Consider the following 72089-nt stretch of genomic DNA (forward strand, 5'->3'; position numbering starts at 1 on the left):
GTGAAGTGCTAGAGTGTCTCATTATTGATTTAGTTATTATGCTTGAGCACTCTATCTTCCTCAGACCACCTAAACTTGCATCCCTCTTAATAGTACGGCATTCCTATTAACTCAAATTTAAAAGTATAAGGAAATTAAACCTTTTGAGTTAATCTCTTTGAACCGAAGCCGTGTTTTCCAATCTTCATTAAGTGAGGGTGCCAATCATGTTGATATTGATCTTTTCACTTGAGCATAGCCATCTTGAGCATGTGACTTGATTCCATTCATTAAATATGAATAACTCCAAATGCATCAAGTCACTTCCAACGCTTTGTCTAATATAGGTTTGATCCTCCACATCAATATGACTATCGCAGCTTGATTAGTACCTCAACTAAATGCAAGTACTTCCTTCTTCACCCTAGCTAGGTTCTTCGGCCGCCAAGCCGTCGCTTGCCCTTCACCCTTGCTTAGTACCTCGAAGCCTTTCCTTGCTATCTTCACCATCTCAAGCCATCAAGTCACATCTTGTGTTGAATCATCCATTCATTTGTATTGTTGTCTTTTTCTTTTCAATTTAGCAAGCTTCAAATATAAGACCATTCCATATGCAATCCCTCATGTCTCATTAATTAACTTTTATCGTGCTTGCTTTCACATAGATCATTGAAATCCCACAATAAATAAGCCTTCACATGAATTCCATTTGCATTGTTGTCTTATGCTTGAACTAGATTGTTTATACAACAATACATCATTTTTGGCTTTATACAATTTCATCAAGTATCTGTGAGATAATCAATTTCCTGTCTACACTTAGCAAACGGGTTAGTCCTTTAATCACGTTGTCATTCAATCATCCAAAACCCACTAAAGGGCTAGATGCACTTTCAATCTCCCCCTTTTTGGTGATTGATGACAACTTGATTAAAGCTTACAAAATGATATAAACATTTAAACTTTTGGGTTCAATGATTTATGAGAGGCTCCCCCTTAATATGTGCTTATGATTAGAATTCACAAACTGACCTCAAATGTCAATTGCACATATTAAAACAAATAGGAGACTCCCCCTAAATCATTGCATCCGTGGGGTGCATGTGTGTGTGACAAAGAGAAACTGTGATGCATATGACAAGATATATCATACAAGAATAAATATAAAGGCATCACATCAAATATTTTCATTCTAGCATGCATAGTCCTTATGAAAATAAATATGACACATGTAATTCACACATAGCACTCATTACAAATTTTCTCAGGTCCAGAAACCACTGATATATATAGATAAAGATCATGTCTCAAGAGATATATAGATAAAGCATAAGTAAGTCTCATCTCTCACATGATACAATCTATCTCAAATCCAAGATACATCAATGAAGCTCAAAAACAAGAAACGACAGCCTGCAGTACATATCTTCAGGTACAAAGATAAGCAAATGAAACTATCCTGAAGCTTTAATCAGTCTCTCTCCCCCTTTGTCATCTATCACCACAAAGGTCCAACAATGACATACTAAGGACAAAGGGGCTACAAGCTGTCACACAAAGCACAAAGGGTGCTTAAGGTTCAAACTTTGTACTAATCTCTCCCTTTGTATTAAACTCTCCCCCTTTGTCATCTTAAAGAGGTTGTACTTGTCACTTGTTTGCAATTCAAAATAGATCAAGTACATAGGTTTACTAGCTCATGAACAAACTCATACACTAACCACTAGATCATATAATCATTCAAGCAATAGTGGTAGTCTATGAATCAAAAAATTTTCATTTATAATGCATGATCCTATAAGCATGTACTATATGCACTAACCGCATACTAGTAAGGGATGAAAAATGATCATGCACAATACAATGATACCTTTGCTATATTGGAGAGGAAGATAGTCATATAGATTTCAATTCATTTCTCCAATAGCACCATGAAGTCTAATTATAAGCTTGGTGAAGACCAATAGATACCAATTCTTTGAATTCCTATTCTTCACCCATATGAATTGAGAATCACTAATGATCAAGTGCACTCTTCTTGTTGTGGTTGGCTTGCTTCTTCTTTGATCATTGCTTGCTTGAGAGAACTAAAAAGATGCACCACTTGTAATACCACTTAAAATTTTATGACTTGTTCTCTTTTGGGTATTGCTTGCTTTCTAGACCAATCTCTTGATTTTCTTCAACCAAGTACCTCAAATGTCCCTTTAGATTACCACTTTAATTTTAGCCATCCAAGCCTAGGATAAAGTGACCTCTCTCCAAAGAACCATCATTGATACTCACTTGAAATAACTTAAAAGAAAATCACTTGATCCACTTGAAAGATTTTGTTTGATTGATCCATATTGTTGGACTTAATTTGATGAATAACTTTGAATCCTTCTTTAAGTCCTTTTCTTTCTACTTGTTTAAGTCTTTTTCTTTCTATCAAAAGATCTCCAATTATCACTAGAACTTAAACTCCATCTTCATCTTCATCTTGGTCTTGATCTCTAGCTTGAGTACCAAATGTGTACCAGATACACTCTTCAAACAAATTGTCTTGTACTCATCATTTGTCATGCTTCTATTTCAAACCAAAACCAAAACATAGGTACCTCAATCACTTATAGATATGATTCTAATTTGAGGAACTTTGAATCTAAGTGACTTTTGATCAATCCAATAATTGTCACTTTCCTGGCAGATTCTGTACTCTTCAAAGAATAAATTATATCTCCCAAAGTACATATCCAAAAACCACGAAATTTGGTGAGGATGTGACACACTAAGTCTTCTAGTAGCTGTAAAAATTTGAGCTTCTTTGGACTTCTATATTGCTACTAGATTTCATATCTTTCCACACAGGTACATGCTGAAAACTGCTGCACTATAGCTGACCAGATCTACTCCAAATCCGAAGTATCACTTATCCAAATCTCATGAAATTTGCACAGCAACTAATACCATAAGTGTAGAGCATGCAGACCAAATTTCAAGCCAATACAAATAGATTTGATTACACAAACATGTCTATGATCACTGCTAGCTCAGATTTTCAATATTGGACAGATTTCAATAATTGAGCCATTTTTCTCCAAATTGAACCAAACTTGAAATCAACTTGTTTGAATACTCTCACAAGACATATGTCCATTCAAACCACTTACTAGAAGAAATCTTATGAACATATTCAATCAAACCAAATTCAAACTTGATTACTTAAGCATTTAATCCATTCAAATATCTTATAGCAAGCAACATATGCATATATATCCAATTCAATTAACTCATATGCACCCAATAAACTTTGATCAACAAGAGATATACCTTGATAGCTTATGATCATCTTTGCAAGCTTCAACTCCACTTATTTGCATGCCTTCAAATATATCAATAAATTCCCACAACTTGAATATGACACTTGTATGTTGATAGCATATGGACTTCACTCAATTTTGACTTGGCATTGGGATAGAATTGCACTAGGCTTCAATACTTGACTCAACATAAGATGAACAATAATAATTCCATTGAATCAAGTCTCCAATGCCATGGTACCTACAAACGATCATCCACTTTTCGATGGTACCCAAACTAGTTTGGGTCCTTCCATGTTAGACGCAACATACTTAGGCATAGCCTTAGTATGAATAGCGGAATATTTTTGCAATACTAACCAATAGGGTACCATAACAAACCTTCCTAGGCATAATATTTGCATCAATTGAAATAGGCTTAGGATTCTCACTTAGGGGACATAAATTAGCCAAGAATTGATTTTCTCCTTTTTTTTTTGAATATTTGGCAAATTTATGATTTTCAAAACTTGAGAGAGATTTTAGTGGGACATAGGGATATTTGTAGACTTGAGAGAACCATGTCACATGTGATTAGGCAAATAATCAACCAAGGGTAGCAACAATCACAATATGACATGACTAGGTCACAAAGACCCAAAAACCACATGATTTTCAAAAACCACACCACCTACACATGCTAGTTAGGGATTTTGTAAAACATCTATCCTATATCACACAAATGCACACACTAGCATATAAAGGGCCTTAGATGCACTTACAATGCACGTATGTAACTACATACCTTTGCCTTGAGCCCACAATATCACCATTGAGATAATACATGGCATGACAACATCATGTTGACCTCACTTGTCAAATAATCATACCATATATGAAATCAATTTTCATCCAAAGGACTACAAATAATGCTAGATAAATTTGTTAGTCCACAATATCATCACTGAGATAATACATGGCATTACAACATCATGTTGACCTCACTTGTCAAATAATCATACCATATATGAAATCAATTTTCATCTAAAGGACTACAAATAATGCTAGATAAATTTATTAGTCCACAATGGTGCAAAATAGAAACTGAGCTCCCCCTAAATAAGTACCACAAGTAATTTGAATGACTTTCAACAAGCACTTTATTCTTTTAAGAATTTGGGAGTCAATTTTCTATTTTGACCAACACAAAGTAATTTGCCATATTTAAATTTCGTTGAGACATACTCACAACCCACTTAGGTTTGATAGATCACAAGCTTCTGAGCAAATTAAGGATATATGAAATCATATGGATCAAACCTCAATTGCATCCCAATTAGTGCTCTGGTTCCTGCCATACCGGACACGTCCGGTAGACATACCGGACACGTCCGGTAGGTGCAGGACAGAAACAATTGAAGCGCTGCTTGTGATTCTTCGTTTTAGCTCTAGTACTTCTTGTATGCCTGCATCTGAACAAATGCATTGCTCTACTAGAGAGCCATTAAAAGCATCACATGGCAAACATGATAATTATTAAATGAAACTAATTAGCCACTTCCAATTATTTTACAAATATGCTTATTTGTGAGCCATTGAGCACTAAACACAAAGTGGCTATCCTATAAGGTTTTTAGGTACTTGTTATTAATGGCAGAGATGAAGTAAATGATATGGTCATTGATTTATCTTCGGGTCAACCATATATGAGATTATGATAAGAATTGATTGATAGATTGAGTGAATATTGTCAAATTGTTTGCTCAACCACCCCGAAGCTTTCATCTCACCACCAAGTACCTACATTATCAACCTAAGCACATTTTGGTACCCAACTCTTGTTGGGTCCTTTTGGGTTAGTCAACAAGTGCTTAGGCACCCAAATGGCCTTAGTACTAGTTTGTGGTGAACACATCACCTTGCTAGTGCTAACTCCATTTGAGGTCTTCCTAAGCATATTATTATAAACAAATGTGTTCGGCTTAGGGACGTTACCTTTTGGGCAATCATAGCTTAGATGCCCCTTTCTTCCACAAGCATAGCATATGCGACCTTTGTTTGCTCTATGCTTGTTTTGCTTGTATGGACATCCATCAACCTTGTGGCCCATCTCATTGCATCCATAGCATCTTCTTGTTGCAACTTGGGCTTCCTTTCTTGACTCTTGATATATAGGGCATTTCTTGGTAGGATGCCCCAATTTCTTGCTCATGAGACAAGCGCTTTGTCCATCACTCTTCACTTGCTTGGCCTCCTTGATTGAAACCTTTTGAGTGGCGGCTTCAACCTTGTCGGCCCAATTCTTATGTGGACACGTAGCCCACTCATGTCCATACAATCCACAACCATAGCACATCCTTTTTTCATATTTCTTGCTCTTGGTTGTGTTGGCCTTGCTTGAAATGTGATTCTTTTGTTGGGTTTTGGAGGAAGCAAGGTTTGAACCCTTCTCAAGCTTCTTCACCATGTTATCACGGTTATCTTGAGAAGGTTGTGCTTTCTCCTTACCCTTCAATCGAATCACATCTTTCTTTAATCTTTTCACCTCTTCTTTGAGCTCTATGTTTTCTATAAATTTTTGCTCAATCGAAGATTGGCTTGCTTGAGAAGCACACTCATTAGCACAAGAAATATTCAATTGAGATTGTGTACAAGTGAGTGTGTGAGTGGGAGGTTGAGATGATTTTACCGTTGTAATCACAACCTCATGAGCCACCTCAAGCATGATGCTTGATTCTACTAATTCTTCATGAGAGCACTTGAGATGAACATAGTTTGCTTGTAGCACATTATATTTGCTTGAGAGTTCATCTAATTTTGCCTTGAGCTCAAGGTTTTCCTTCTCTAGTTGTGAAACACTAGAAGAGGAGTTAGTAACTAAAGCATGCTCAATTGATAATTTTTCATACCTCTCATTTATGGCCTTTAGCTCTTGCAATTTGGAGATGAGAAACTTTTCTTGATTTTGAAGTGATTGCTCTTGTTTCTCATTCTCTTCCTCTAGCTCATCATTCTTCTCAACTAGCTTCATGAGAATGAGCTTGTCTTTGTTGCTTAGATGATCAAGAGTGTAGCTATCTTCAATTTCAACATCACTCTCTTCTTGATCATCTACTCGTGCTATCTCCTTGGCTTGATCTTTCTTGCTAGCCTTCTTCCTGCTTTTCTTGGCCATGAGACACAAGTGATGAGTATCATGAGATACTGAGGTTGACTCATCACTTGGCCGCCACCGGGTTTGAGCCTCATCATCACGGACTGTCTGCTGTCCGGTTGCCTCGGCTTGCACCTCTTGCTCCGGCTCGGCGCTCTTGAGGTCTTGTGAGGCTTCTTCGCTGCATGAAGACATAATGGACATATTTTCCATTGACTCGACCTCAAGTGCATCATCGCATTTGGATTTTCCATATAACTCAACGAGTTTGGTCCAAATGAGATGAGCACTCTCCGGAGGTTGTTGTCCATTGAATATTGCCTCATCTTGAACCTCTGCACTCAATGTACTCAAAATGATATTAATAGCATGAGCATTGAGTTGCATGCATATCTCTTCCTCTTTTGATAAATTCTTATAGTTGCTCCAATCAACTATAGGAAGAGGTATGCTTGCAAACACAATATGCTCAACAAGAGGACTAATATCTCTAAAAGCATTGAGTACATGAATTGACCAAGGTAGAAAGTTTGAACCATCATTTTGGAGAAGCATTGGCTCCAACTCGATAGGCGTCGACATCCTTTTCTCACGGCGGTGAAGCTTTAGGTGAGAACCTCGCTCTGATACCAATTGAAAGGACCTAGGATGTCGCCTAGAGGGGGGTGAATAGGCGTTTCTGAAAAATCAACACCTTTAAAAGCGGAAACGATTAGTAATAGGAGTTTCCAAAATGGAAACTCCAAATCAGAGTAGTACCACCCCTCACAAGTTAGCCACAAAGTATATAAAAGATACTAGATAAACCTAGGGAGCCAAACAGCGGCAACCAAAGAGTTGAATCAAAATGCACTAGTCTGTTAATGTCGGAAGTCCCGACGTTTGGGTCAGAACTTCCGACGTGTCAGAAGTCCCGACGATTGGGTCAGAACTTCCGACGTGTCAGAAGTCCCAACAGTTTGAGTCAGAACTTCCAACGCAAACTGTCAGCACTTCCGACCCCTGCGGGAAATGAACTACAAGTGCTAAAATGAACTTTGCGATGCCGATAACTTACAAACCCACTTCCTAGTGGTAAGGTAAGGTGTTGGGTCACTCTCTTGACGTCGATAAGCCACCAATCCGTAGATCGAGTCCCAAACCCTAAGAAATAGCTAGAGAGAGGGAGACAACCAAATACAAGTAATTTCGAGCAAATCACAACAACAACAAGCACGCGGGAGACAAGAATTTATCCCGAGGTTCGGTAGCCCCACAAAGGAGTTCCTACGTCCTCGTTGTTGAGGTGACCACTTAGGTCGGAGTCTCTTCCACCTCCTTGCCTCACTCAAGGATACCACAAAGGTCACTTGAGTTTCTTCACTAGAAAACAAGGGTAATACAAACTTCCCAAGGCTCTTCCACAAGATGGAAGCTCTTGGGCGACGCCTAGCCGGCTAGGGGAAAATCCCCAAGAGTAACAAATGCAAATCAAACCGGCTTGACGAAGAAATCAAGTGCTCAAGCTTGCTCCAAGTGTTTTTCTCACTCAATCCACTCTCCAATCACTCAAACCCTTTGGGAATCGAAGTTGGAAGTAAGGGAGTGAAGAGAGGGGAGCCTAGAATGCTTGGGGGCTGTTTGGCCGAGTGTTTGTCGCAATGAAATGAGTGGGCAACGGTTAGAAGTGAGGAGAGGGGTATTTATACCCCAAGTGAAAATCGAACCGTTCAGATCTACGTCGGAAGTTCCGACGCAGATCTCGGGACTTCCGACGTATGAAGAAAACACTGTTCACAACAGGTCAGAAGTCCGTGTGTGCAAGTCAGTGTCGGAACTTCTGACAAACGTCGGGACTTCCGACGGTCATCACTTCCGACGTACGTCGGGACTTCCGACGGTCACAGTTAAACAAACAACCAACACCGCTGAGGCCGGGACTCCCGGCTTGGGTCAGGTCAGTGTCGGAACTCCCGGCGAACGTCGGGACTTCCGATGGTCGGAACTCCCGGCGAACGTCGGGACTTCCGACGTGCACAGACAGCGAGCAGTCAAAAGAACCATCGCTGCTGGGACTGCTGGCTTGGGTCGGGACTTCTGACTGTCGGGACTTCCGACACACGTCGGGACTTCCGACCGTCGGGAGTTCCGACACACGTTGGGACTTCCGACGTCCACAGTCACCGCCCAGGCTGTGACTGAGAGTCAGCACTTCCGGCAAGAGTCATGACTTCCGACTGTCGGGAGTTCCGGCTTATGTCGGGACTTCCGACACCGACAGTCACAGAAAAATTATTCTATGTGCTCGTGAAGTGCTAGAGTGTCTCATTATTGATTTAGTTATTATGCTTGAGCACTCTATCTTCCTCAGACCACCTAAACTTGCATCCCTCTTAATAGTACGGCATTCCTATTAACTCAAATTTAAAAGTATAAGGAAATTAAACCTTTTGAGTTAATCTCTTTGAACCGAAGCCGTGTTTTCCAATCTTCATTAAGTGAGGGTGCCAATCATGTTGATATTGATCTTTTCACTTGAGCATAGCCATCTTGAGCATGTGACTTGATTCCATTCATTAAATATGAATAACTCCAAATGCATCAAGTCACTTCCAACGCTTTGTCTAATATAGGTTTGATCCTCCACATCAATATGACTATCGCAGCTTGATTAGTACCTCAACTAAATGCAAGTACTTCCTTCTTCACCCTAGCTAGGTTCTTCGGCCGCCAAGCCGTCGCTTGCCCTTCACCCTTGCTTAGTACCTCGAAGCCTTTCCTTGCTATCTTCACCATCTCAAGCCATCAAGTCACATCTTGTGTTGAATCATCCATTCATTTGTATTGTTGTCTTTTTCTTTTCAATTTAGCAAGCTTCAAATATAAGACCATTCCATATGCAATCCCTCATGTCTCATTAATTAACTTTTATCGTGCTTGCTTTCACATAGATCATTGAAATCCCACAATAAATAAGCCTTCACATGAATTCCATTTGCATTGTTGTCTTATGCTTGAACTAGATTGTTTATACAACAATACATCATTTTTGGCTTTATACAATTTCATCAAGTATCTGTGAGATAATCAATTTCCTGTCTACACTTAGCAAACGGGTTAGTCCTTTAATCACGTTGTCATTCAATCATCCAAAACCCACTAAAGGGCTAGATGCACTTTCAAGAGAAGGTGTGTTCCCTGGAACCCTAGGCATGGGTACTGTTCCCGTGAACAGTAACTCGCCCCAAAAATCCCGAAAGCCCGGCCACCTCTCAACCCTAGGTGCCACATATTTATATCTCCAAAAGGTGGCCCACCTAAATTACAAGACTGTCATTACGCGACGTAAACGACACGTAATGGCATGATAATCATATCCAATCAATCACGTCCTCCATGGCAAATTCCGCGATGTTCGTGATCCCTCCATCTCCGCGATGTGATCCTCACGATGTCGCCGCACGACCATCCGAAATCATATCGCGATCGCCGGAAATTTCCATCTCCGGCCACGCCCGCCGCACGAGCGTCCCGGTACGTCCTTGGTTTTGTGGCTCAACCAAGAAACCGTCCACCGACGTGCTCCCGCCGTGTAGCCAGATACAGTAGACGTACACCGCACAATCTCCGTCCCTCGAACGCGAGCGTCGAACCACCCTTCACCGTCCCGCGGTTCATCAGCATGGCATCCTATCCCCGTTCTTCACAGATCGCCGCATGATTAGTCTCCACCTGTCACCTGCAACCACAGCCTGCCAAGAGACACGTCACACGCACACCGTGTTGTCAATCGCTCATCACAAGGCACTAGCCCCACGGGCATCAGACTATATATTTAGAAAATCCAAAACAACTTATAATTTAAAACTTAGAAAGCGTTGTAGACATACGAATATGCGTTGAAACCAAGGATGGAGGAACTCATCTAAGGTGACATGCATGCAGCAGCCGTCTCAGTTCTCATGGTCTTTTCCCGCTTTAATTAGTTTTCCTCGAATGAGGCATGCAATAGTACATATTAGAGGTACCAAGGATATAAATGGAAAAAAAAAAATTGGGTGGAGACATACCCTACAGATCGGAGGCACTACCTTTGGTATGCACTGTAGATGATGCATAGGTGATAAAATTGATTAATTAATTATGTTAATGTTGGTTTATCACACACACCTAATCTCTGGGCATATATATGCCCACATAGTTTTCAACCGTACCGTACCTTTGCACTGGCAGCCATTTGTCCAAGTGGGCATGCATGTTTTAATTTATTTTTCCACAAGTAATCATCCAATGCAAAAGAACATGTCACTGTCTGCTATTTTCGGTTTGGTGGTCGCCATTCATATACACGGCCGGGTGCATGAAATGAACTGCCGCCAGCTGCTTCTACTTCCGTGTGTATGCATGTTGCTATAGTGCTTGGTCGACTGTATAAGCATTTTTTTTTGCCTGGTCTATCGACTAAGAAGAAATCAGACCATGCGAGTGGGTCCTTTATTTTTCCTATATGTCTATATATAACCAAATCAACATTGTAAAACTTAACGTACGCACAGGGCACCAAGTTACCAACACTTGCAGGTGGTTTGGCGTACCAAACGCCCAATAACTTCAGTAGAATGGAACAACATATCGTGATTCTTCCCAAATGGGTAAAATTAAAGGTGTGCTTTAGTTCACGTATACACCTTGCGGTTACCGTATCATATGGTATTCTCATTCCACTTTCTTCAGTGGAAGGCACCACACGCGACTCACACAAGTAGAACGACTAGAGGCGAAGCCACATGATATTTCCTGATGCACTGGCATGCACCGGGGCGCACAAAACTTTTGTTAGCGCACCATCTTCATTTTCATGCTACCTTTGCCCTGGCACAGGCCTAAGGAACTATTGGGGGGGGGCAACTGAAACGACAATACGTCTACAACACGCCTTTTGCTCTAAGTTATGATTCTAATAAAAGTTTTGTTTTGAGAGATTTTGCTATTTCTTGACATCTCTTTTACAACATATCGTATATCATAAAAGTTATGAAGGATTAAACATTAAGGCATAAGAAAATATGGCACCAGAAATGCATGGCTCGTACATGATGGTAGTCATAATATCTTAACAAAAACAAAATTTGGTGGAAACAAGTCATTCGAGTTGTGATGAGATAACATCTATATACCTATCAATTTGTAAGGAGGAAACAATGGACAACACTTCATTTAGATAGGTCATGTTCGCTTAAACTTATCAGCCATAGTAAAGTGTTTTTTTCTCACAACAAATCAGCGAATAATACTTTTCAGCCTGACTTTTTAGCGAAGCGAACATAGCCGATATGCATGAGAGTACCTTGATGAACATGCCCCCTACACATGCCAATGCAATTATGTACCTGGACGCTCTACGCCAAAATGCAGATATGGCAAACAAAAATATTACTAAAAATATATTTATTAATGTAGGCTCTTTATTTGGCGTAGGCATCCTCGGTTGCACCCTATAAAATGGCAGGGAGGAGGCGCAAAGCTTCTTCCACCCCATTCATTGCCACACACCCACAGCAATACACCATACCACTCCCAACGAGTTTCTGATTGTTAGTGCTATTTCATCTCCACTACCAAGCCTTGTATCTTTCCTTCATCCGGCAAGAGAAAAGCCCAACCACTCATCATACAAACCATTTGACGACGACGCCAACCATTTGCTGTTGGTTACTTGCTTGAACTGATCAGCTGTGAGTGATTTATTTTGTTTTGCTTTTTTTTCTTGGAATGATTAATTATAAAGAGCTGCTGTATGGTGCCATGTTTTGTTATATTCTTAACTCGTGAAGTTTAAACAATTACTAAATCCGTTCTAAATTATAGTTTGTTTGACTTTTTTTAACCCCAAGTTTGACCACTCGTCTTATTCAAAAATTTGTGCTAAATATCACTTCTTTTGTTGTGGCTTGCTTTATTAACAAAAGTTCTTCAAAATAACTTAAAATTTGAATATGTTTGCACAAATTTTTTGAATAGGACAAGAGGTCAAACTTGGGGTCAAAAAAGTCTGACGAGTTATAATTTAGAACGGAGGAAGTACATCACATGAGTTTACTCTATAAGAACATACTATACTGGCATTGATACTCTGACTCTGTTCATTTATGTTGTGCATGCGACAGTTTTCCGTACAATAGGTGCTATTTCATAAGCCACCGCTGCAGCTGAAGCAAATATGCCGACTATATATACGTGTGGAGCTTTGATTTACTAATATATAGAATTAAATGGGCAGTTGGGATCATATTCCAGGAACAATCGTTATATTGGGAGATATAGACAAGGCCAGATGTCTTTTAGCTTGTTCTGCATGAGGTTACAAAGAGCATCAGTGTCCTTTAGCTAGCTTCGCGTTGGAGGCTCAGAAATTTTTTTTTTTTTTTTGCAACAGATCTTTCACACACACGGTGCTGTCTTTCCATTTTTTTAAAAGAAAAATATGGTACTACTCAATACTACGTGGTACACGAGTATTTCTCCTTGAGAAATTTCTTGGCCATGAACTATATTGAAGTACTATTATACATTATCTGCCTATACTTGTACTATATTCTAGGACACATCAGTCTGTTCGGCTAGGGCTGAAACGATTGTATACGATTATGGATTATTACTGCTAGCTGATTTAATGTAAAGAAAAATAATATTCTGACTGTAAATTTACGATCACCCAGCGAACAGGCTGACGTCGTGTTAGAACAAGACACGAGACATGTCGTACCTGCAAACGTTTCCTGCCTCCGTCCAAGCCATGCATAGATACATGTGCAGTCCGGCCCCACCGGTCGGCGTGTCAGTCCAGAACAAGGAGGAGACACCCAACCGGGGTCAAATCCCCCCGTTCCGTCCGCTCTGATTTCGGGCACTTTTGCACGGAGCACCCCGAAAAGACCCGAAATCCCGCCGCCGGGCGCGGAACCACACCACCCGCCCCCGCCCACCTCCGTGCTGTTCCATTCCGTCGTTCATCTCCTCCTTATAATCCTCCTCCTCCGCCCGTCGCTCGCCGCACTCACCTCCTCCTCCGCAGTCCCATGAGCCAGGCCGCGCCCGTGGCGAACCCTCCTCGCGCCGCGCCCGCGCCTGTCCATTCCTCCGCCGCCCGCCGCTCCCCCCTCCGCTCCCCTCTGCCGCCGGTGCCCGGAGTGCAGATCCGTCTGACCGCGCCGCTGCTGCTCCCGGTAAGCAGCCCTTCCCTTCCGATGACTGCCTGACCGACCGACCGACTTGTTTCTCGCTTCTTCTTCTGTTTCGTCGCTGTGAGCCTGTGACTGTCTGTACGCAATCAAATTCAAACCTTTCTTCCTGTGGGCTCATGGCGCCTCAAATTCCTCCCTTTCAATAATCCATGCTACTACTGGCTACTGCTACTGTATATGTTTTCCGTACCTTTTCTCCTCCAAAAAATTCGGGATTTTCTCTCTTCTTTTATAAAAGCCACACGCAAGAAACGGCGGTGGGTGTCGGCCGGCCCCTCTAGAATTCTGCTAGAGTAGATGCTGCCTCAGCCGCTTGGTTTCTGCTGATTCCCTTGGCGGTAAAAAAATAATTCCTCCAAGAATCTCTGGTGACTGAGCTACTAAAAAGGGCTCCTGCGTTTTGCTATCGCAGGTTGACTCGCGCGCTGATTCGCCCCCATGGCGGATCGCCGGCACAAATTCACCGCATATATTCTTTCTTTCCTCCTTGCCTTGCCTCTTTCGTGCTACCTCCAGGAGCAGCTTTTTTTTCTTCAATAACAGGTATTAAACAAAACAGCAGCCTTCCCAGAGATTGTTCGCTCGCTCGCTCGCTCTCAGGTGCACCTGGACTCAACAGTCAAAGCACGCATGTTTCTATCCCTCTGCGGCAATGCTTGAACAGTGAGCTCTGTGGATTTGCTTCCGTTTTTAGCTAGTACCAGGTGCAGCGATCCGTGCGGCAATTACTCTGCGCTCCATCCGTCCATGGTGGATTCCTGTTCGGTCCGCCCCGGAAGGCTGCCCCCTGCCCATGCCTTTCTGGGCATCTCTTCTCTTGGCTCTTGCTCGCTCTCCACAGCACCATGTTCTTTCTGCTCTTAGGGACCCTACTTAACTATTCCAGCTAAACAGCCACCACTAATGTGTTTTTCTTCCTCTTTTTTGGGAACCAAAAAAAACCATCCCTATGATTGGCCCAGTATTTCACGAAAGAAATCATATTTGTAAGACTGATGTGTAAAGGGCAGGCCGTGCTAGAGTGGTCACTGCACTGGTAGGTTGTATTGCTAGTCCGAGAGCACCGACAGAGTGGTTGGTTGACCGTTATGGCAATTTCCCCCTTACTCGAAAAAAAGTTTTGCTGTTGTGAACTTTAAGCTTGCAAATTTCCACTCATCATCTGCCTTTGTTGCTATCTTCATGTCTGTTTCTTTAGGATACTGCTTTATCCTTCGTATAATTGTATTGTCAAACCCTGGCACCAACCGGAATCATATAGCCTGGATAGCCAGCAAGCTGCTCTCCGTCTCCTGTCAGTATGTATCCAGCTTTTAGAGGTTTGTCTCATGTTGCGATTCTTGTGCCTAGTCGAATCTCGATCTGGTAAAAAGGTTCATGAATAATACCTTTACTTTATTTGGATTCTGACGGATTACATTAGTATAGGCTGTGTCGGAAAGCAAAGCCTAACTATACCATTTTTCTGTCAATATTGTTTCTAAAGGTGGTTTGCAAAGTAGCCCTATTTTTTTGGCTGTTGGCTTTAGTAGGTGTAGAGTATACTACTTTTGTATTTTTAGCTTTTACTCCCTTTTCCTCTCTGCTATCCAGGCTTGCAATGCTATTCGTTTCATTTCAAGGTTAATGAAATCTGGCCAGTTCTCATGTTTGGCAGTAGAGTTCTGCACCCTTGAATAGATTCCTTGGATTCTGTTGATAGGCTTCCCAATTGTGCCGCAGGTTTGTGTCTTCAGCTCGGTTAGTGGTTGCAAACTGTAGTATTTTGCCATGCATACTATCTTCTAACTTCCATGTATTCGCAGCAGCAATGCCTTCGGTGCTATGCATTTAAAAAAATAGCCCAAAATTGTGCTTGCTTTCATGTACAATTGTTGTGTTTCATCTTACAAGCTTTTGATTGGTTCTTTGTCATCCAACTTACATATCAGTTGATAAATCCGACATTCTGCCAGTAAAGATGCCGATCTGTAGCTGTGAAGAGACTATCCACGAGTTTGAGTTGTTAACACGCGATGCTGGGCGAGTACAGAAGGACACACTGAAAAAGATCCTCGAGTTGAACGCAGATGCTGAATATCTGAAGAAGTTCGGCCTCAATGGCAGGACTGATGTAGAGGGCTACAAATCCTGCATCCCGTTGTGTGCGCACAGTGATCTTGAGCCATACATCCATAGGATTGCTGATGGTGATAGCTCCCCACTCCTCACTGGGAAGCCCGTCACCTCCCTTTCCCTCAGGTAATTACAGTGCTTGAAAAATGTGTCATCTTATTGTTTATATTGGTTTATGGATGTCGGTGTTTGTAACTTGATGTTCTTTCCTTGGATCCAGTTCCGGTACAACACAGGGAAAGCCCAAGTTCTTGCCATTTACTGACGAATTGCTTGAGACCACACTTCAAATATTCCAGACTTCATATGCCTTTAGGAACCGGTAAGCATCTTCATTATGTTACATTTTTCGCAACTAACGCTCCTACTTCTGAATGAGCAGGGTTTTATCTGACCATGTGCAAGATAAAATTTTCTTTATAAGGCTCTAATTAATGTCATGTGCATGTGATTAAACCATTGAATGGTTTTGGATTTTTTACGTCCTAGATTTTAAAACAGTTTTCTTTTGACAGTGAGTATCCAATAGGAAGAGGAAAAGCCTTGCAGTTTATCTATGGTAGCAAGCAAGTGGTAACAAAAGGTGGCATCCTTGCTACAACTGCAACAACAAACTTGTACCGGAAGGCACGTTACAAGGAAGGGATGAAGGATATTCAGTCTCAGTGCTGCAGTCCCGATGAAGTTGTTTTTGGCCCTGACTTCAATCAGTCCGTATATTGTCACTTGCTCTGTGGGCTAATATACTCTGACGAGGTCCATCAGGTGTTCTCGCCATTCGCTCACAGCTTAGTCCATGCATTTCAAACATTTGAGGAGGTTTGGGAAGATCTATGTGCTGACATAAGAGGTGGTGTCCTCTCAGAGAAAGTTACAGTGCCATCTATTCGTGAAGCTGTTACAAAAATCCTGAAGCCCAACCCTGAGCTTGCTGATTTGATCTATAAGAAGTGCACGGGCTTGAGCAACTGGTATGGTGTAATCCCAGCGCTCTGGCCAAATGCAAAGTATGTCTATGGAATCATGACAGGTTCCATGGAGCCATACCTAAAAAAATTGAGGCACTATGCTGGGCACTTGCCTCTGATAAGTGCAGATTACGGTGCATCAGAAGGATGGGTTGGTGCTAATATAAACCCCACACTACCACCTGAACAGGTGACATACGCTGTTCTTCCCCAGACTGGTTATTTTGAGTTCATTCGTTTGGAGAAACCAGAAGGGGAGGAGACGGAGAATAGTGCCTCCATTCATTACATAGAATCAGAACCAGTTGGCCTGACTGAAGTTGAGGTCGGCAAAATCTATGAAGTTGTGATAACTACCTTTGGAGGTACATTCCTTCTCTGTTACTGTACCATTCTTAAATGAGATTACCTATAACAAAGTACAGCATTCATGGTAATTATATCTTCTATTTCTGCCTCAGTCACCTGATTCAGATATGTTACCTTATATCATTTCAGAAGTATAATTATGATGCCTGATGGTTTACGCTATTTATATTTTTCAATGAAAAGCATTTTTGAACAGAACCAAAAAAGCACACAGTTGGGGTGCATACATCGCAGCCTATCCATTAATGTTTGGTTCATATTGTATTAGGTAGCCATAGCTGCACCAATGTTTTTGTCACCAAACGCATTTTTATCCTTTTATTATCTCAGATGGTTAGTTCTAATGCATGTCACAAGCAAATGTATATACATCTACATTTGGATATTGTAAACCTTAGACAAAAATGATTTGAATACAAAAAGTTTGCCTATTAGTTGCTGGAAAAATGTATCATATCTCTGGATACTTTTACAATCCCGGTTTGATTGTGTTGCTGTAGGTCTATATCGCTACCGGCTAGGAGATATTGTGAAGGTAGCGGGTTTCCACAACTCAACACCAGAGCTCCGGTTCATCTGCCGCAGAAGCCTAGTCCTGAGCATCAACATCGACAAGAACACCGAGCAAGACCTCCAGCTTGCTGTTGAGGAGGCAGCAAAGCTCGTGGATGCAGAGAAGCTGGAAATTGTGGATTTCACTAGCTTTGTGGAGAAGTCAAGTGACCCCGGTCGCTATGTCATCTTCTGGGAGCTGAGTTCCGATGCAAGTGAGGATGTCTTACGAAGCTGCGCAAATTGCTTGGACCTAGCCTTTGTTGATGCGGGATATATGGGTTCAAGGAAGATCAGAACCATTGGCCCACTTGAGCTACGGATTCTGAAAAGGGGAACCTTCAAGGAGATCCTAGATCACTTCCTGAGCCTCGGTGGCGCCTTGAGTCAGTTCAAGACACCTCGATTCGTCAGTCCATTGAACGTCAAGGTTCTGCAGATACTAAATAGGAACACCACCAGAAGTTACTTCAGTACCGCCTATGGGCTCTGATAAATACGAAATGCTGCTAGTAGTTCCATGTAATTATCTTTTTTTCACTGTTTCTGTTCTAGTCACCAGATAAAGAAAACAATCTGTCTTAGTCTCTTGCCGTAATACTCATATTCTAGTGGTGCTGGTTGCTAGAATATCTGTAAATCCATATGTAGTTGTAGTTGTAGCAAGTGGTATCAGAAAAGTGAAGCCGCTGCCTGCCTGCCTGTGTTCTGATTTCTGTGCACAGCAAGCAAATGCATTCAGTCTCCACTCTAGACTCAAGAGCACACACAACCAAAACATTTCTGCCTAGCTGGCTATAATGTCTTGGAGTCTTTACTTGAACAAGCAGTTCTGCAGATTTCATGCATCAATCGTAAGTCGTAACATGGGTAGGTAAGCGCTGCTTTATTTCGTCGCTGCACTGTTCCTTTACACTTTAACACTTTGTGGGCTACTTGGATCTAGCTGGGAATCATTCTGTGAAGGTTGCAATCATCCAACAATTGTTGTTGGTACCCATAACAGAGTCAGCGACACCAAGGTAAAGCACTGATTACAGGGAAAGGATTGAAAGGAGCAGTGGTCCATGAGACATGTGAAGTAGAAGGCATCATGCACCTATCTTGTTTGATTAGCTGACAGTTGCAGCACACTGCAATCATACACATATATATATTGTCCCTGAGTATAATACTACTAGTGCTAATCTTTTACTTGTCCTTCAATCAATCAGTTTTACACACATAGAAACGGACAAAACATACATACATAAAATTAAATATGTAACAATCAAAGCACATATAGAACGTGGGGGAAATAGCACTTAGAAATTTAAATACACAAGTCGCCGCCAACGTTAACCGGATACTTGCCCCACTGTCTTGGCAGTTGGCAGTTTGGCACAGAGGCTGCAAGAGAAGATCACAGGGTGTAGTTGACGTCGATGAAGCTGAGGATCTGGTGCACGGCGCCGGCGATGTCCTCCGCCGAGTATCTTGCCTCGCCGACGATCTATCACATCGCAGCGACTTATTCAATTTCAATCCTGATGAAGCTGAAGAAATATATATCTTTATTACCTTTACGTTGAAGGAGTAGAGGACGGTCTGCTCGATGGTGGTGATGTTGGTGTGCAGGATGGACATCTGCATGTCCTCCAGCGCGGCGATGGTCTTGATCAGCTGGCCTGGCCGGCGGCGGGACAGGATCTTGATCATGGCGTCGGCGCCCAGCGCGCGCACCTCGATGTCTGCCAGGCACGACTTGTTGTCGGCCACCTCCTCCCGGAGCCCGCCGCCGGCGTCGACGACGGCGCCGCCTGCCGCTTCCAGGTCCAGTATTATCTTGGCGTCGCCGCCGCCAGACGACACCGGGAAAGGGTGGCTCGGAGGGAAGAACGGCGGCGGCGGGGGCACCTGTGGCTGAGTAGTGGACGTAATTGGCGCGCCGCCGGGCCCTGCTGCGTCCACCACCGGCGGTGGCCGTGGCGCGTCGCCGGACCCTCCGTACAGGCGCCGCCGCTTCTGCGACTCCAGGCACTGGATCAGCTGCTCTAGCTCCCTGATGAACTCGATGGCGCCTCCTATGATCGATGCTTGGTCTCCCTGCACCCAGCATATATACGTGTCACGTGTCAGTCAGTTACAGCGTGCCTGTGTATTTTCTTTTTCCAAGTGACCACTATTATTAGATGAAAATTATCTATTTTGCTTCATCGGGAGACAAGAGAAGTGCACACAGGTTCTGCATGTGCGCCATTGCCGACATTCACAGAACTGTATGTAGAATGCAGTCTACACAGCAGAGTTCAAGTTTAGTGCATAAGGTATTTATGTAGGCTGAAGATTTGATTTAGCTTCAGTTTCAGTTCGAGCTTAGGATTTCAGTACCGCATATGAATTGAGACAATTTAGCGACACAAATTCCAGGCTTTTTCGTTTTAATGTCGGTAAAACATATTAATTTTGATCGTGTTGTATTTGGATAATTCTATATTTATATGCTGGCATCATGTTGTGTTTGTAGCATTATTTCCTTTTATGTTAAGTTTTTTTTTTTTGCGATATTCCTTTTATGTTAAGTTGCACCACCCCAGTCTAAAATCCTGGCTATAAGACACTGCTCCAATCCTATATAACTTTTGAGAGAGTGGAGAGGGAATTAGTTCATTTTCTAACTAATCCACATGTATTGATACGGAACATGTTTCATAATTGTTCTCATAACACTTCTCTACTATTTCTCGTGGCTACTTGTAGTAACCTAACACTTATGCGGTTTGTGTTTTATATGTTCGTGTAACCTTGGTGGTACTCCATTTGATTATACTACCTCCGTTCCGTTCCAAGTTGTAAGTTGTGTTAGCTTTTTTAGGTACATAGCTTTCGATATACACCTAAATATACACTATGTTTTGATACATAGTAAAAGCTATGAAAACAAGAAAAGCTAATAAAACGACCTACAATTTGAAACAGAGAAAGTAGATATATACCCCTTAACCTAGGTCTAGTCAACTTTTTAAAAATAAACTTTGATAGTAATTTTCTTTTCTGAAATCTTAAAAAGATCAATATGTTTAGATTTGCCTTGATCATAATCTCATTTATTTATTACACAAGTTGCATCTCAAAGACCATTACTAGCCAACATCGTCAAGTGCTTCTCCCGTTTCAAATTATAAGACATTTTGACTTTTCTGGATACATTGTTTTTATTATGTATCTAGATATAGTGTATATCTAAGTGCATAGCAAAAAGATATATATCTAAAAAAAATTAAAACATCTTATAATTTGGAATTGAGAGGAGCATTGTTTTAAACCGGAGTAGTTAGCAACAACAATTTCTTACTTGCTCATTATATTACATTCACATTTTTTTTATCGTAGGTAGGTCGTTACAAAGAAGAAAAAAAATGGTGTGTACGACACTTGATTGACAAACCTAAAGTGTCTCAGGTCTCAAAGACTCTAACCAAGTTCATGCTCCCTCTAATTTCGACCAAGTAAGTAGTAAACATATACACCATTAGCTTAATTAGTTTCACTGAATCCATCGTGATGTCTTGATAGTGTATTTATTTGGTATAGAAGTTTAATCAAAGTTATAGAAGTTTAACTTAAAAAGAAAACTATGTAGACTTACATTTTGAAATGAAGGGTCCACCTACGTACCCAAACCTGCCATTACCTGTTCATTACCATCCCTAGCCTATCCAAGCCCAAGTTTTTCAAATTTTGTAGGAAACAATGAAACAACCTGGCCTAGCAATGCAAAATTAAGGCTGAGCTCACATTTGTCCTAGTTTTCCTAAATGAAGGCGATATAGACAATATCGATCTCAACCCATATGGCCTATATATATTGCCCTTTGTTGCCCTACTCACATGGAGGTGCTAAATTATAAGCACTCTTGCCTCAACCCATGTGGTCGTCCGACTTGCCTCACCATGGTCTCGCTTGCTTCAAGTGAGTTCACTCTTGCCACCTACCTTCCCTTTGTCCATCTTGAGCGACGTCCCTAAAACAGGAACACACCACCAAACCCTAATCACTCTAGTTCGTTGTATCCACCGTTGTTTCCCACACCTGCTTCCACCCCTGCACCCCACCTTAGTCCTCCTGGCCTAGCCGCCTCCCAACCACTACCCCCTTCCTAAATTCACCAATGCATGTCCATCCATGGTAACCCAAAACCCTAAAACCGAAGCCCTAACATCGCTACAATTGTGACATGGTGCGGTGATGGCGATGACAACCAGTGCACTCAAACATGCATGATTCACACTTTGTTCACATTCGAATGCCTAGAATCTTGCCAATTTCAAGCATATGGAGTACAGGAGGCATGCCACTTAGATTAGTGTTGCTCCCCTAGTTCCTTAAGGACTCGCTTTGGAATGCAAAAATTTCACATGAAAGAGTCCAATTCAAAGAAGATTCAAGAAAATTTCTCAAAGGGGGCCCTCAATTTTGTTGAAACCATCGATGTTGGAGGATTGTGTAAGATGAGGTGACCATTATTAATTTCCACTAATAAAATACAAAATGATCGTGCTTTGTTGATGTGTAGCTAGATATATTTAATCAATGGGAAAAAAATTAATTGAAGTTACTTTCGTCTAATTAAATGATATAAGGCTGAAATGTGAGTGCAATTGCAGCAAAGAAGAGAGTGTAAAAAATCATCTGCAGGGTCTGAGTGAACGTACCCTATGGACGTAGGATCCTGGCATGAGTGACCTGAGGATCCTGAGGTACTCGTTCATCTGGCGCCGGCGGTTGCGCTCGACGGCGATGTGCGTCATGCGCTGGCTCTCCACCTCCTCGCTGGTCTTCGCCGTCCGCGGGCGCTTCCGGCGGCCGCTCTTCCCCTGGTCCCCGGCCTTGTCCGCGCGGCCACTGCCGTCGCCCTGCTGAACCAGCGTGGTGCTCTCGGAGACGCCGCCGCCGGCTCCACCGTCCTCGGCCGTCGTCTTGCTGCCCGCCGCCTCACGGTCCGCGTGGTGCTGCGGCTGCGGGAGGGTCGCTGGCAGCGACTGGAACCTGAAGAAGTATCCGTCGTCGTCGTCGACGTCGTCCGCTTCCTCGCCGCCCGGCTCCTGGCCGGCCGACGCGGCGGCGGGCTGGTTGAGCGCGAGCTTGGGGCCGAAGTCGGCGAACTGCAGCACGTCGGAGAAGCTGAGCTTGTCGAACGACACCTCCTGCTGACTCTGAGTCGGCTGCGGTGGTGGTGCTGGTGCGGACGGCGCGTGCGCGTGGTGGCCAAGCATGTAGTCGACCATCTCGGCCCCGCCGGCGTGCTGCTGGTCTTCCGGCGCCGCGCCGTCCAACGGCGCGAAGCTGTCGAGGTGGCCGTGGTGACTCCCCTGCTGCTGCGAACGGAACGGAAGCGCGCGCCATTTGCAAACAAGGATCGATACGTATCAGAGTTCAGAGATCATCAACCATTGAGCAGATACTAGATAGAGAACTAAGAAAGCAAGAAGCTAGTTCAAATTTCAGAGGTGTGAAAACATGCATGCATTGATGCATGTGAACCGGCCGCGCGCACGCATGCTGCGATGCATACCTCTTTGTCCATGATGATCAGGTCGAGGAGCAGCGTAGGTGCTTTGATGAACTCACGATGGACACATGCAGGTCGCTAGGCAGGCAGGCAGGCTCACAGGTGGTGCGTGTGCATGGCCGAGGCAGGCAGCAGCAGCTAAATAAACAAGAAGAAGCAAGGCACTCAATGAAAGAACTCAGCAGCGATCAGTCACTGATCACCATGCATCATGCATGTTCTGTACTTGTATAGGATCGTTTGCAGGAACACTGAGAGGTAGCTAACACAAGGAGCGAGGGCGAGCCAGCGGCGGCCGGGGGCACTTGAGGAAGACGAAGCTAATTAAGGAGACAAACTAAGCTAGCTTCTCGTGCTTGAGCATGGCGGACAGGGAGGGAGAGAGGAGGCTAGCTCAGCTCTTGATGGTGGAGGCGTGCGTGCGTAGGACGGACGAGCGAGGCTGATGAATTCGGCCACCGCGGTGGCCGCCTCCAAGTCCGCTCCGCTCCGGCCGGTGAGTTATGTTGTTCACATGCGCGACGCTCCCCGCCTCTGCTTTTTTTCGTCTCCATCGGCACGGCGGTCTTAGTCGTCTTAGCTTCCTCTCTCCGCCGCCGCCGCCGCTGCGTCATGGATGCAGGATGATCACGGGCGGGTGCCTCTTCTTTTTTCTCGCTTTTTTCTTTCTTGGCATGAGATGCATGGGTGCAGATTTATAAAGGTCGCCGCGCCGACGCCGACGCCGACGCCGCCCGTGATAATTCCCTCCCTCACCTTCTCTGGCTCTCTCTTTGGCCTCTTGGATGATCAGGAGTTCAGGATCAGCTCAGCTAACGACAACGAATTAGGCAGGGCCAGAGGAGAGAGATGGACGGTGGGCGAGACATGACGTCATGAGAATTACCAGGTGGGCTGCCACAAGAAGCCCTCAAGCAAGGCCCAGGCCGACGCTGGCCCAGGGACCGATGGATGAATATAACGTGCTTCTCTGTAGACGTGGGCCAAGTACTCGCATTTCCTTTTCCTGGAGTAATGGGCTCTCTGTTGGATGGAATACAGGCAGTGCCTTTGACCTTGCAGCCTCGCGCCAGGCCCATGCTTACGGCCTCATTGGCGCAGCCCTTTGCTCCGACAAGGGGAAAAAAGGGCCATTCCCCTCCAACCCCCCCCCCCCCCCCCCCCCCCCTTTAAAAAAATAAATAAAGAAACGACGACAACTCATGTGCACCTTTGCAAAACTCAAAGATTCTCCTTTTCTTTTCTGGAAAAAGGTATCAACAATCAAATTAAAAGAATTGCTCTGAGAAACAACGAAAGATATTGTTACACAACTCTCGAGTTGGAGACAGCAGTGAGCCCCTCTATGTCAGCAAAATTTATAGCGTAAACCTGAAGGTAGGTTCAAACATGCAATCATTCTCAAATATTTGTCTGTTGAAAAAATTTGAGACGATGCACATTTATATATATGTATTGTTGCAAAAGTTGAGATTCAAAATCACTCTAGAAACAAAATGCTTGCAAAAATAACAAAATCGGAGTGCATGTGCACTGTTGAAAGACGAAATTACTGAGAGTTTGTCTTGTGCATATGCACCTGAATAATATTTTAGGGTGAATTTTTTCTAGATCAAGTTTGAATCTCAATTTTGTAACAAGTTACATATATGGACACATTATAGATGTGCATCGTTTCAAAAAATTTCAAACGATAGAAGTATGTTTTTTAAAGGTTTATATGCTTACACCTATCTTTAGGTTTACACTACATTTTTTTCATACATCTCAACGCACTGATTATTCTCTCTAAAAAAACAATGATTGAGCTGGTACACGGCTAAGGACAGGTTGGTGCGAGTCTCTCTATACTGTTGAACATATGTACTCCTGCAGTTGACCCTACCGCTGGCTGCTCTGTAGTACGGAGTACCTGTACCCACTGGGCCTAATTTTTCTTCAAATGCAACAAATTAAATCTATAATACTAACATTTATGGTACTAAATAAACATTTATAAATATTTGTTATAGTTATCTATATGAAAACCATCAGTGTAAATAATATTTGTCATAAATCTCTCACAACTTAAAAAACAGTAAAGTGTGGACAACTTCTTCGTGCAACGAAAAGTTTCGCGTTGTCGTCCTACCGTCCCGGTGCGATCCCCCGCGCCGACAAGTGGGCGTGCGATCCCCCACAACCTCCCCATCTCGCGTCCTCTCTCTTCTTCGAGGGTTTGGTCGCCGCCATGGCGAACCGCCCGCCCTACTCCGCAGCCATGACCCACAACTAGAGCGCGCGCGAGCGCAGACACAGGACACAACCGAGCACGGAGCAACGCCGCCCTCCCTAGTAGCGCCGCCCGACCACACGCCCACTGCCCCAATCCTGCCGGGCCACGTCGCAGACTCGCCGCCTGTTACCATTCGCCTTGGCAGATCCGGCATGGAATGCGGATCCTTGCCGATTTGTTCCCGGCGGCGCATCAGAAGGTGGGATCTCTACTTCTGACATCAATCACTGGCGCACTCTCTCGGTTTCATCCGTTGGAGACGAGGACCCCGATGAAGACCCAACAGGTATGCCCACCCTTCTCTTCCCTTCGTGTTGTGTGAAACCGAGCACCCGAACCCTAGCTATATTTGCATTCAGATCTGATCTAATTACAAGTGTATACATGTATCCCTTTCAAAGATATCAGAGGTACATGTGCATGCCCAATGTCCTTTACTGGATCCGCACCTACGATTCTGTGTGCTTTGATCTGCTTTTCTCTTAATGTTCTAGCCCTTGTGCTCCTCATCCTTCTATTGTATTAATGGACGAACCTACATCAGGATTGGATGCTAGATCTACAGCCATTGTAATGAGGACAATGCGTAATATTGTTAACGCAGGATGGACCATTGTTTGCACAATCCATCAGCCAAGTATTGACATATTGGAATCATTTGATGAGGTAAAGGGAGTAACTGAGAAGTCATTATCTAAGCTATTGATTATATAAACATGAGAGTGGGTTAATACTGACAAACATTCTAAAAATCTTACATATCTATGATGAAATCTCCACTAATTAGTTATGCTTATGGACTTTCAGTTTCCGAAGTAAAACACTATGATGTTAAATCTAATTTAGGAGTAACAATCATCGTGATAAGAAATTTTAGTCTGAACTCTGATTGGTGGAAGTTCCATTGTTCTCATTTACTTAACCTACTATTTTCCCCATGATAGTACTATGTATAATATGATTACAATGCTTAACTTGCATATGTTGCTCAGCTTTTATTCGTGAAGCATGGAAGGCAGCTTATATATGCTGGTCCCTTAGGTGCCAAATCGCGTAATCTCGTTGACTTTTTAGGTATGTTCTGCGGTATGTGTTTTCTGACTTGCACAAACTTAATCAAAGCCTCTGTCCTTACACTCTCATATTCGGGAATAGGCAATTCCAGGAGTGCCTAAAATTAGGGACGGCTATAATCCTGCTGCATGGATGTTGGAAGTTACAAGCACTCAAATGGAGCAGATTCTTGGAGTGGATTTCGCTGAATACTATTAGCAATCAAAATTATTTCAGTAAATATAATATACCCTTTTAAAATTCTCTTAGGGCCTGTTTGGACCCTATTAATTGAAACCAAAATCTAGAAAATGCTTCCCATTTTATTATTATATTACTTTTCAAATCCTCTTCCTAGGAACCAAATAGGGCCTTAGGTTTTCGTATTCACCTTTTCCTCACCATGTGTTTATGCTATTGTAGAGAAATCATTGAGGCCCTGAGCAGACCGAGCAATGAATCGAAAGAATTTACTTTCGCCACGAAGTACGCTCAACCATGTTCTCAGTATATTGCTTGCTTATGGAAGCAAAACTTACCGTACTGAAGGAACCCTTAGTACACCGTCATTAGATTCTTCTACACAATTATTATTTCCTTGATGTTTGGGACCATCTGCTGGAAATTCAGTTCTAGAAGGTATGCTCCCTGATTGATTTTCCTGCTAGCAATTTATATGAATACTTACACATGGTTCTCTTTCTGGTGAACTGAACCGAGCACAATTTTTGTTGATATGTAATTGCCAGGGAGACCCAACATGATATATTCAATGCCATGGGTGCCATGTATGTAGCGGTGCTGTTCATAGGAATTATCAACGCCACTTCTGTTCAGCCTGTGATCTCCATCGGAAGATTTGTATCATACAGAGAGCGAGCTGCTAGGATGTACTCAACATTGCCTTTTGCATTTTCTCTGGTAATTCCTGTTAGAGTGTTATCCCCCCTTAGATTTCGTTATTGTTCATAACATTGTGCTAACAATGGGTCCCACTAACAATTACTCTTTGGCAGGTCATGGTGGAGTTCCCTTACATCCTTTCTAATAATTCAATTATGCCTATTATGCTGCCAGATAATTGGTTATTGGTCAAACAGTGTGAGCCATTTTTTCAAAGAACTGTTGAAAGGTCCTAATATGGCTAGAGGGGGGTGAATAGCATATTTAAATGTCTACAAATCAACTAGAGCAATTTGATTAGTATGACAAATAGCGTAATGCAAACTTGCTCTAGCTCTACAAGGGTTGCAAGCCACCTATCCAATAATTCTAGTTGCAATGATTACTTAGGCACACAAACTTGCTATGTAAATACTCACTAAGTGTTCTCAATCTTGCTACTCTAAAGAGCTCAACTAGATGAATGTAAATAATAAAGCAAGCTCTCAATTCTAATTACACTAAAGAGCTTGTATCAACTAGTTTGCAAGAAAGTAATCAAGTAAGTAGGGTGATTATACCGCCATGTAGGGGATGAACCAATCACAAGATGAAGATCAAGCCAATCACTGGGATAATGCAAATGACAAGAGACAATCAATTTTCTCCCGAGGTTCACGTGCTTGCCAACACGCTACGTCTCCGTTGTGTCGACCAACACTTGATGGTTCGGCGGCTAAGAGGTATTTCATAAACCTTGTCCACATGATAGGACACCGCAAGAACCAACACACAAGTGAGGTAACTCAATGACACGAGCAATTTACTAGAGTTACCTTTCGGCACTCCGCCGGGGAAGGTACAACTCCCCTTACAATCACCGGAGATGGCCACGAATAATCACCAACTCATACTGATCCTCCACCGCTGCTCCAACCGTCTAGATGGTGGCAACCACCAAGAGAAACAAACGAAATCCACAGCGCAACATGAATACCAAGTGCCACTAGATGCAATCACTCAAGCAATGCACTTGGATTCTCTCCTAATCTCACAATGATGATGGATCAATGATGGAGATGAGTGGGAGTACTTTGGCTAAGCTCACAAGGTTGCTATATCAATGAAAATGTGCAAGAGTTGTGGCTTGAGCCGGCCTGGGGCTATAAATAGAGCCCCCATCAAATAGAGCCGTTATACCCCTTCACTGGGCAAAACACGCTCTGACCGGACGCTCCGGTCATATTGACCAGACCCTGGACTCAGCATCAATATCTCCATCCCTCTATAGCATCGATCCCAGATACCGAAAGGTATCCTTCATAGGCACTACTTGATCTTACAAACTCATATCTCCCTTCTCCTATACAACTCTGCTAAAGCCGCATCTTATGTATTCAGTTTTAGTTCTGCTCAATCTAAAACATTTAGACTCAAGGGTCTACCGCCATAACTCTAGTTTCCTATTTACTCCCGCCTGACTTCCGTCCACTAACACTACATCATCAGCGAACAATATACACCAAGGGATATCCCCTTGTATGTTCCTGGTAACCTCATCCATTACCAAGGCAAAGAGATACGGGTTTAAGGCTAACCCTTGATGAAGTCCAATTTTAATCAGGAAGTAATCTATGTTATCATTGTTTGTTTGAACACTAGTCACAACATTGTTGTACATGTCCTTGATGAGGGTCACATACTTTGATGGGACTTTATGTTTGTCCAAAGACCACCACATAATATTTCTTGGTATCTTGTTATAAGCCTTCTCTAAGTCAATGAAAACCTAGTGGAGGTCCTTCTTCTGCTCTCTAAACCGCTCCATAACATGTCTTATTAAGAAGATTGCTTCTATGGTTGACCTTTCGGGCATGAAACCAAATTAGTTTGTTGATATCTGTGGCGTTCCTACATCCTCACAGGCGCAGCTCGATGACTCTCTCCCATAATTTTATAGTGTGGCCCATCAACTTAATTCTTCGATAATTAGTGCAACTTTGGATATCTCCCTTGTTCTTGTAGATTGGTACCAATATGCTTCTTCTCTACTCCTCAGGTATCTTATTCAATCGAAAGATATTGTGGAACATATTGGTTAGCCATACTATAGCTATATCCCCGAGACATCTCCACACCTTGATTGGAATACCATCAGGGCCTATCGCTTTGCCCCCTTTCATCCTTTTCAAGGCCTCTCTGACCTCTGATTCTCTAATCCTCCGCACAAAGTGCCTGTTAGTATCATCAAACGAGTGATCCAACTGAACGGTGGTGTTCTTGTTCTCACTATTGAATAATTTATCAAAATACTCTTGCCATCTATGTCTGATCTCATCCTCCTTCACAAAGAGCTGCTTCCTCTCATCCTTTATGCACTTGACTTGGTTGAAGTCCCCTGTCTTCTTATCGTGAGCCCTAGCATCCTATAAATGTCATTCTCTCTTTCCTTCGTACTTAAACATTGGTAAAGGTCCTCATAGGCCCACCCCTTTGCCTCACTCATCGCTTGTTTTGCAGTCTTCTTTGCCACCTTGTACTTCTCTATGCTGTTTGCACACCTGTCATAATACAAGCGCTTATAGCACTCCTTCTTTTCCTTAATAGCCTTTTACACATCTTCATTCCACCACCAAGTGTCTTTGAGTCGCATCCGCTCCCTTTGGTCACTCCGAGCACCTCTAAAGCAACCTTCTGAATGCATGTTACCATCTTCTCCCACATGTTGTTTGTATCACCTTCATCATTCTAATGGCCCTCTTCAATGACCTTTTCCTTAAAGACCTTTGATGCCTCCCCTTCTAATTTTCACCACTTCGTTCTAGCAACCCTAGCTTGTTTGTTCCCACGAGCTTGCACCAGAAAGCTGAAGTCAGCCACCACCAGCTTGTGTTGAGCGACCATATATTCTTTAGGTATCACCTTATAGTCCATGTATGTTCGTTTATCCCTCCTTGTAAGGACAAAGTCGATTTGACTAGAGTACTGGCTGCTACTAAAGGTCACTAAATGGGATTGTCTCTTACGGAAGAAAGTGTTAGCTACCATCAGATCAAAAGCTATGGTGAAGTCTAAGACTTCCTCTCCCTCTTGGTTCCTACTACCATATCCGAAGCCCTCATGAACCGCCTCAAAACTTGCACTTGATGTACCTACATGGCCATTAAGATCACCTCCTATAAAGAGCTTCTCGTTACTAGGGACAGCTCTAACCAAACGATCTAAGTCTTCCTAGAAAAGTCACTTAGCACTCTCATCATGGCCTACTTGGGGGCATACGCACTAATTGCGTTTAAGATCATATCACTAATGACAAGTTTAACTAAGATGATCCTATCCCCTTGCCTTCTCACCTCCACCACACCATCCTTGAGGCTCTTATCAATCAAAACTCCTACTCCATTTTTATTTGAAGTTGTCCCTGTGTACCAGAGCTTGAAGCCGGTATTGTCCACCTCCTTCGTCTTCTACCCCTTCCATTTAGTCTCTTGGTGGACGCATAAGATATTTACACGTCTCCTAACCGCTGTGTGCACTAACTCTCTTAACTTACCTATAAGGGACCCTACATTCTAGCTACCTAAATGGAACCTAGTTGGCTCGACTAGCTTCCTTACCCTTCGCACCCGCCGAGGTAGGTGTGAAGACCCTTGCTCATTTTGCACCACACTCGGGCGCCGATGTGGCGCGCCACTAAGGATGCGACGACCCGATCCTTGCTCACTTGACACAATGTCCAGATCGTGACACGGCGCGTCATGGGGGTGACGACCCGGCCCTTGCTCATGGGAGCTCTCGTTGCATGCTAACTGAAAACTGTGGGCATGGAGATGGCGCATGGGAGCTCTCGTTTTGTAGCTGACAGACCGCGTGGGGAATCAGTTGGGGTTTGGATTTGGATTCAGTACTGCTTTGGTGGATTGAGAATGATTTGCTGTCAACAAACTGTCATTTGGATAGGGTTCTCATATTTTTGGCAATGTTGTGTTACTCAAGTTGCCTTGATGCGGTCTGGAGCTAGGCAAATTTTTATGCACATATGTGGCTTCTCTCAGGATTTGTAGTTTTCAGGAACTTTGGACCATGGTGCTTTGGTGCAACTTTGGAAAAAAAAAACCAGGGATCATTCTTTTGTACTAATATGGGCGTTTGTATATCAGGTTGATTAGTGAAGTTTAGTTTTAGCTAAATAAAACCTTACATCTCAAAATTGATGTCATCAGCCATATGTAATATGTGCAAACTTATTCCTTTTGGGAGAAAATTTTCATGAACATGAGGTTTTTCTCTATTTATGTCTATGCATAATTCACTTAAGCCTACATTATTTAGACAGTATGGAACGTTGAGTTTTTTTCCTCACTTGTCTTGTTTATGCAGACTGACAAGTTCTTGATAATATTCAGTTAATGTATTCTTCAATTTTTAATTTGTGCAGACCACTCTTTAAAAATGCAGATCTTTGAGAAGCTTGTGCAGGTGTGTATTGAAACTTCACACTATGATATATGATCACTCATATGAAAAGCTCAACCATCAGCGACAGGCTTAGCTCTTTTAATCCTGATGCATAACCAATTGAGGAACATCAGCGAAGGGTTCAAAAATTGCATAACTAATTGACGACCATCAGATCTCCGAAAGGGCAGTGGTAGCATAAATAGTGTCAAGCTTAGCAGTGGCAGCATTGTGTTCATGGCAAGAATTCTCCATGCTTTTCACCTCTGCCTGAGAGCGATTAATGGTTCTAGGATTCTATTGGTTCTTTTTTTTTTGGGTGCTCGTCCTTGCTAAATTAGCAAACCATCAACCCATCAGCTTCCTTTTCTGTTCTTGGACCTTTGTTACGTGTGTCGACCATTAATACATGATTGTTTAATCACTAGCTGTTTGTCTTCAGCTCTGTATGGACCTTTCTGTAACTTGTCTTATCGCATCTTACAGAAAAGGGCAAAGGGGAGCTTGTGGTACAAAATCAACTTGGGCCTTGTTTAGTCACCTCCAAATTTTAAGTTTTTTCACTCTCTTTTCATCACATCAATTTTTAGACGCATGCATGGAACATTAAATGTAGGTAAAAAAATAACTAATTGTACAGTTTGGTTATAAATCACGAGACGAATCTTTTAAACCTAGTTAGTCCATGATCGGACAAAGTTTGTTAAATACAAACAAAACGTGCTACAGTATCCAAATTGTAAAAATTTATAATCTAAACAAGGCCTTGGAGAAATTGTAACTGCAACTCGCCGTTGGGACTGCGAGAGGAGGTCCAATCGAATTGTAACTGAATCATTGTTTTTTTTTTTGGCTAAACTGATTTTAGCCGGACTCAAACTTGTTTTTTCTATGCATTCATTGTATTACTGATCACTGAAGTGGTATAGTAGTAGCCATTTGTTTTCTTTTTTTTTTTGCATGGCCTAATGTCGTTCTCTGTACGGCAATAGGTACGAAGGTAGATCAACGACTGCAATGGCCATCCATCTAAAATAGTACCTGCTATTCAGTCAGCAATGTCTCCTCATTTTGCAAATGCTCATATGTTTGTGTCCACTAATCTCACAAGGCATGAGAGGACATAGAAAATGTGTACCAAAAACAGGAACATGAATATGTTGTCTAGAATTAAGAAAAGCCTTTTTCTCACAATTTTATGATTTCTCACAATCTGCTGTCTAGCGTAACAATATTTTGATTTCTCACGATCATATTAGTTTGCCGCATGCCATTGATTTTGACTTGGCTACCAGTTATCTCTTGCTCCTGTTGCAACGTACGGGCACTCATCTATTATCTAAAATATAAAGAAGGGTGGCTTTGGTATACCAGTCGAGATGGTTCTAAAAGATTGAGGAATTAATTAATCTTGTTATGGTGATATGAACTTTTATGTGTGTATGCACAAATGTACAATACTATAAATGCATATCTTGATGTTTGCAAACTATCAATGAAAATTTTAGCGAAGCACAAAATTCATTTTGTAATATTGACATTCCGAACATGACGCTCGCATTATTGTTTTTTTAATAATACAACACGTTCATGCTCAAATTATCAGGGCATTATTTGTTCCCATTGCAACGCACGAAAATGTCTATACTGTAGAGTTTGTGAGCCTGCGACGTCACACTCTTCGTGACTATGTTAATTTCACGAACTTTATATTTTGGATTAAATATTACTTTAATGTTGAATTTCACAGTATCGTTATCTTTATCGTGCTATCAGTGTGTTTTTAATACAAAGTTTAGTTGTCCCGTAGTAACGCACGGACACGCTACCTAGTTTAGTTAAACTTACTCCATCCGTTCATAAAAGAGTGTAATTGAAGCACAGTGTCATAGTTTAGTGTCTTAAGTTTGATCAATTATAGATAAAAAAATATCAATATTTATAATTTCAAATAAATATCATTGGATTAATTATGAAATGTATTTTTATAATAAATTATTTTGGAGCGGTAAATGTGAATAGTATTCACTAAAAGTTTAGTTAAACATGTACTACTTTTGGCGGCCCGTAATACGTAGTTACGTTCTTTTATAGACGGAGAGAGTAACACAGTTCGATTAATCTAAACCTATAATTGCGTCGACACCGAGGCCGTATTTCTGAATTTAATATGCAGACACTTTTTCCCCCAAATAAATGGCATGCGCCACTTCAGCTCTGATGACCATGAAGGAAAGCACATGCATTTAGCGTCATGCCATACGCCACTTGAGCGGTACTCTCTCTATGGCTGTAGGCACTACGACAGCCGTGTTGACTCCATGCGTACGCCGGCCGATGCTGGTGATGGGACAACGAACGGCTGTCATCAGGACATCAGGTGATGCACGAGGAGAATCTCTAGACAGCAGTGCAAAAGGGCGGTGGAGGAGAATCTCGTGTGGAATGCATGGCATTGGTATACTTCCTCGAGAAATGTAAAACTCGAGACATCATCATGAAGTTTTTTTTTCCGAAAGGACGGCAAAAGCTTTGCCGTAATTTTTATTAGTAGAGAAAAATGAAAACAAAGGTCGGCCCAGTTTTTGAAGTAGAAACCGGGCCAAAAAACCACAAACACCACGGATTAGATGAGGTGCTCCAGCACCACCCTCAAACTACAGTACAACTGTCGACCAGCTAACCACTCAGCTCTACTAACCACTCAAGTAAACGACTAACCACTCGCTCCAAAGAACCCAACTAAGCTGAACACAACCCAAAAAACAACTTGACTAGCACAACTTACACGGCCACCAGCCACCAGCAGAACTATCACAACTAACCGAGTAGGCAACGTCCTACTGGTGAAGCTGCTCCGAAAAAAACTCTTTCCATGTGAGCTCCCAACTTGGCAGCTAGCTTCCTGGATGTGGCTCCTCATTGACCAGTGAAGCAACTGTTATAGTGACCCTGGCCGATCCATTTTTCTTCTTCTTAGCGCGATCCATTTTTCTTCTTCTTAGCGCATCCCACCTCAATCAAGACTGTAAGGGCCTCCATCTTCTCTTTAGTCAAAGGACGATCGAAGTGTTGAGCATAAAAATCAAAAAGAACTTCCTTATCCTGCGACGAATCAGGAGTCGCTTCACCTAATTTTTTTGCTAAAAGATCTTGGGCTAATTGAGTAGTACTTCTACTAGGAGTTTTTTTGTGCTTTTCAGCAAGTCTGGAACTCTTTCTGTTGGTGTCAATAGGTTGTGACTGCGAGGCTAACGCAACAGAGTCTCGCTCGTGAATGTGATTGTTAGGTGTGGCTGGTTCAGTGGACAAAACGAGGGAGTACAGAGGATAGGAGGTGGCACCGGCTTAGAGATCATGCTAAAGAACTCGTCAAGAGCTAATACCTCTGTAGTCTGGTGTGTAGTTGTGGAGGTTGTTGTAGTAGGGATGTCTGGGGATTCTTCTAAGTTCGGATCCATCACTGCAACATGATCCAAAACAGGGCCATCTTGCTGGTCGGGTGCAGTGAGCTCCCTATTTTCATCCAACATTGCACTTAGTTGGTGTGTATTGACCATGTTCGGATGCCGAGGAAGGCTGTGATCTCCTGAAGCAAAGAACGAGCATTGAAACTCTAGCAACATCGGATCAACAGCCCAAATCGATTGACACTCAAACTTTGATGGGACAACACCACGTTGGAGAAGAAAACTATCGTCGGCGATAGAAACAACCTCCTCGCCTAGCACCGTGCAAAGAGGATCAGCAAAGGAGACTGATTTCCTGCACGTTTTAGCATCCACTTGCCTGCTGCGGCATGAAGATGTGCCCCCCTGATCGTTGCGGGCAATCCAACGACTGGAGCTGTAGCAGTCTTGCCCCATTCCCCCGCAATGCGAGGATCGGCACCAGTTAGCCAGGCCATGATGGCGCTGCCCCCCGCGCCACCCACGGTCCTTGTAATCTTCAACTTGAAGGTGGGGAGGTTGTTGCCCCCTATTGTGCCCGTGCTGATTGTCATTACTGTGGATGATCGAGGAGCAAGGTGGGGGGCTGGATTTACAAACAACATACTCTTCCCGAGAAGAAGCAACACTGAGATCCTCCCCTTCCATCAGAGCCTGAAGATAAGTCTTCTGTAGAGATTGTTTGGAGAGACAGGGGGAGGCTTTTGCACGCACAGTCCAAGAGGGAGATCCACGGGGGGCCTTGGTAGAGGCAACTGGAAGAGCAGAACAACTCCGAAGGGAAGGGCATTGTCTTGATTCGTGGCCTGGCTCTAGGCAGCGCCAGCATCGGGTGCTCCTTCTGCAATCCAACACTCTATGATCTGTGGCTAGGCAGTTAAGGCACCTTCCCTTAACGTGTTTCAGAAATTTTTTTCTCCTCTCCCATCGATCAATTTCAATAGGTGGCTGCGTTGAATGCACAGAGAGTTTGCCTTTAATCTCTTCCCAACGACCTCTGTCATCTATCCTCGAAATGTAGAAGGGGCGACGCTCCTTGGGGGTCTTCGTGACAGTCCTAGGCTCCTGTAATGGAAAGGAGCAGAAATGTTCCTCTGGGATGCCAGAATTTTTAGCCGCTGGGGTGTGATTTGTATCATCAATTTGAATTCCTCCAATGCAATCTGCAGCACGCTGTTGCTGCCCTTCTTTGGCGTGCCCAGTAGTCCACCGGCCCCTGCAGGGGTGAGAAGCCAGGGAGTTTTGAGGCGATGAAAGCTCAGCCTCAATCTTTTCTTTTCCTTTATGCTCTCTGGTGGAGCGCTTCTGAAGGATCTCCTTTTGGGCTTCAATCTTACGAATTTGATCACTGAAATTTCTTTCTGACCGTCGAAGGAGGTCTTCAAGTTGGGGATCTGGTGGGTTATTGTGCCCCCCCTGCAGGTTGTCAGTTGACAAATCGAAGAACCGCTGCAAGTCTCGGACGATGCTAGGGAGAACCTCTTGACCCGTCGGAGAATGCAAACCGAATCGCTCTGTCGCTGGGTCTATCGCTGCTTCTGCACATTGGATTGAGCCTGCTTCCTCCCGTGCCTCTGAAGGTGGAGATTTGGCAAGGCACCTACCAGAAGGTAGAACAGGGGATGACTCACGCGGAACTGCTTGAGGTTGTAGGTCGTCGCTTGAGGGAGGCATGCTCTCTTCAACAACTCCCTGTTTACTTGCCGGAAGGTGGTTGAGCTCCTGTGGCGCCCCTTGGGGCAGGGATGCCGGCGGCCGCTGTGTGGCGTCGTTGGCTTCGAGGCCGGTGGAACTTGAATGAGGACCGGACTGCAACCCATCAATGCGTAGATCGGTCGATGGGGAGGGTGGATCTAGTGGTTGATGGAGAGGGGAGGCTGTGGATGGAGCGGATCTGGGCGATTTTGATTCCGCCGCGGGGAGGACAAGGGAGGGGAGGAGCGGGTCGGGGGGCGGGTCGGTGTCGGGGTCCTCCATCTCATCATGAAGTATATATATGAATAAATGTTTGTCTAGATTCGTATTTAAAACTGTATTTTCTTAGACGACGAAGAGAGTACGTATATAGTATTATAGTATTTCTACTTCATATATCTATGGTTGACGATGGATGCATGGGTCACGCATTATGCGGAGGTTTAGGTGGGGGTGATTGGAGCTGCCTGCTTTCGCGCTTGTGTGTTGTCTCCTTGTCCCTGCTGGCCTTGCTTTCTTTGCTGGCTTCCTGCAGATCAGATCGGACGGACGGGAAGGAAGGAAGCAGATCGAGTTCGGTGGCGTTGCCCTTTTCGCTTGAACTTATCAGTCTAGTTTATCAGTTATGATAAGTATTTTTCTCACACAACCAATCAGCAAACAGTACTTTTTAGCTTAACTTTTCATCGAAGCAAACAGCCGTTTCCCACCAGGCATGATATGACATGCACAGCTAGCACCAAACTGCACCGAGCACCGGCAGGCACATCTGCAGAATTGCGTGCAGTACGTGAGTGTCGTGTCTCTGTCATAGCAAAATAAATATACCCGAGCATCTCTAAGAGTATCCTATTTTTTCCTCCCCAAAACATATAGTTTGCAACTCCTAAAGAAGTATTGAGAGAAAAAAAAGACCATCTCCAACAGTTTTCAATAATCCACTTCTAAATATAGAAGACAATTTTACATCAGGAATTATATACTATTTTTAAATTATCGTAATCACTTTTATATATTCTTTCTCTCTCATAAATTTGCATCAGAAACCTTTTCCTACTCATTAATCTTTCCCACACCCTTCTACCTTTAGATTGACCGACCTATACTCACAGAAAACCAATATCCGCACGATGGCGACTACGCGCAAAGTTACGCGCGACGGGGGAGGATTTCCCATGCGCGTAAATTTTAGGAGCATGGATTAGGAGTTGTTGGAGAGAGTTTTTTTTCTTCTTATCTTGCTAAAAACTAAGGATTGGAAAGGGAAATAGGGTACTCTTGGAGATGCTCAAATATATTAATTCTAAGCTCCATTTTTTTTTCTTAATTTTAACTAAATTAATAAAGAAAGTAGTATCGACAAAATGTCTCTAAATAGTTTTATTACATAAATATATATATTTAATATAGCTAATTTACTAATATTTATTGTGTATCATAAATATTATTATTTTATAGACTTAGTTAAAATTAAAATCACTGGTCCACCTTTAACGAAAAATGAAAAATATAAATTTTGGCGGCACTCATTTGTTTTCGTACCGACTTGCATTGTACATGACTCTCTTGTTAAGGCTGAAGCTCCTCGCTGCGTGTAATGAACCTGTTCCTGCATGACTCTCTAAGTTTTTGACAGGTTGACGACGATTATTTGTTTCAGCCTGGTGGCATATACGTATCTATTTATATTACAAGGAAAAAAAAATGTTCACCAAATAAATGAGAGTCTTGTGTCTCACGTACGTACCCACATGAGTCGTTCTCTTTTGTTTTCCGTGTCCCTGTGTGATATAGTCTCTCTCTTTGTCCTTTGTCGTGTGGTTTTTGTTTGGGTTTAGGTTCCGCGTGTGAGCAGCGGCGGATCCAGCTCATGAGGTTAGGAGGGGCTCTTTCTTCTTGTCCTACCTTCCATCCCTTACTCTTTCTTCTTCTCCTACCTTCCATCCCTTACCTTCTTCTTCATTCTTCCTAAAAAATTAAGGAGGAGCTAGGGGGGGCTCCATTTTCCGAGCGGTGGTAGGGGGGGCTTGAGCCCATCCGCCCCACCGCTAGATCTGCCGCTGCGTGTGAGGTGTGCATGAGCCGGCCTATATATGGTTGTTTGGAGTTGTTTTTTTAGACATTTTTTTTATTTGAGAACAAGGAGTTGCTTCACACGCGTGTGAGGTGTGGATGAGCCGGCCTATATAGCAATGCTTCTTGTGTGTGGGTGTGTGGCTATGATGAATAATCTTAATTGCAATAAAAAGTACATCTGTATAATTCGGTGTGCTCCTCCGTCCCAAAATAAATGATGTTTTTGACTTTCAGACATCTTATTTGATTGTTCGTCTTATACAAAAATTTTGTGTAAATTATAAAATAAATAAATCATTATGAAAGTATCTCTAATAATAAAATAAGTCATAACAAAATATATAATATTTATATAAGTTTTGAATAAGATGAACGGTTAAATAAGATGTAAGAAAACATAGGACGGAGGGAGTATATCATACTTGTCATCGGGGCGGTCGGGTCCAGGGCCATTCAATTCAATACATATGCACACGTTGATGGCATGCATGCCTGGACGTACACGGTACATATATCGTCAGCAGCCACGTAGGTAGCGCCTGGCTTAGAGTTCTGGATCATAGAATCTGGATTAATTACTCGACCCGGCCCATGCATTTATATATCTCACTCTCTTTTACTTAATTAGCTAGGTAGTGTGATAATATTTAGCTTCGTCTCAGCTCCATCTCCATCTGGTTGACGACTGAAATGTCGTGTTCCTAGCTATCTTCCTTCTCATTATTGCAGCATCGATCCACGTTATATATTATTACCAGACTGCAGACGTATATCGGTCGGTCGGGTCGGATGCACATGGAATATAATCTGACAATATATAATCCTAATTTATTATTTTTTATTAATTAAACAACAAGTAGAGCAGAAACAGACCACATGTATGCATGACTACATACCTCCTATCCTACTACTACATACAATACACCACTACATACGTACTCCTACCCTGCCATGTCGTTGACATAGATGATTGCTAGTAGTTGGGCAAATGCATGCAAACGTAAGAAGAATACGGATTAGTTATTTTATAAAACTGACCAGGTCCGCGAGACGATGCATGTACGCTAACGTCGATTCGATCCAACCAAAAAAAAAAAAAAACCAAGTACATACCCAACCAGTACATTGGGTGGACTCGAGCTCGATCGAGTCATTATTTTCCGATACCATAACTCAATCCAACACATAGAACTATGAGAGAAAAAAAAATTCTCATCATGCAACAGGCAGATAACCACTGTTTAGTGCGGCGCTTACTATACAACAGGCAGCCCCTAGACTCGGTATAAACATTTGTGCTATCATGACTAGGGCAGGCCAAACTTTCCAAGACAATGCACATGCACCTCTCACATCACATCCAGCAAATTAATTAATTATTCGATCCCAACTCCCTCGCCCTGTGCATGCATGATTATTTTCATCATATATACCATTAATTAATTACCAGCAGTTTATTGTATCCATGTGACAACCAAAAGTCTTTGGTTGGTGGGAATACAAATACCCCGGCCGGGGAAAAGAAATTTTGGAAGCAGTATTTTTATTATTTTTCTTCTTTACTTCAAGCAAACAAAATACACAATAGATAGTACTCTACAAAAACTGGATTTTTTTTGTTATAATAATGCTACCACTAAGTATAATGCTAGCACGAACTTCATTTTTTGTTATAATAATATGCCAGACACACATAGTTTTCGCTGGGTGATCTTGGTTTCAATTAACTATTGTGAGCATTTTGCATCTGCCATATCCAAAAATTGCCTCTACAAAAACTGGAATAATGCTAACACTGACTTTATTTATTTAATTATTTGTTTGTTTGCATCAATCAAGGTCAGCTAACTTCGCTGTTGTGCCACCTTATACTACTCGTGTGTATATAAGCAAGGCCATGTTCGTTTCTCTTATAATCTATCTTTTTTAGCTTATTTTTTAAACTAAAACAGTAATTTTCTCACACAGCAAATTAGTCGAAACAGTATTTTTTTTTAAACGAAAGGAACGGTACGGTGTATCGCAAAAAGCAGACCATTCAAGTAAAATCCAGATCAGACCAGCTGTCCACGCGGGCCCGCACGTCGGCGGTCCAGCCAGGTCACGAAGCCCACCGCCAGGCCCACCAGGCTCACACAGCTCACTCACTCCAAAGCGCGGGGGACCTCTCACAAAGACTGAAATCACAATCAAGTCCTTCGCAGCCGCCCGTGTACATAAGCCCTCTTCCACTTCGCCCCCTCCCCTTCTCGCCGCCCGCGCCCCGCCTCACTCGATCGCCGCGCCACCCTGCGCTCGCCTCGCCAATGTCGGACCCGACGAGCTGCTGCTGCTGCCGCCGCCGCCGCCGCCGCTGCAGACGCGGGGAACCATAGCGCCGAACGGGACGCGCTGCTGCATCCCCCCTCCCGCGCGCCGGCGGCCGCCGGCCGCCAGCGAGCTCTCCAAGTCCAGGTAACCGCCGGCGGCCGCCACCACGAGCTCTTCATACTCTCTTCTCTGGCCACCCAACACCTTACTTCTCTGAGTACTCTGATCCACTTTGATATCCACCGTTTCCCTTCCGGCCGCTGCGATTTCTTCCACTGAACCGATTTGCGGCTCTGCAGCAGAGGCGGCATTCAGTTCGGCGAAGAGAGGGGAATCCTATCCCGCCTTGGGAGCTAGGCGCCAGGCGCCATGGCGAGCGAGGCGAAGGAGATGAAGTACAGGAGGAGGGGCAGGGTTCCCGAGCCTGCCGTCCGAGTACGGGCAATGCAGCGACCGGAGTGGCACGCTGGATTGGGCCGCGCTCAAGCACGACCCCGCGGAGCTGCTCCGGAAGCTCGACGAGATACGGGACCAGATCACCCGCTCCTGCGAGCTCATGGGGCAGCCGCCGGAGCGCCACCACGTGATGAGCCGCCGCACGGTCTCGCTGCGCCCCTCGTACGCTGAGCCGCCGCCGCACGCGGCAGACAGGGGGCCGCCGGACCACTACCGCTCGCGCTACGCCGGCCGGTACAGGACTGGTTCGGCACCGAGTTCGTATGACCAGCTGCAGCGCTCCGTCTCTGACGAGACGTACGCCAGGCAGCCGAGGGGGCGGTTCCGGCAGCAGTACCATGAGGGGCAGCGGGAGAGCTACGGCTTTGCCCAGGGGAGGCGCCATCACAGCGCTTGCCAGTGCGCGCAGTGCCTTCAGAGCCAGCGGGCGGTGGCGCCGGTGGCGGCGCCGCCCGAGGAGCACATCCTGATGGCCAGGTACTTCGCAGGGCAGCAGGGGCAGGGGTCCTTTCGCTTCGATAGATCCCAGCCTATCTCGTCGGAGCTTGACAGGAGGTCGGTTGCTTCATCTCTGTACTCGCACCTTTCCATGTCCAAGAGGAGGATGGAGTATTTCAGGAAGAAAGCTGAGAAATTTTGCCGGCCGATGAGGGGCGCAGCACCTTTTGTTGTGTGCACGTCCTGTTCCCATCTCCTGCAGCTGCCTCAGGGGAAATTCACAGGCCGAAAGAAGAATCAGTTTCAGTGTGGTTCATGTTCAGAGATCATTACTTTCAAGCCTAAGGAAGTGAAAAGTCCATCCGGTGATTCCGCCGTCGTCTTTCCCAGTATCAAAAAGTGTCAGAAGTAGTGGTTCCAATCACCGGGACACCAAGAGTTCCGGGTGGTATCAACATCAGGATGATGACAACTTTAATTTCTATAAGCTGCAAGCGCACGACATCCACCGGCACCGACAGAAGAAGGATTTTGCTGACAGTATGTCTCCGTCTTCTACCGCGAGTTATGATAGAACAGACAGTGAGCATGGGTCAAACAGAAGCATTCAGTTAAAATCTGTGCCTGCCAGCAGGTCGAGGTTTTCAAATGACCCAAAGGATATATTATGTCAAGGAGATACAGGCAGTCAAGTGGAAGCTTCAGGAGAGTGTACAGTCAGTCCACAAGGTCCAATTTTAGTCGACAAACAAATTGATCCGTTCTCCAGTCAACGGAAAGATTATAGTGGTGGAAATCAAATCAAAAGAAAAGAATATGACATAAATACCAAATCAGATTATGAAGCCAATGCTAGAGATGAAAGTCTCGGTAGGAAATGCATACAGAAGAGTAAAGAAGGCCATAAGGGTGGGCTTGGAGATGAATTCAGTAATGGAAAAGCACATGAACAAAAAGGTAGACACGGTAATATTGGCAGTCTTGAAGAAGGAATCGTGGGTACCGAATACAAACATAAGACCAATAATGTTCTTACTAGCAGCCCTGAAGATGAAGATATGAGCATCAAGTTTGAACGTTATGGTAGCTTTAGAGTGGAAGAACTTAGTAAGAGAGATGACAAATGCAACAAAAAGGATGGCAGCAATATTCTTGAAGTTAAGAGCATAGCTAGGGGATGTGAACAAGACAGCATCAAAGATGACTGTGGGAAATTGCTGCACTCAGGTAGTAGAAATGGCAACAGAGCGGCCAAGAATGATTCATCAGTTAAGGAACACACAAATTCAAGTTCTCGTGTTTCTTCTGAGGCCAAGGTAGATGAGATACAGTCTTCAGTTGGTAAGAATGGGGATTCATCCTTTTTTACTGGTTTCCTGAAGAAAGGTTTAAAGGACCTTTCATTATTCAACCAGTCTGTAGACAGCGCTAAGGTTTCAATCAATGGTCATCCAATCTCTGAACGAGCTCTCCGGAAAGCAGAGAAGAAAGCTGGTCCTGTTGGCCCTGGTTCATATTGGTAAGTCATTTGCTCACTTAGCCATTTAGATTGTGTTCTGCAAAACTTTATTTGTTTAGCTTATTCTCTTAGCCATTCAGACTGTGTTCTGCAAAACTTTATTTGTTTAGCTTATTCTGCATACAGTCCTACATCACTTGCCCTACTCATTTTTTATTTTAGCATCATCCACCTTATTCAGACAATACTGAAGCCACTTGCAAAGTATGAAACAATGAGTGAATGGGCAAAAAACACATGCCTTTTGCTTTCATCCTTCAGTGAAACCCTTATTTATTAGTGGAAGCTTGATGACTTGGTTCAAACACTACTAGAACTATCCCATTTTGATAAATTATTATCATGCTGGTTCCTATTGCTAGCAATGTTTTTTCTTGTGATCAATCCTTGTTTTCATTACTGATTGCTTCAAGTGATGTCAGCTTAAACCACACAAAATCATGCCATCTTCCATATCAGCAATAGCTTTTCATTTTCAATATCTGCTCACCAGGAAATCAATATATAACATTTTTTCTCGGCACCTCAGTAAATAGAAAACTAGTGCTACTTGCTGGCATAACTGAAAAACAATTGATTTTTGGTAAGAAATTGCTCATTCATGCTTTAGCTTCATAGTTATGGCCATATCACTAGGTATGTTCTATAGTTCACCTGATTCATGTTCAGGTGATATGTTCTGTAGTTCATTCGTCTGCATCAACAAGCAATAAATTTAAAAAATTCTAGTCCACCTATTTCATGGGGTCATAGTTAATTTACTCAGGACATTTTGTGCAATTGTTTACACAACACCTAAAGGACTGAAGCATACTGTTCTAGTGATCACACTAAGTTATGATTTAAATCATTCTCCTTTGATCTTGAATGGAAGTCTACCAACATTTCCTTTGACCTCATTTTTCCTTATCAAAGTTGATGCTGAATAATAGGCATTTTCACTTGAGTTGAAGGTGCTACTTAGACAAGGGTCTGCCTCTGGACAAAGAATAAATTTATCCTAGAACATTTGTTGTCAAACTATTTTAATGCCCCGGGAGTATGAGTAGATTCATTTTGGAGACTAACAGTGTGCAAAGAGACACTTACCAGTTATTTGGATCTTAAATTAGTATGATGAGCATATGGCCTGTTTTCTTCTTCTTTTGAAATAAATTATACTTGATCTTCACTTCTCAGCACCAGAGATGGTTTATGGGAACTTTAGTTCACAGTGCATTGTGAATTATTTAAAGCAAAGTAACACATCCTTTTTGTTATTTAGGTATGACTATCGTGCTGGATTTTGGGGTGTCTTTGGACAAGAATGTAGAGGAATTATACCAGTAAGTTGAACTTTGTGCAAGTTATATTTTCTCAAGCACTGTTTGTTTCCAAGTCATCACACAATGTTCTTTCATTGCAGCCATTTATAAAAGAATTCAACTATCCGATGCCCAAGAATTGTGCTGGTGGTAATACTGGAGTTTTTGTAAATGGCAGAGAGCTCCATCAGAAAGATTTCGATTTGCTTGTAGGGAGAGGACTACCTCGTATACCTGGAAAGTCATATTCTGTTGAGATATCAGGAAATGTGATCGATGATACGACTGGCATGAAGCTGCGAGGTCTTGGAAAGCTTGCTCCCACGTAAGTTGCTTGACACTATATAGTCCTCTACTTTTTTGTAGGAAATGTGCAGTGATAAATGCATGACCCCAGGAAACAGGTAGCTTTATGTGTAACTTGTTTTCTTCAGCAAAACAAAATCTTTTCTGTTCAGTTGAGAAAACCTTGAGAATATTGTTCCCAAATAGTCTAATTTCCGTATATTTAATACCACAATGTATAGCCCTTTTCTATTTTCTTGTAGGAAATGTGCGGTAACAAATGCATGACCTTAAGGAGATAGTTAGCTTTATATGTAACTTGTTTTCTTGAGCAAAACAAAATCTTTTCTGCTCACTTGACAAAACCTTGAAAAAAATTGTTCCCAAATAGTCTGTTTTCTGTATTTTTAACACTACAATTTATAGCAAAACTACAAAGGCATTAACCATTTGTTTACCAATGAGGTTGAGTATAAACTTTAAGCATAGAAAGGATCACTAATCCCTGCATTTACATCCTGAGTTACTCTAATGTTATAATCGCCAGCTAAGCTTATCACTTCTTTCCTATCAAGGATCTTCCCGCAATGTACATGAACATTAAAAATACTTGATTGCCAATTGTATCTTCATAAGATTTCTTAATGTGGTGGGAAATTCAGATACTAATCATTTTTCAACATTTAATTTATCAGAATCGAGAAAATGAAACGTGGCTTTGGCATGCACATCCCCGAAGAAACAAAGTAGCTCTATGGATATTTTGTTGCTGCTTTTGTTAAAGTTTTACACCTAGAAGCTGCCAATGGGAGTCCAAGTTTGTTAGGGCCCTGTTGGCAGGGCTTCTCTTCAGCTCTGGCTCCAGCTCCTCCGGAGGAGCGCTGCCAAACGTTTTGTTGGAGGAGCCGTTTTTTAGTGAAAAACTAGAGGAGCCGGAGCCGTTTTGGAGGAGTCCACAATTTGTGGCAACACCCTCCTTAATCTGTTAGCATGGTGACAATGGAAGAAAGCCTTTCATGTCTTGAAGTCTGACTGCGTCGCAGCATTACAGCTCCGGACATTGAGAGAAGAAATGGAGACGTCATAACTCATACTCATTCGCATCATCCTACTTGAAATGTCGTTTTTCCATGGTGGCAGCTCCGGCCTACAATTCTTCTGTCTCCCTCTTGTTGGTAGAAGTCGCCGCACCATAGGTGCTAGGTAGCATTTGGAGAATGTATTCATTACGGGTTTGTGATACAGTGGTGCAACTCTCCGGCTGTATAAATGTACCTGCTTGTAACATATTACACCGGTATGTAACGACGCATCAAATTTGAAGGGATTTTTGGGTTACAGTTTAAGAAAATGCACAAACATTAACACGTGTGGTTTTTATGCAACTTTTAAATTTATAAAGTAAGGTTTATATCTATTATTCCTAGCATTTAGCTTATGCTTTGTTCGAATTTTTAGTGAATTTCTAAATGATACTAAAAACGAGGATGTTACAATGTATACTCTTTAGGTTAGCGAAGGGTAGCAAAGGATTCTAAGTCCAAGACAAGTTCTTGGTCATGTTTCCACCTTCTCTCTCTCTCTTTTGCAAGCGATTTCTCCCTAGCAAGGTTTTCTCCCTTAGAGCAGCTGCAGCGTTGCGTTTGGAATAGAAGGCTATGCCAAGCAGAGTCCACGTCAAGGAAGCTGTCTGAGCAAAAATCAAGGAAGCTGTCTGAGCAAAATTTTGTCCAGCGTATTGCCAAGCACTGGAGCTAGTGAGCCGGGCAACTTTTCTCTTTTCTACACGTAAACCAAGATGAAACAGAGAAGAGAGCAAGACAGGCGCACCATGGCAAGCCAATTTCTTAATCAAATCAAAGTCTTTTTCTCTCCTTTGCACCTAGTGCTTAAGGCCTGTTTGGACAAGGGTGACTAAACTTCATCCCCTCCTCTTTTATAGTCCCTAAAGACCCAAAACTAAATGGGTGACTAAACAAATAGTCCATTAGTCCCTTGAGGGGTGACTAAAGGGGACTAAACCAGCCAAAAGACACCCCCTGACCCTCATTAATGCACCGCGCACCGCACACCACCTCCGAGCACCCCTCTGCCCCTTCGTTATGGCTGCTGGAGGTCCTCTTCGCTATGGCTGCCGGATTGCACATCTAGATCTCGCGGCGGCGGTCCCCTTCGCTATGGCTGCCGGATTGCACATCTGGATCTCACGGCGGCGGTCCCCTTCGCTATGGCTGCCAGCGGCGGCCCCCTTCCCTCTGTTCGCCGGTGGCCCCCCTATCCTCGGCCGGCGACGGCTCCTCACCCTTGGATAGTGGGAAGCAGGTGGCGGCGCTCCCTCCCTCAGCGAACCGGCAGGCGACCTGTCTCCCACGACCCATGGCGTCCCCCTCCCTCGGTTGGTCTCCCACGACCCATGGCGTCCCCCTCCCTCGGTTGGTGGCGGCCCTGCCCCCAACCCAACCAGCGGCGACGATGCTCCCCCCATCCCCAGTAACTCAGGCGCGCCCCCACGCAGGGCTCTGGATCCATGCAACGGCAGCCACGGCTTGCTCCCATTCATGGCACCCCTGGCTTGCCCCCATTCACTGGTGCCTGAGAAGATTGTGTGCATTAGGTGTAACGCCCCGGCCCGGGAAGACGGCCAAGCCCACTCTACATGTTGAATGGGCCACACCTGCGAATAACTCTCTTGCGTTTTCATCCTCGCTTCACGCAAAAAGGGTGATCACCAGAGTTATTCACCTCCTAGGTCCAGGCTTTTAACTTGGTTCAACTCTTCTTCAACTTCCGATGTGGTACTAAATTTCGTCGCTACGGTGTTTCGCGCTGCTACATCACCTCACAAACTCGGCCCAGCCCACGGCCTGCCGGTTGCTACAGTGTTGGACCTCATCCTAGTGGGTCTTACATACTCCCCCATTTAGAAGATTCGACGTCCTCGTCGAACGCTGAACCAAGCTACCTGCAGGACAAATGTCCAAGATCAACTCTCTTGGCCACGTCCGTCTTTCCAGTTCCCCAGCCCAAGTGTCATGCCCTCACTGGAGCCATGCACAACTTGTCCGAGCTTCCAGACCATACACAACCGTAAAACCGCGAGAGTTGACTCCGAATACCATTTGTAACGCCCCGACCTGGGAAGACGGCCAAGGCCCACTCTATATGTTGAATGGACCACACCTGCGAATAACTCTCTTGCGTTTTCGTCATCGCTTCACACAAAAAGGGTGATCACCGGAGTTATTCACCTCCCAGGCCCAGGCTTTTAACTTGGTGCAACTCTTCTTCACTAAATTCCGTTGCTACAGCGTCTCGCAGTGCTATAGTACCTCACATGTAGCTCGTTCTAGCCCACGGCCTGCCGGTTGCTACAGTACTGGGCCTCATTTCAGTGGGTCTTGCATTAGGGGTGTTTGATCTTTGTATAGTAGCTTCAATGGCCATTAGTCCCTCCATCACGCAAAAGGGACTAAAGTTTAGTCCAAGGGCAGGGACTAAAAGGATCCAAATAGGCCCTTACTTGGCAACCGGTTCTAGCATTTACTAGCTAGCACTACCCACTCTAGTGTATTGCAACCTCCCTAGCCTTTTCTCTCTCTTGCCACTGAGTATACAGGGTCATTCCCTTTATCAAACATTGGAGTCGCTGCTCGCTCGTTGCTTTCTTCGGTACTGGTACTTCCGAATTCGGTGCCAAGCTTTCTGATCTCTCTCCGTGAGGAGAAAATTCCTAGGATTGATGCTCGATTAGATAGTTTATTGCTTCATCCGATTCGAGCATTTGACGGTTGACACATTGCAATATAAAGGACTAGTAAAAAAATTCTAGATAGAAAGTGGGTCGGTCTCAAAATAAATGAGTTGTTAGTTGTAGAATATTATTCTTGCCAGACTTGAACTCAACGAAAAAATGGAAAGGTTCATAGAATCCCCCCCCCTAAAATACCAATGCTGCACCAGCTCTTAGGGCAGCTCCAACAAGTGACTCATGAGCTAGCTCTAAGTATTTTTTTTCATATTTTAATAGAAGAGAGAGAAAAGCTAGCTCTTGATCAAGGGCTAGGCTCATACACATATTACAAGATCATGTGAGGGTGTCAAGTGGGACTATCCATGTTATTAGCTATATGCTAAAAGTTAGCACCATTGAAGAGGTTGACTTAGAGCTAGTAACTAGCTTATACCATTGCGGGTGCACTTAGAGGGATTGATGGGTACCTTTACCTTGGGTAACCTCATCGACTAGAAAATGAGGGCGTAGCTACTGCCAAGTCCCTATAGAGCCTTGTGCACAACAGGAAGACACGACATGCCTTGCCAACCACACTGGCGCCTATTTTACTAACCACAACGTGGGTGTGGCCATCCCCAGCTGATGCTCCCATGATATCCTCCACGATCGCAGTGGGATGGTGATTGTAACAAAGATAATAAAGAGATGAACACTAGTCTGGGGGCCACTCAAGGTTGTCCGACATATAGGACCCCCTCTCTTTCTGTAGCCCTATCCCCTGGGCTATATAAGGGGTGGGTAGGGGATCCCCTTCTTCATCTTCGAAGCCTTCACAACCCATAGAGTCTTTGAATAGTCCTTCTACTCTCAAACTCTCATACTCTCTCACCTATTTGTAACCCTTACGAGTAGATGTAGGGCTTTTGCCTAAACTAGAATAAATCTTTAGTCCTCGAGTGCTAAGCCATCCAAACCAAATGCACAATCACAAATTTACTAGTCAGGTACGGTGTACGAAACACCGATAGTTGGTACGCCTGGTAGGGGCTTGTCGCATGTTTCTCGATGTCACCAAGTTTTTGATGGCTCCTTTTGTCAGGCAGGAAGCATCCGTTTTGGGAGCCTCGACTTTGCCATCGTCATCGAGGGAAGTCTTAGTTTCATCTCCACTCCAGAAGCCTAGACTTCGTAGCTGATGATTTTGGTAGGGTCCTTATTGACATCGCATCCCACCCATGATGGTAGGGTCCTTATTGACATCGATGTAGAGATGCTCACCTGCTGTATCGATGCTCACCTCGGGCCAGATCCCACGCTTGAGGACAACTGACATACTGACTACATGTTGGTGAATATTTTCACCCATCTCTCCGGTGGAGCACTTAGTTGGTGCTTAGGCTAGTTTAAGATACATTAGCGCTTTGCTTTCTTAGGTGTTAGCATATAGTTTAGTGAGGTTTACACACCTTTTTTCCATTAGACACTGAGTACCCAAGCGAGACACTAAACTATGCAGTTCTGTCGAGCACACCCCGAGGGAGAACTCAAAACTCTACATTTTTTCATCAGGATCATAAATGAGATGATGAAGCTTACAACATCTTTAGCCATTCCTTACATCACTTGTTACAACATCAGAGTATTACACAAGTTGAATGCAATAGCGGAATTAAAACAGTTTACACGTAAAAGAGTTTATACATTTCGGGTTCACAAGTTTTATCTTGCAACGGAGAACAACATATGATCAGAGTTACAACGAAAATAGAGGTTAATGGTGAATTCTTAACATAGTGAACATTTATAAACCAGATATGATGGCAGATCATAAAACTTTTCTTCAAAAAACATTTAGTGAGGGTCATAAATAAACACTATGACCGTAGCGTGAAAGGAATCCTCTCTGAGCCCACCATGAGGTTTCCACACACAAAAGCCATCTATCATCCATCGGTCACCTACAACAGGGGGAATAAAACCCTGAGTACTCGATTGTACTCAGCAAGACTTACCCGACAGGAGGAAAATAAAAGACTCCAAGGATATGTGAGGCTTATTTGGCTTGTGGGTTATTACATCTGCAGAAGCATTACTAAACATGCGTCCTTATATTCAATTTTATAGCAGTCATCATTAGTTCATTAACTAACCATTCTATGTAAGCACCTATGCTACTTTCAAGCAGGTGGTAAGCAATTAGAATCATTTTAGCACCTTTCAAGTTTCAGTTCTTACTACGGTGCTAGACCATAGTCAAGTCATACCGTCTCACAGAAACAGCGATTCGCGAACAAGTATATCCCAGCTAGATACCTCGAAACACACGCCCCACTTGTACCCTAGGCACAAATGGAAACAACTCGTCTCCCTCATGTCAAGGGGTCTAGGTCCCCGTCCAAACTTGAACTCCAAGCCTCCAACACCTGAGACCCGGTCTCAGTATGGTGCTTAGACCTCCACCTAATACCCACCCCTAAAAGTCGGTCCAGAAAGAGCCAGAACCAAGACAAAGGAATGACAAGTCTTCCCGCTCCCATAAGCAAGTGTGATCAGGATAATAAGTCTGTGACCTGACTATCATCCACAGCAATAGACGGTCCTCAATTGACATAGGCGGGACAAATGCAACCAAAGCCTCGCTCGGTTGCCTAACCAAGTCCAAATCCAAACCCAAAGTATGGTCCCGCCTGGTCTCCAATTATTATCCATATATATTTCATGTGATAGTAACCTGATAATAGTAACAATAATATCTTTTCCTATCTCTCGCGAGTGGCAGGTAATCACTCGACTTCTATCGGGATCCTATAGCATAGCAATCTACACGACCCTATCATACTAGTAAGACTCATAGGATAAGGATATATATATGTGCAAGTGGATTTCATTCAACTCCTTTAAACTTAATGCACAAGCATAAAATAAAGTGCAGAATAATAGGGGTTATGCATCGGGGCTTGTCTGGGCAAGATATAACCAAGGATTAGCATTCCATCATGGCGACATAATCACCAAGGCTCTATCTTTCTGCTTTTTCGGTCGACTCCACGATCCATCGTTGTCCCTATTATGATATACGTAGACGCAACACAAAAAACGTAATTAACCAACGGCAACCACAACTCTAAGAATACGATTACACCTCATAAGCTAACAAGCTAGCTCTAATGACTAACGTACTAGTCTACATATCCACATCATCAAGTAAGGCTTCGTTTCCAGAAAATGTTTTAGTTCTACAATCCCAAGGTGTTTTGGCATTTTATTGATTAAATATATATTTTCAAACTAGGGCTCATTTAGCTACCCTAGCAAACTAATTATTATAGAGCTACAAAAATTAAAGTGAGCACCTAATAATGTTAGGAATTTACTGTGAAAGTTTCAGAGTCAACGCTATCCCCAATTTATCACAACAATTCCTACAAGTTTATATTTTAACAATATTAAGCACCTCAAATTAATTAGATTACTCTTAAAAATACTATAAAAGTATGTGAACAAAATATACTAGCAGATAGATCATGATTTTAGGAACTGAACAAAATTAGTTTCACAATTTTTGGTTAACTATACCAATTTATATCGAATTTAAAAGCTAGTCTTAGAAACTAAATTTGACACGCCTTAGAAAAAGAAAAAGGGCCGGTGGCCATCCATTCGGCCCAGCAGCCCGGCTTGGCCCAACGCGGGGCGTGGGCGCATAGTAGGCTAGCTCAACAATGGCCCAAGGCGGAGAGCCCCGCGCGTGGCTCTTTTGCAAAAGAGGGCTCGGGCTTTTAGACATTTAATCAGAACAGCGAAGCACTATTACCGCAGACTCGCGTTTTGCATCAAGGACCTTGGAACATGTCACCATCACCATGGGGTAGTCCTCGGTGTGCCTACGCACGACAGCGCGGCACACCGGCGGCAATGGCGGTTACGCCGAGTAAACGAGACCCGCTACGACAGGAATAAAGGGCCGACCACCATCTACGGCTAAACCCGCAAGGATGGGTGGCAGTTAGGGACTCAGCAGCGTACTGCCACAAGCTACAGTGCAAGCGGCTATCTACGGCAGCGGCGTGCCAGTTTCAACGAGCTAGAGCCACCAGAGGACTAACGCGTGAGCGAGTGAGCATGAGGAGCTTACAGCGAGCTTGCCCGTGGTGATGGTTCAGTCAGAGATGGTCCAAACAGTGCTGGCCACATGCGACCGAGCGGGGCGGCGGCGCTCTACGATGGACACTGGCGTGTTACCCTATCGAGGACGAGCACCCTAGGTAAAATAGCACGAGCACCGGATGGAGGGAGTCAACACAAACTTAGGGTTATGAGCAATTGAACTGTTATCGCTCCAACATGCCTTACCCCCAATCCACATACTATGGCGGTGCCCATGGTTGGTGGCGAGCAAAACCTAAAATTGGCCACGGCCAGACCACCACTGGACCAGACGAGAGTGGGGCATCTAGGTAACTCTCCATATTACTCACTGGTACAAGGAATTGGGCTAGGAAGGCTTGAGTTGGTGATTATGAAGGGGAGAGGGCGACACATCGCCACTACTACATCACACGACATAGCCTCGGCAGAGGTGACCCGGCCATGACCCGATAGGGTACGATAACACGAGGACATGGCCGCACGAGCGAGGGCAGGAGGTGCATCGGTTAGTGCTTGGACAGAGCCAAGAGTGGTGCCAGCGCACGGAGCACTAAAACACAGTAGCCGGGCCGGAGTAGGGTTACCGGCATCGACTAGCAAGGCAGGGCGGGAAGAGAGGCATCACCGTCACCCTATGGCTGGGGCCGGTTGACCCAGACACGGTGAGCGGTGACATGGACTCGTGGTGGGTGAATCGCTAGGCAGGGCGACTCCCACACAGCCATGGCAACAACAGCCATGCCCTCGACCCAACCCCACGCATGGCTCAGCGGTCAAGATGGCGCTCGCACACGGCGACAGCAGGGGCACACGACAATAGCATCGCGATGATGCCTCGCCACGTGACCGCGCAGCGGCTGCACCAGCGTAGCGCAGTGCTAGCCCTCCGGCACGGCACAACGGTATGCGCAGCACCCGTGTGCACACAAGGCCAAGGCATGGCTCGGCTGGCTTGACACGCAGCACGGGCGGCGACGGGACCACCACCGGCAAGGTCACGTGCGGTGCGCGCGTGCGACGGTGCGAGCACCCACGGGTGATGCCATGACAACTCCAACTCAACCATGGACTACACCATGCGAAAGTACTCACTTAGAGGCAACCAACAATATGAAATCATGGAGCTAGTACTTAAGTATTTTAGTTAGAACTTAAATGCCAAGATAGCATTGTCTTCTTCCCTTCAGTCTTAGGAAGTCAAAAGTTTAGCTTGAACTAAACATTCATTAACATTCTTGCCACAATTTTTAAAATGTCCAAACCTCATTAACTGCTACCAACAAGTATTTCATGCAATAGTCCATACCTTATACTAACCCATAGGAGCAAAATATTTAAGCACCGTTTAACTATTTGCTCAATATAATTCACCAGAAATGGCATTTTAAACATAAGTTCAAATTCTCGCCGATTCAATGAAAAATTCTAGTTTAATTTTTGGATTCGATGTTTGAGCTCCCAAAACACTGGTTAACACTATTCTCTTTCCAAACCTAGAATTGCATTCTTATCTACACTATTTGCTCATCATTTTTACAAAGCACTATACACAAGTTATATTTTGTTTTTGTTTACAGAAATTGTTTTTCGTTTACCTTAACCTAGGTGCTAAGCAAGCTCGTAACACCAGAGATGTTACAATTGCGCGCACCAAAGGTTGTACAGTCCAAGCTTGTAAGTCAATGAGATCACTTCAACCGTGTTTGTAGTGGCCGCCACTGGTGTACGAGGGAGAAGAGGCCCTTGGTGTTTTAGCTAAAGCTCTACCAAGTGAAGATGATAGAGATTGGTCCATGAGAGGTGTGGCTAAGATCCACTTGTGTGTGAGGGGGAAGGCCTATGAGCAATAGATAGAGTTACCCGACCGGGAGCTTGTCCTATCCTTGTGAGGGGATCCAACGAGGACTAGTGGAAAGCACGAGCTTTCCAATACCTCAGTAAAAAAAAGTCATTGAGCGAGAGTTTGCATTCTCTAACCCTTTACATTACACACTTATATTCCTTCATTCCTTTGTATTGTTACCTTTCTAGTCTAACTAGCTAGGTTAGTTGATAGGATTAGAACCTACTCTCTCCATCCCATAAAAATTATCATTCTCGCTTCCTAAGAAGTCAAACACTTTTAACTTTGACAAAATATATATTAAAAATATTAACATTTATGATACATAATTAGTATCATTAGATAGATCGTTGAATATATTTTCATAATAAACTTATTTGGAGATATGAATGTTGCTTATATTTTCTATAAACCTAGTCAAACTTAAGAAAGTTTGACCAGCACGAGTCCCATAGTAACTCTTTTTTTGGGACAGAGCAGTATGGTGCTAGTGTTTTTGGCATTAGAGATAACAACACTTAGAAAAACGTTGTTCACATATAGATAGAAGTTATGTATGTTTTTATAAGTGGTTTTTGGCCTTAGTATTTAAGTGACCTAATTCACCTCGCTCTTAGGTGTCATGGTACATTGAATGGGTATCAAAGCTGGTTGGCTTAATATGAACCTTTGTCTTCACCATCGTTGAGATTTTTACACTTTAGAGTGGTCAGGATGGAACCTGATAGGCCCCTGCACTTTGACAACACAAACTTCTCCTATTGGCGTGTTCTATTTAGAAGTAGTTGATTTAGGTGTTTTGCGAGTTAAAGTGCCGGGATGGAACCCCTAAAGAATCCTGAAAAACCCAGTGCTAGTGACGAGAAAGAACTGCAACTCAACGCTAGAGCTAGATATTGCATCTTTGAATATATTAGCATTGACTTGTTCAATCAAATCTATGCTCACAAGGCAAATGAAATTTTGTTAAAATTGCAAGGGCATCATGATATGGTGGACGGTGAGGCAGGTGTCAACAGGCCCAGGCAGCAAGAATAACAAGAGGGCAACCAACATGTTGCCGAGAACTACGGTGCTCAATGGTGAGGAAATGTTTACGGATGGTGGATTTCCGTTCAAAAGAAATAAGGAGAAAGGGGAATGGACAAAGAAGCTGAAAGCATGTGCCCGTTCTTTCATTGTTCTTTCTTTTGTTCATTCAATCGTTGGCATCAAGAAACTACTCACACCACATTTTGGTTAGTCTACGTCGATAGCAAGAGTCGTTGTTGTGGCATCAATTCTTGTTTGAATTTCTTGTTCTTTCAATCGTTGGTATAAAAAAATGCTCCTACCCTGTTGCATTAGTTCCTGTTTGGGTTTGACAGAGACAGAGAGGACGCGGATACAATATATGTGGGGTGATAGTATAGATGATGTGTTTGAATAAATTTATATTAGAATTCGCCACGCAATCATGCTTGTTTGTGGGATTAGATACCGAATTTTGTTGAAGGGATGAAGTGCTTTGATCCTAAGGGTGCTTCAACCTCTAAACAGTTGCATTATGAGCAGGTTTCTCGGATTGTGAATAGAGGTGGTGTGCCGCAGGTTGGGATTGTGCTTGCAAATGAACTCTTTGAAATTGTGCTCCATATTGTTTGATCAGACCACCAGAAATCCAAACAACAGTTAGAGTTTATCAGTGATGTTGCAAAACTTAATTTAGATGAGTATGGCAATCGGGGCATCCCATCTCTCGCGTCTTCAACTTTCTCTCGCCTCTTCAACTTGCTTGTGGTGGCTTAATCCGTTTGTAACTTTAAGTAGGTAAGTTCTTCTATCTTAGTCCCAGCTAACACTCTTGTACTTATTTCTTTTGTTTAATAAAGCACCATGGAGCAAGCTCCACAGTTTCATTCAAAAACACGAGAAGCTAACATGGATTACTTATCATAGACATAACAATTTCAGCTATCTAATCCGTGGAATACAAGATGTTGCTCTTCTGCCTAAGAGTTGGATTGTATTTATATCCGCTATGAAGTCGTATTTCCATAGAAGCTATGATATGAAGCTCTTTCATGAGCTCAGAATCTGCTACATGTGACCACCACGAGTGCCAAGACCAAAAGGGAGCAGAGGTTTCTGTTGGGACAAGGGTCTCGAACAAGTTAGAGAGGAAAAGGTTGGGTAGTGAGGAGAGGTGAGAGCTAGGGTTTAGGAGTAAGGAAATGAGGGTGGGTGAGAGAGCCCGCTTGTCCTCATGCCCTTGGGCACTTATATAGACAATGGTTATTTACAAGTAGCCATTTGCTTGGGTTGGATTTTACATGACACTACACTATCACCTATTTGAGCCTCTACCCGGGGAGGCTTGGCCCATACACCTCATGGGCTCCCCCAACAACACTATACTAGAACCTATTTGGGCATCTTCTAAGTGGAGGCTTGACCCATATACTTCATGGGCTCTCTCAACAGTAGCTCCTTAGTTACTACTCATGGACGATACTACATGACCTAGTAGATGCTCATACTAGAAGAGACATAAATACAACTCGAACCCTAGTCGCAAGGATTGCCCTTCACAACCTACACGTGCACGTTTCACTAAAAAGCCATTCTAAAACTCTAGTCTATACATATACTAACTCCCAAAGCTTCTAACTCTAAGTGCCTTGACGTTGATTTTCCTAATATCTTCATCTTTGGGCTTTAGCTCCCCCGCCCTCTTTTCCTGACTAGGCCTACCGGTTTCGCTCGGTGTGCAGATCTTCATCTTCGGGACCTTCTCAGTGCGCAGCTCTTTGCTTGAAGACACATCCTCTCTTTGGGAATAGGCGTAGTCATTACATATAGTTGATGTAGTCGTAGATGAAGGTTGCCATGAAGCCTCCAAATCTTCTCTCAGGCGCGCTGTGTAAAAGACTGTGCCCTCCAGAGTGGCCATTCCTCTAGTATGCACCCCTAGCCCCTCTTGGCTGACGCTCGTGATAGAATGTTTAGTCATACTTGGTGTAGTCGACGTAGTCATAGTAGTCGTAGTAGCAGAAGTAGATGTCCAACCGAAGTTGTCGGTGAGCCCCTTGAGCCGAAGTGGTTAACGAAGGTGAAGCCCATTTAGCTAAGGTGGATTGCTCAGTATGGGCCTGCGAGCCCAAGCTACCGATTGGGTGATGGTTTATAAAATCCCCAAGGCTTGTACTGAATGAAACATGGAAGAACTACATTCTGAAAGAAACCTGAAACCACCCTACCAGTTCTTCCTCGCATTTATTCTTGTCGTTTCTTTTCCAAAATTCTCCTGCTGAGTATCCCCTTGTGCATTGCGGTTGAGTACTGCAACAATTGGTATCAAGAGCTATCTCGCTAGTTGCTCGATTTTTTCCCTGCCCTGTTCGTGACCCTTGTGCTAAGTCCCAACAATTTCCAATCAATGGCAAATGGGCTAGGAGTTGACCGAATAGGAGAAGCCCATGGAGCCAGCTCTGATGTGTATCTTGCTATGACATGTTAGAAGAGTATGATTCTGAGCAATCCAACTGCGGCCACAATGATCTCAGTTCAGAAATACTATCTATGGGGTTGCTGAGGCATCCACACTCCCATGGGATGACAGTAATGTTACATAAGTCTAGGTATGGAACAACAACTTTGACAGAGAGGCTAGAATTTTTAACTATTCTTTAATTGTTGCCAACTAGTTGTGTCAGTCTGAGGTTTGCTTTGGCAGCGGTGGTCATTAAACGACAATGTCGTCTCCTATGACGTGATGCGCATGGAGGCCACACCCTTGGGTCCAGTCGTGGGGTATGACCCTGGATACCCATGGTGTAAGACATGGGTCGCACCATTAAAGACGGTCCAGCTCACAAGATCAAGAAAGATTTAATTTACTAGGACTATTATAGATGTTGTAATCAAATAGAATATTTACCATATAGCCGAGTAGGATATTTTCCTTCTAACCCTATCCCTCCAGAGTATATAAGGAGGGACATGGGTCCCCTAGTCGACATCCAGATCCAGATACAAATCCTGGGCTTAGCCTAGGGTTCGCTGATCAATACAAACCAACTGAGCAAATGACGTAGGGTTTTAAGTCATTTTGATGGCCTGAACCTGTATAAATCTTATGTCTTGTGTCTCAGTTACCATCTAGTTCCTGATCATGTGTACCTCTACCACACAATCTACCATCGTGGGTATACCCCTCGGTAGACTGCCGACGGTATTTCGTCGACACCGGTGGAGGTTGGTTTTGCCATATCCAAAATCTGTGGTTCTCTAGCATTCGAGAGGTTGTGGAATTTCATTGTGTGGAACAAAAAGGATCGCTTCCAACCTGCTCGGCTTGCTAACATGCTTAGCGATAATGGAGTTGTTCTGAATCCAAACGTTTTATGGTGCTCATCAAGCAGCAAAGCCTTTGCTATCTGGTGAAGGCTCTAAGCAGCTCAGATAGCCTGCCTCGAAATTAGCAGGCTGCTTTGCTCTGGCGGCTGCATATTACCCAAATTTTAGAGTGCTGAGTATCATGTCACCAGAAAACAGGTCATGTAGTAGGGTCGTAATCACACTTCGCCACCTTCAGGTGTGCCAGAGTCAGGAACCCAAAGAAGGGTAGCTCCGGTTTTGTGATCTGACCGAGTGAAGAACAATGCGTTGTTCGTTTTTTCTTGAGATATATTCTTTGTGTGTCTTGCTGCTCTGTACCACCAAGTGTGAATGTCTTGCTACTCTGTACTAGCAACTGCAGAAATTCTTCTTATTTCATTAGATAGAAAAATTCTTTGTGTGACTTGCTACTCTGTTCCTTGCAAGTGTGAATATCAGACAGAGAAGAAGGAACATGAGAGAATTTAGTGTATGAGTGAATGTTGTGTTCTTGTCTGTCTTTGGTTTGATAATTTTGTGGCATTTTTAACGAGCCAACGTTGTGTTCTTGTCTGTTTTTGGTTTGATTGAGAATTTTGTGGCGTTTTTAATGAGTCAACATTGTGTTCTTGTCTGTTTTTGGTTTCATTGAGAATTTTGTAGCGTTTTAATGAGTCAACGCTGCGAGCTTCTTTCTTTGATTTTTACAAGCAAATCTGTCCGTTGTGATCTGTTCCAATACGTCTTAGAATCGGATTTTGTACCATTGCTGGACAAGCCTATGAATCAGACTCTGGATCCATTGCTAGATGCGTCTTGGAAAATCCGACTCTACATCTTCGCTGGATACGTGTTATTCTAACTCGTATAGGAATAGATTATGAGTGCGGATCACAACATACAGGACATGAGAGGTATGTGGGCATGGACAAAATAGAACTCAAGCACGCTCCTTTAGTTCTGATGTGCCTCTCTCCCAACTCACGTTGTACCAAGCGATTAACTCTCCCTATTCTCGACATTACAATTCTCGGTGAAAATGACAACACATGTATAGGTAAAAAACAGATTTATTTATCACTTAGCAATTTTATTTATTTGGTTATTGGTAGGTAGGTTGAACCATTAGCTAACGTTTAAATTATAGACAATCTATGCATAAAAAAATAGAAACAAAACATTAGCTCAATGGTGAAATTTTGGTACCCAAAGCTAGGATAATCCGATTTGCTCCTCTAGAAAAAAAACGAGGCCAAATACAGGACACACAGAAGGGGAAAACTGAAAAAGAAAAAACATGAAAAAATAATTATAAAGAAGAAAAAATAAAAAAAACAGAATACGAAAAAAAAACTTGATTTCACCGTGATTTAAGGTGGGCGGAATGAACAGAAAAATCAGAGGGAAATGAAAAAAAATAACGCGCCCAAAAACTAACGGACGGAAAAGAGAAACGGGCGCAAGAGAAAACAAAAGAATAAAAGATTGAAAAGAAAAACAAGTTGCAACAAAACGCGTGTGAAAAAACAGAGACCAAAACGGATGGCCGGGTGAAATATTACTTGGGCTTGGCCCAACATATCTCTACTTTAATTTCTTTTGGGCCTCCATTCTTAGCATTAGGCACTATCTTGAACAATATGAACAATATGTCACCATTCGACTTGTTCAGGGAAATACTTTTATTTGGAATCAACCATGGTGCTCTATATGGATAGAAATCTATGATCGCTTAAATCTCTTACAAACAACTTATCGAATTCCAAACACGATTTGTGATTTATGGTATTATGGTGGCCTAACTCTAAGGACCGGGACTCCGAAAAATTGTAAGTCTGTTTGGGCAACTTACTATGGAAGTCCTTCTGCAGGTTCCTGTGATCGTTGGTGATGGACCCGACATTCTTTGCTGGAAGCTGAACTCAGATGGACTTTGCCCTTCCAAGAGTGCTTACAAAATGCTAGCAATGGAAGAGGCGGATGCTTCACTTCCCACAAACATCCCTACTCAGGTTGTGCAAATCCTGAGGCAGGTCTGGGCTGACAAAACCATGCAATCTCGAGTCAAAACTTTTGCTTGGCGACTTCTCAGGCTTGCACTAGGCACTGGAAGCCTCTGGAAATCACGCAGTGACCACAGGTTTCACTGCCTCTGGAGGTCAACGCCTCGCCCGCCCGGACGGCCTCCCTCCTCTCCTAGGCCAGGCTCCTAGCTAGCTGTAATGGAACTGTAATCCGTAACTGACACCAACTGCAAGCCCCATCTCAAGCCACAACTAATTTAATTTTATCTATCATGTGGTGCCGCACTGCCTCTGGAAATCACGCAGTGACCACAGGTGAGTCAGTCGGTCGATCCTGCAAGCACGGCGGTGCAGCTAAGCATAGGCAAAGCCATGGCGAGCACCGGGGGCACGCCGTTCCTGCTGTCGCCCGCGACGGGGCACGCGGCCACCGCGGTATTCGACGTCGAGGCCGTGGGCGCGGGCGCCGGCACCGGCGCCCAGCACCGGGCCGCCAAGTCAACGCCCGCTCCCGACGCCGGCGCCACCTTCGTGCTCGAGTCCAAAGGTACGGTGCGCGCCGCTTGCCATGCCTGCCTGCGCATCCTCGATCCATCCATCTCACTCACGTCGCCGCCGCCGATTTCGCAGGGACGTGGTGGCACGCCGGGTTCCACCTGACCACGGCCATCGTGGGGCCGACGGTGCTCACGCTGCCGTACGCGCTCCGGGGCATGGGCTGGGGGCTCGGCCTCGCCGCGCTCACCGCCGTCTTCGCCGTCACCTTCTACGCCTACTACCTCGTGTCCAGGGTGCTCGACCACTGCGAGGCCGCCGGCCGCCGCCACATCCGCTTCCGCGAGCTCGCCGCCGACGTCCTCGGTACGCACGCACGCTCTGCCTCCGCAGATACGGGCGGCCATCAGTTGACCAAGCAAGCTAATTAATAAGATGGTTGTTCATGACGGCCGGTGGTGTGATTGATAATTTGATTGGTTGGTTAATCGATCTGTTTCTTCAACTAAGGATCGGGATGGGTGTTCTACGTGGTGGTGAGCGTGCAGACCGCCATCAACGCCGGCGTCACCACAGGGAGCATCTTGCTTGCCGCTGACTGCCTCAAGGTAACGCCTTTTGTTTTTCATCAGTCCATCCATGTTTCCTTCTTCCTTTGAGTTTGCACCAAGTTTTTAATTTGTTACCGTTCGTCATCTAATCTATAATCTATAATTTATAATTCTATAATAAATATCTATATTTTCTTTTTAGATAATAGATTTTCATTAATCTGGGCTCTATATATTCATAAAGGATATACACAGCCAAATATCTATATTTTCTATGATAAGAGCGAAGCATTTCTTTTAACACGCTTTTTTATATTTATTTCTATAATATCCCTAAGTTTTGGTGCGTGTTCACTTTTTTTTCTCCTTTTGTTTTTCCTGACAGCTGGTTTTTATTGAGCCAACATTATTTTTCATGACATTGTCTAGCCAGTCCCTCGCGGCCTCTTCAACAATCAGAACATAATGAAATTTTACATATGAGCTCCGTGATGAATGTAAACTCATGTGAATAGGATAAGAACTGTTATGAACGACGTATATGAATATGAAGTAAAGAATCAAGCCACAGAGGAGACACACGATTTAACGTGGAAAACCCCTCCGATGTGAAGGGGAAAAACCACGGGCACCAGCCAGCAACAATCTCACTATCTCAAGAGTTTTGGGTTACACGCCTATGGCGGCTTACAAGAGAATCAAGTCTCCACGAAACCCTAGCAAGGGTATATATACCGTACCGTACCGCGGGGGGCTCCGCCCCCCGCACCCCCCGAGCACAGGGGGCTCCGGCCCAAGCCTCCGGCGACGGGCCTCCGCTTCGCTCCGTCAGAAGCCTGGCCTATATTCTGGAGTGAATTTGGAACAACTCCAACTTGAGACAAATTCATCTTGTATCATAAATCAACCCTTTATCCTGAACATAACAAAGATAGAAAACCACTGGTGCCAACAATAGTCTCTTGGACTATCCAATTAAACCAACTAAGCTTGAGCACAGCTCAAACTTAGCAACAGGAACAGGCTTTGTCATCATATCAGCAGGATTATCATGAGTACTAATCTTGCATACCTTTAGCTTACCTTCTTCAATCACATCACGCACAAAATGATACTTGATATCTATGTGCTTAGTTCTCTCATGGAACATCTGATCTTTAGTGAGGTAAATTGCACTTTGACTGTCACAGTGCAAACTTATGCAAGATTCAACTCCACAAAGCTCAGCGTACAAACCTTTCAGCCAAATTAATTCTTTGCACGCTTCACAAATAGCCATATATTCTGCTTCAGTAGTAGACAAAGCAACAACTGACTGTAAAGTAGCCCTCCAACTCACAGCACAACTGCCAACAGTAAACACATAACCTGTAAGTGATCTTCGCCTGTCCAGATCAGCAGCATAATCAGAATCCACATAGCCAATAAGACCCTTATCAGTTCTTCCAAACTTTAAACAGGAATCTGCTGTACCTCTGAGGTACCTAAAAATCCACTGAACTGCCCTCCAATGTTCTTTGCCAGGATTAGACATATATCTACTAACAAGACTCATAGCATATGATAAATCTGGACGAGAGCAAACCATGGCATACATCAAAGACCCCACAGCACTAGAATAAGGAACCCTTGACATGTATTCAATCTCTGCATCTGTACTAGGACACTGAGCAGCTGACAACTTAAAGTGAGGTGCAATAGGGGTACTAACAGCCTTAGCATTTTGCATGTTGAAACGCTGAAGAACTTTCTTGATATAATTTTGTTGACTAAGAAATAGCAAACCAGATTTTCTGTCTCTACTAATTTTCATACCAAGAATTTTCTTAGCACTACCAAGATCTTTCATATCAAAACCACTACTCAATAGCTTCTTTAACTTAGTGATTTCAATCTTACTCTTGGCAGCAATCAGCATATCATCAACATATAACAGCAAATATATAGGTGATCCATTAACATGCTTGATGTAAACACAGCTATCATACTTAGATCTTTTAAAACTGTGTGCTAACATAAATGAATCAAACCTCTTGTTCCACTGACGAGGGGACTATTTCAAACCATACAAGGATCTCTTCAACTTGCACACATATTTTTCCTTGCCGGGCACTATGAACCCTTCTGGTTGGTCCATGTATATGTCCTCCTCAAGCTCTCCATGCAAAAACGCAGTCTTCACATCTAACTGCTCAAGCTCAAGATCATGTGAAGCAACAATACTAAGGAAAGTACGAATTGAACTGTGTTTTACCACTGGAGAGAACACATCATTGTAGTCAACACCCGGAATTTGACTGTAGCCTTTAGCAACTAACCTTGCCTTATACTTTAGAGGCTCGCTTGGAGATAAACCCTCCTTTCTCTTGAAGATCCATTTGTAGCTGATGGTCTTCTTATTCTTAGGCAAAGGTACAATCTCCCATGTACTGTTCTTCTCAAGAGACTGCATCTCCTCATGCATAGCAGAAATCCAATTCTCAGTATCACCACAACGAATAGCTTCTTTATAGGTTGCTGGCTCATGAACATTCTCCACCTGTTCAGCACAACTCAAAGCATAGTAAGACAAATTACACTCTTCAATAAGACGCTTAGGAGGTGCAATTGTCCTTTTTGACTTGCGTTGAGCAATAGGTAAATCCTCCTCTAACTGCAAAATAGGAGGAGTTTGCTGAACATCATCATGAGCATCATCCTCAGCAACATCATTATCATGGTCACCATGCTCATCAATAGGCTCCACCTGCACACCTGTATCATCATCAACATGCTCCACCTGCATGCGCATACGCTGCAGCTCTTTTTCTGGAACATGATCTGAGGGCAAACTGTCAGTAAACATCACAGATTCATTGAAAACAACACTTCTGCTCATAAAAGTCTTTCTTGTTTCAGGATTCCACAATTTATAGCCTTTGACTCCCGAACTATAACCAAGGAAAAGACACTTAACAGCTCTAGGCTCTAATTTTCCATTATCAACATGAGCATAAGCAGTGCATCCAAAAACTTTCAACTGTGAATAATCAGCAGGCGTACCAGACCATACCTCAATGGGAGTTCTTTTATTTAGTGGAATAGAAGGCGACCTGTTTATCAAGTAACAGGCAGTATTAGCAGCTTCAGCCCAAAAATGTTTGCTCATCCTGGCATTAGACAGCATGCAACGGGCCTTAGATATGATGGTTCTGTTCATGCGTTCGGCCACACCATTCTGTTGTGGAGTATGGGGTATGGTGTGATGCCTAACAATGCCTTCCGATCTGCAATAATCATTAAATTCACGCGAACAAAATTCTCCACCATTATCAGTACGAAGCAATTTTACCTTCCTTTCAGTTTGCCTTTCTATCATTACTTTCCAGTCCTTAAAAGCAGCAAAAGTATCATCTTTCTGTTTCAGAAAATAAGGCCAAACCCTTCTAGAGTAATCATCAATAATTGTAAGCATGTAACGAGCACCACCAAGTGAGGACTTACGGGAAGGACCCCATAAATCAGCATGAACATAATCAAGAGTACCTTTAGTGGTGTGAACAGAAGTGTTGAAATGTACCCTTTTATGCTTCCCGAAAATACAATGCTCACAAAACTTTATTTTACTCGAAGTGCAGCCATCCAGCAGGTTTCTCCTCATCAATTCTGCCATACCATGGTGACTCATATGTCCCAAACGCATATGCCAAAGATTAGTTTTACTAGGTTCATCATTAGTAACAGCAGCAACAGCGGAATCAGAACCAGGTAAAGTACACCCTCTAAGGACATATAACTTTGCAGAATTAAGATCACCTTTCAAGCAAACAAGAGAACCTTTTGATACCTTCAGAACGCCATCTGAACCGGAATATTTGTAACCTTCTGCATCAAGCGTGCTTAATGAGATAAGATTTCTGGACATCCCTGGTATATACCTGACATTTTTCAGCGTGCGTGTCATGCCATCATCAGTCTTGATCTGAACTGATCCAATCCCCACAATGTCACACGGGTTATCATCTCCCATCCGCACAACATCCCCTTTCTGCACAGGCTTATACGAGCTAAACCAATTTCTGTTAGTGCAAATATGAAATGAACATGCGGAATCGAGAATCCATTCATCATGACCAGCAACACAACCAGCAAATACTACCAGACAATCTCCAGAATCATCATCAGACGCAGCAGCAGCAACAGAGACCTTACCAGCCGACTTTTGTTTCCTCTTCTCCTTATTCTGTACTTTTCTGCAATCCTCAACATTATGATTTGTCAGCTTGCAATAAACACAGAACTTTTTATTACCATGCGGCTTGGACTTTGAACGGCCTCTCCTTTCGTAGTTCTTTCTACCATCATTGCCATCATTAGAGGATCTGTTTTCAGTTCTGCCTCTCACATGCAAAGCATCACCCTTGGAGGACGACGTCCCGTCATTCTGCACCATGCCTCTCATCTTTTCCCTAGACTGGAGAGCCTCATAAACTTCCTTTAGGGTTAGTTCATCACGGCTCAAAAGTATGGTGTCACGAAAATTTGCATACGAATTTGGCAAAGAACATAGCAGTAAAAGACCTAAGTCCTCATCATCATACTTCACCTCCATCGACACTAGGTCGGCGACGATCTTCTTGAATTCAGCGATGTGGCTCATCACTGAATCCTCCTCCTTCATCTTCAGGGTGAACAGCTTCATCTTCATCTGCATCTTACTGGTTAGATCCTTGGACATACAGATTGATTCCAGTTTCAGCCATAGTTCTGCAGCAGTTTTCTCTTTCAGACACTCCTGCAAAATATCATTATGAAGATGCAACTGAATTAGGGCGAGCGCCTTCTGATCCTTGCGGATCTCTTCTGGAGTCCACTCGGCCTTCCTCTTTCCGAAACTATCTAGCGCCTCATCATAGTCATGAGTCTGCGCCAGAATCCCCCGCATCTTGACTTGCCATAGCGAGAACCGCGTGTCGTAGTTCAGCAGCGGAAGATCGAACTTCATCGACGTCGTCATGAACCCTAACAGCAACCAAAGCTCTGGTACCACTTGTTATGAACGACGTATATGAATATGAAGTAAAGAATCAAGCCACAGAGGAGACACACGATTTAACGTGGAAAACCCCTCCGATGTGAAGGGGAAAAACCACGGGCACCAGCCAGCAACAATCTCACTATCTCAAGAGTTTTGGGTTACACGCCTATGGCGGCTTACAAGAGAATCAAGTCTCCACGAAACCCTAGCAAGGGTATATATACCGTACCGTACCGCGGGGGGCTCCGCCCCCCGCACCCCCCGAGCACAGGGGCGAGACCTGATGGGCCGGCTTCAGACTCCGCTACGCTCCGGCCCAAGCCTCCGGCGACGGGCCTCCGCTTCGCTCCGTCAGAAGCCTGGCCTATATTCTGGAGTGAATTTGGAACAACTCCAACAAAAAGAACTAGGATAAGGATAGGGAAAAGATTTGCTCATTGTTTCGAATGTCGCCGCATGCCCTTACGACATCAGTATCTCGCACCCCGTATAATATAACCCTGATCAATGGCACTTGTATAAGTTAGAGCAAACCGCGCCCAATGTTTGTACGAATTTCGATGCTAAACGTATTGGTATTGGTTTGCAACGTACGTGCATGTTTGCTAGTTTCTCTAATGTTTATGCTAATATAGTTTGGAGAATAATAAAGAAAAGATAGCATTTTTAAAAACAAAAAATATAATATTTCTGGTTTAGCGAGGACTAAGCTACCGTGAGTTGACTTTGAGCTGCCTGCTTTGGGGTGATACAGTTTAGTAACATAACATCTGATGGTGACCTAGCTAGGATTGGACTTTTGGCTTCCATGGTTCCATTCCATCCAAGGGGAAATTCAGTCAGCTTACATGTACAAGAAGGATTGGTACTTTGAATGGTTCTGTGTCTGAAAACAGCTCGATTTAGTATTAATATATGTTCTGAAATCGAAACCCAGTCAATATGCAAGTTTCAGTTTTGGGAGGCAGACATCAACATATAGTATGTATCAATCGATGATGGTCTCAGTATACATCTCACTGTATCCTTTCTGCACATCATATATTTACGCATGCAGATAATGTACTCTGACCTGGCACCGCACGGCCCTCTGAAGCTGTACCATTTCATCGTCATCGTGGCCGTGGTGCTGGCCTTCCTCTCGCAGCTGCCGTCGTTCCACTCGCTGCGGCACATCAACCTCGGCTCCCTCATCCTCAGCTTCGCCTACACCATCCTCGTCTCGGCTGCCTGCATCCGAGCAGGCGCGTCGAGCGACCCTCCAGCGAAGCACTACTCGCTGAGCTCGTCCAAGTCGGAGAAGACCTTCAACGCGTTCCTCTCCATTTCCATCCTCGCCTCCGTCTTCGGCAACGGCATCCTGCCAGAAATCCAGGCCACGCTGGCGCCGCCGGCCGCCGGGAAGATGACCAAGGCCCTGGTGCTGTGCTACGCGGTGGTGTTCTTCACCTTCTACCTCCCGGCCATCACCGGCTACTGGGCGTTCGGCAACCAGGTGCAGTCCAACGTTCTGCAGAGCCTGATGCCGGACGAGGGCCCCTCCCTTGCGCCGACGTGGCTGCTGGGCCTCACCGTCGTCCTCGTCCTCCTCCAGCTCCTCGCCATCGCGCTGGTGTACTCGCAGGTGGCGTACGAGATCATGGAGAAGAACTCGGCGGACGTAGCGCACGGCCGGTTCTCGCGGCGAAACCTGGCGCCCCGGGTCGCGCTGCGGACGGCGTACGTCGCGGCGTGCGCGCTCGTGGCCGCGGCGCTGCCCTTCTTCGGCGACATCGTCGGCGTGGTGGGCGCCGTGGGATTCATACCGCTCGACTTCATCCTCCCCGTCGTCATGTACAACACGGCGCTGGCGCCGCCCAGGCGCTCGCCCGTGTACCTGGCCAACGTCGCCATCATGGTCGTCTTCACCGGCGTCGGCGTCGTCGGCGCCGTGGCGTCCGTGCGGAAGCTCGCGCTCGATGCTGGCAAGTTCAAGCTCTTCAGTGACAACGTCGTGGACTGATGATTATATCAGTGTTAGCAAGAACAACGTAATCAATGCAAGCTGCGGTTGTCGTTGTTGAAATCTTGTTAATTAAATTCCAAATTTTGAAAGTGTACATATCGACTCTGTCCCTCAATCGATCTTATCCTTTGTCTCCCGTCACTGACAAAGTTCGTTAGACCCGTGCCTAATACTATCTTGATTTGAGGAAGTGCAGATATGAAATTTAGGATCCATCAAAATCGCTTTTGAGCAAGGATTTTTTAACCTATAAAAATACTATGTCATCGATTGAAAGACGTGTCTTTTCTAGTGTCGGGATTAAAACCGACCTTGAAAATCTATTTTTATGGATGGTTTGTTAAAAATAACCATCCATATAAATGCCTTTCTAGGACTGGCCGGCTTGTTTAAATGAACCGCTCCTTAAGATACTTTTAATACTTTTAAGTTTACTACTATATTTGGTTTTGCATTCTCTCCCTAATTTGTGCGTATACATACCGTCAAATTTTACATATCGTAGCCCACAATTTCACTATTTCAAAGTCACTATATACAATGGTTACTAATAATATTTATACATAGTTTATTTACACTTGTTTTAGGGCAGCTCCAGTGTTGGAGCAGAAGCGAACCGAGGGCAGATGAAACTGAACCATGCACATTGGAGCATGCGAACCGTGGGTGTCAATTCAAAAGCGAACTCGGTTCGGCTGCTGCGGCATAAAATATTTGGGTGAGATCTCAGCAGACCTCACACCTAAAAAGCACCAGCTCAAAATGATTCTTTATTCAATGTCAGAACAAAAATCGATGTTCACGCTGTGGTGGCTGAGCAGTAAAAAGGTCAATCGAACTTTGTCTGCCACGGTTCGAATACGACGCTGGAGGTGCTCGGATAGGTAATTTGTTTTATTTTTATTTTTAACACTGTTTTTAAACTATTCTTAATTCTAACACTGTTTTTTTTCTTCAAAAGTAACACTTTTGACCGTGCCTACATTTTCAGGGCGCGGCAGGGTGCGTACGTGACAACGTCCCGCCTCGCCGGTCGCAGACGTGGCAGGCCTTGCCGCGCCACCGATCAGGGCGCGGCTGTGACGCGCCACCCGTCAGAGCGTGGCAGAGCCAAATAGAGATTCGCGGCCCAGTCCCTTTCCTCCCTCTGTTTCACTCCGCACCACACAACAGCCGCCTCCGCGCCGCCCAGCCCCCACCGCCGCGCCTGCCCCGTTGGCTCCCTCTCTCCCTTGTCTCCATCTCTCAGTCCCTCCCTGTCCCCACTGCGCCGTCGCCCCTCCTCGTCGCCGGCGCGGTCGCTGCTTTCCTGTGGCGCGGCCTCCCTCTCTCCCCATCCTCTTCCTCCCCTGCCACCCCCTGTCCTTAACCCTCCTCCAACTTTGGGCGCAGAAGAAGCCCGCCGCTGGCCGGCCATTGCCTCCAGCGGCCAGCTTGTCGCCTTAGGTGGAATGGGGTGATCCTCTTGCCGTCGGTCGACCATTCCCGCCGTGGTTTGTCGAGATAATCCTCTTGTGCATTTGTTGCTTTAATAGAATTGTTGTTAGCTAGGGTTAGGATTCAAAAGTAGTCAATGAAATTAGTAAAGTTAGCTAGATAGGTATAGTTAGTGAAGTTAGTATAGTTGGTTAATACAGTTAGTTAGTATTATTAGTATAGGTACTAATATTAGTTAGTGAATTTAGTATAGTTAGTTAGAATTGTTGTTATAGGTATTAATATTATATTAGTTAGTTTTCTTATTTAGTAGGCACGACGATTTGGATGACCTGATAAAGTTTCTTGAAATGCTTTTGTAGATGGATTGTTGTGTTAGAGTTTTTTACGGAGGAAGTGTTAGGAGAGAAGATGGTATGTTTGAGAATATGGATGAAGAATTGGAATGGTTTGATGAACCATCTTTGTGTTCGTTTGAAGGGAAAGTTTGGCGGTGATTTTACACTGAAGAGGAGGTTTGATAGTGGAAAGACTGGGTACTATGGATTTGGATGGTCAGTTGACGCAGGAGCAGTTTCATTCAAGTCAAGTAGGCTGTATAAGCAATGACTTCGATGTGAACGAGTTCGAACGGAAAGAGGAGGAGCAGGAGAAGGAGGACATGATCGGTGATGTAGTTAGCAGTGATTCAGATGATTCAGATGATGACCAGGGAGGTAGACATGCTATGCCCACACCGGTTTATGCCATGCTAGTGCCTATTCATGGTATGCCATTACCAGTACCAACTGAGATTTTACAAGCTATGCCGGCTACAAGAGAATACATTAGTACACAAGAATACATTAGTACCAATGGCCCTGTTCGCTTGGAGGAATTTGAATGAATCTAGAGGAATCTGTGAGCGTGAACAATGTTTTTCAGCCTGGCACAGTGATTTCCGGCTGGTTTCCAGACCAGCCGAACGACACCATTAGTACACGCACACATATAGAGATAAACATTTAAACAGATATGCTTTCCACTTACTTCATGCTTGTACGGACACACAAACTCCAACATATTCTTAGGGTTTATCATAGC

The 72089-nt window shown here is 43.9% G+C and overlaps 3 protein-coding genes and 1 pseudogene across 15 annotated transcripts; 3 read left to right on the forward strand and 1 right to left on the reverse strand.

Annotated features, from left to right (window-relative positions):
* The first annotated feature begins 11941 nt into the window (after positions 1–11941).
* LOC136514881 (jasmonoyl--L-amino acid synthetase GH3.5-like) lies at positions 11942–18353 on the forward strand. 12 transcript variants are annotated; one of them, XM_066508589.1, is made up of 7 exons: positions 11942–12128; positions 12561–12753; positions 15279–15377; positions 15569–15878; positions 15973–16074; positions 16268–17085; positions 17590–18353. In XM_066508589.1, the coding sequence occupies exons 4-7, from the start codon at positions 15598–15600 to the stop codon at positions 18132–18134; spliced, it is 1746 nt and encodes a 581-aa protein (XP_066364686.1). In that variant the 5' UTR covers positions 11942–12128; positions 12561–12753; positions 15279–15377; positions 15569–15597; the 3' UTR covers positions 18135–18353. The 12 variants fall into 12 exon arrangements, with proteins under 12 accessions (XP_066364686.1, XP_066364687.1, XP_066364682.1 ...); XM_066508590.1 differs by lacking the exon at positions 15279–15377; XM_066508585.1 differs by lacking the exons at positions 12561–12753; positions 15279–15377 and adding an exon at positions 14836–14956.
* Positions 18354–18534: 181 nt separating this feature from the next.
* On the reverse strand, positions 18535–23719 carry LOC136514883 (transcription factor FAMA-like). Of its 2 annotated transcripts, none has more exons than XM_066508598.1 (4): positions 23197–23719; positions 22337–22996; positions 19202–19726; positions 18535–19133 (listed from the first exon to the last, which is right to left on the reverse strand). In XM_066508598.1, exons 1-4 carry the CDS (start codon positions 23206–23208, stop codon positions 19044–19046), a joined length of 1287 nt encoding a protein of 428 aa, XP_066364695.1. In that variant the 5' UTR covers positions 23209–23719; the 3' UTR covers positions 18535–19043. The 2 variants fall into 2 exon arrangements, with proteins under 2 accessions (XP_066364695.1, XP_066364694.1); XM_066508597.1 differs by having other exon boundaries at positions 22337–22999; positions 23197–23718.
* A 17620-nt stretch (positions 23720–41339) lies between these two features.
* On the forward strand, positions 41340–46760 carry LOC136517141 (uncharacterized; annotated as a pseudogene).
* A 15113-nt stretch (positions 46761–61873) lies between these two features.
* On the forward strand, positions 61874–69566 carry LOC136514843 (probable GABA transporter 2). Its single transcript, XM_066508547.1, has 4 exons — positions 61874–62048; positions 62132–62362; positions 62507–62604; positions 68622–69566. Exons 1-4 carry the CDS (start codon positions 61874–61876, stop codon positions 69564–69566), a joined length of 1449 nt encoding a protein of 482 aa, XP_066364644.1.
* The last annotated feature ends 2523 nt before the right edge of the window (positions 69567–72089 follow it).

This window comes from Miscanthus floridulus, chromosome 17 (assembly GCF_019320115.1).
Source record: "Miscanthus floridulus cultivar M001 chromosome 17, ASM1932011v1, whole genome shotgun sequence".
Classification (NCBI taxonomy): Eukaryota; Viridiplantae; Streptophyta; class Magnoliopsida; order Poales; family Poaceae; genus Miscanthus; species Miscanthus floridulus.

Coding starts and splice junctions, on each gene's coding strand:
- LOC136514881 (XM_066508585.1), top strand. Junction 16,075..16,267: donor TCATATGCCTTTAGGAACCG/GTAAGCATCTTC, acceptor TTCTTTTGACAG/TGAGTATCCAATAGGAAGAG. Junction 17,086..17,589: donor TGTGATAACTACCTTTGGAG/GTACATTCCTTC, acceptor GTGTTGCTGTAG/GTCTATATCGCTACCGGCTA.
- LOC136514883 (XM_066508597.1), bottom strand. Junction 19,727..22,336: donor CAGGATCCTACGTCCATAGG/GTACGTTCACTC, acceptor TGCTGGGTGCAG/GGAGACCAAGCATCGATCAT. Junction 19,134..19,201: donor TCTACTCCTTCAACGTAAAG/GTAATAAAGATA, acceptor GCGATGTGATAG/ATCGTCGGCGAGGCAAGATA.
- LOC136514843 (XM_066508547.1), top strand. CDS start 61,874: ATGGCGAGCACCGGGGGCACGCCGTTCCTGCTGTCGCCCGCGACGGGG. Junction 62,049..62,131: donor CTTCGTGCTCGAGTCCAAAG/GTACGGTGCGCG, acceptor CCGATTTCGCAG/GGACGTGGTGGCACGCCGGG. Junction 62,363..62,506: donor GCTCGCCGCCGACGTCCTCG/GTACGCACGCAC, acceptor TCTTCAACTAAG/GATCGGGATGGGTGTTCTAC.